Raw genomic sequence first — 72,089 nt, 5'->3', positions numbered from 1 at the left:
CGGCTGATGGGTACGGCTGATAGGCTGCTGGGCACAGCTGATAGACAGGCAGACTGGCAGCACTGGGATCTGGGGGCTTACAGAAGTGTTATACACTAACAGACAGCATTGCTCAGGTATCTCCATGTTGGGGTAGGTGCAATATATAGTAGATGCCATCCGGCCATTGGCCGGGGACATCTTAGGACGGCTCGCGCGCAGACCCTTTAAGAGACATGGAGCGCACACGCGCTCCCTAAGCACATTACCCGGGGATCTGCGCAGGACGCGTGCACCCTGGGCCGGCCACCGGCTACCAAGGTTTGGCATTCTGTGGGCATGTTGCGAAAACAATGGACACCTGTACTCAATGCGGGTTGTTCATGTGTGGTGGATATCAGGAAGGCATTGAGCAGGACTTGTTAACTCTTCTGCCATGGCTATTTTACAAGATTCATGTGTTTTGTAATAAAATAACTATTCTGGAGCATTTTCTTAGAATTCTGTACTGACCTACTCCTCTGTTAGTCCTTCTGGAAATGTATCAATAAAGTGACAGTTGGGCGTCAAGTACAGTTGCTGCTATAAGTACTAATAAAATAGTATCAGAGTATGTAAGGACAAGCCCTATTAAGCCCTATTAATAAGGAAAATGATAAAACAAATTGTATTTTTTTTCATACAGTATATAGCATTGTTATATAGTTAGCATGGTTGAAAAAAGAATTATGTCCATCTAGTTCAACCAAGGGATGGTAGAGGATATGAATAAAGGGAAGGGGTTCATGTAAACATTTTTTCTGCCTTTCCCTTGTACTACTGATCTAGAGAAAGGAAAGACTGTGGGGGCCCCCAACCAAACCCCGACGCATGCTTAGCCCCCCCTACCCCATCCCTTTCCCTTGCCAATAATGTACCAAGTACAACTGGATGGGTGAGGATCGGTCACAGCTTTATTAAATTCTCCATTCACATTGATAGAAAGGAATTTAACTTTTCAAACCAGCTCCTTGCCAAATGCCCTGTGTCTCCACACAGGCAAGTCAGCCAACAAGCGGAACTTTCCAACATGTCCTTTCTTTATTTCCAGGCTGAGACTTGTAAAGTTTCAAATTGTCCATTTTGCCGTGTTCTCACAGGGGAGGGAGGGTGGGACAATCGATTCCAGGACCACCAGGGGAAAAGGAAGGAGGGTGGGACATCATCGTGTTTAAATACCTAAGGGACGGCTTGTGACAGACTTTCACTTTATTGGTCCCTTCGGGGACTTCTTATTTCTCTGGCCATTAAGGGGCAGCGGAGGGGACCACCAATTGCCACTACAGTCAGAGGCACTTTCCTTATTTAGTGCTGCACCTGCCAAAAGAAAGAAAAATGAACAAAACAACTTCATTCTTGAACCAATCTGCCTCCTGTTCCAAAGTGTCAGACTGTTATCTGTAGAGATGAGCGGTGTTCGACTAGAACTGTTCGCCAATCTCAAATTCGAGCTGTTTTGGGCGGTGTTCGAGTTGTTCCACGAACCTGAACGATTTGCAAAAAATTCGGCTGTTCGAGCTTATGTTCGATAACTGTTCTGCACCAAAAGCTTGTCCTGCATGTCTGGCGCTATTTAGAGCACCAATCATGCAGGGATTGTCTGCCACTCACTGTAATGACACAGCCATGGTTGTTGTGGCATTACAGTGATTGCCCAAATCGATGGGAACAGTGCTCACAGTGAAACATGAAAAGCGGCAATTCAGCAGCGGCATACACCGGTACCCGACAATTTAGAACCGAAAGAATAGAGCTTCAGACATAGATTAGATAGATAGAAACATGTCAGTCACATATATAAGAAGTACAGTGACAGTGTTGCTTACTGTACTTGTCATTTAGTGTAAAGGATTTATCAAAAAAAATAATAGTGTTTTCATGCACCGTCTCTTTAAAAAAGCCGGCCGGCAATTCAGCAGCGGTACCCGACAATTTGGAATAGAAAGAATAGAGAATCACACATAGATTAGATAGATAGAAACATGTCAGTCACATATATATGAAGTACAGTGACAGTGTTGCTTACTGTACTTGTCATTTAGTGTAAAGGATTTATTAAAAAAAATAATAGTGTTTTCATGCACTGTCTCTTTAAAAAAGCCGGCCGGCAATTCAGCATCTGTACCCGACAATTTAGAATAGAAGGAATAGAGCATCACACATAGATTAGATAGATAGAAACATGTCAGTCACATATATAAGAAGTACAGTGATAGTGTTGATTACTGTACTTGTCATTTAGTGTTAAAATAAAGGATTTATTTAAAAAAAAATTGGCGTGGGGTTCCCCGTAATTTTAGGCTCTAGCGGAGGTTAAGCAGACGGCTGGGGCAGATGTTTGAAGCCTGGGAAGGGGGGTAATACCCACGGAGCTTCACAGGCTACTAATATCAGCCCCCAGCGGAATACCTAGCCTTTACTAGCTATTAAAATGGGGGACCCCCCCCAAAAAAATGACGTGGGGTCCCCCCTATTTTAATAGCTAGCAAAGGCTAGACAGACAGCTGGGGGCTGATATTAATAGCCCAGGAAGGGTGCCATGAATATTGGCCCCCTCCCAGGCTAGAAACACCAGCCGTCAGCCGCCCCAGAAATGGCGCATCCATAGGATGCGCCAATTCTGGCACTTAGCCTCGCTCTTCCCACTGCCCTGTAGCGGTGGCAGTCGGGTAATAGGGCTGGGGTTGATGTCAGCTTATAATGCCAGCTGACATCAAGCCCAGGTTAGTAATGGAGAGGCGTCTATAACACACCCCCATTACTAACCCCATAGTCAAAGTTAAAAGAAAACACAAACACCCAGAATAAAGTCCTTTAATGGAAATAAAGACACAATCCTTTATTGTTCTAAATTAAACCATACTTACCACCACGCCCATTCCAGCTGAAGCCAACGATCTCCTGCAATAAAAGTAAAATAATAAAGCAACCTCATCCTTACCTTTCCATGGTTCCCAGGACAGCTTCAGCTCTGCTACATCGAGATGACAGGCTGGACCGCAGCAGAACGCTGCCATCCAGCCTGTCATCCCGCGGACACTGAGAAGCGCAGGCATGCTTGCGCTCCTCAGTGTCTCGCTGTGACGGCATCCAGATGAGCCGACAATGAACTCGGCTCACCTCATGCACGTCACTGACAGCGTGGGAGAATTCTCCTGCACTCAGCGCTTCAGCGTGAGAATTTTCCCACGCTGTCAGTGACGTGCATGAGGTGAGCCGAGTTCATTGAACATGAATGAGCTCACCTCATGCACGTCACTGACAGCGTGGGAAAATTCTCACGCTGAAGCGCTGAGTGCAGGAGAATTTTCCCACGCTGTCAGTGACGTGCATGAGGTGAGCTCATTCATGTCCATTGAACTCAGCTGACCTCATGTACGTCACTGACAGCGTGGGAGAATTCTCACGCTGAAGCGCTGAGTGCAGGAGAATTCTTCCACGCTGTCAGTGACGTACATGAGGTGAGCCGAGTTCATTGGACATGACCTCGGCTCATCTGGATGCCGTCACAGCCAGACACTGAGGAGCGCAAGCAAGCCTGCGCTTCTCAGTGTCTGCGGGATGACAGGCTGGATGGCAGCGTTCTGCTGCGGTCCAGCCTGTCATCTCGATGTAGCAGAGCTGAAGCTGTCGTGGGAACCATGGAAAGGTAAGGATGAGGTTGCTTTATTATTTTACTTTTATTGCAGGAGATCGTTGGCTTCAGCTGGAATGGGCGTGACGGTAAGTATGGTTTAATTTAGAACAATAAAGAATTGTGTGTTTATTTCAATTAAAGGACTTTTTTCTGGGTGTTGTGTTTTTTTTAAATACTTTACTAGAAATTCATAGTGGTCATGTCTAGTGTTGAGCCACCCCCGTAGTGTTCGAGTTCGGTTCGGTTCGTCGAACACCCGTGTGTTCGCCGAACTGTTCGTCGAACTGTTCGTCGAACACCTTCGAACACCGTTAAAACCAATGGCAGGCAAACAAAAACACATAGAAACACATAGAAAACACCTTCAAAGGTGTCCAAAAGCTGACAAACTGCTCAGAAGACATAACTAACACATGGAAAAGTGACAAGTACATATAGTCATGCGAAAATAAAAGAGGTGGAGGAGTAAAAGGAGGGGGAGACACAGATATAGGCATGTCATGCCCTTCTAAAATCCAAAAAGTGAGAAGCCGACACGGCCAGTCCGCTCCTGCCCGTGCCACCTCCGTGTCGCCGGGTTTGTGCCAGAGCCGCGGTGAACCCTGACGGCCAGCCCCCCTCTCCCAATACTGGTGCCTGTCCGCTGGTGGGTCGAGCGAGCCCCCCTGTGGTGGAGGCATCTCTAAGCTTTTTAATTTAAATTGTCTCTCTAATTTGAATGAATACACTTTAAATCCATTTACAAGGATCTATTGGAGGGCAAGTCTCATGCCAGCAGCCGCGGTAATTCCAGCTCCAGTAGCGTCCACTAAAGCTGCTGCAGTTAAAAAGCTTTTATAAGGATCGAGCTCGGCTGTCCACCGCAAGGCATCCTACTGCCAGTCCCAGCCCCTATGCCTTGGGGTGCCTCCTGATGCTCTTCACTAAGTATCCCATGGTCCCGAAGCATTTCCTTTGAAAAAATTAAGTGTCTAAACTACAGGTGGTGCAGCTTGCTTAACAGCCGGGATAATCCGCTCACTAGCAGACACTGCTACTAGGCACAAAGTATTTCCTGGGCTAGATGCAGTTAAAAATTTGTAATTAGATACTCTCGTTGGATGCTGAGAAAGCATTCCATAGAGTCTCCTGGCACGCCATATATGATTCTCTTAAAAAGCTTGGGGTAGGGGTCTAGGGGACCCTTTTATAGCCAAAATCACGGCCCTGTATCGCAATACGTCACCTAGGCTGAAGATAAATGGAACTGTAGCACCCTGAGGGCTCGGTTGCTACAGACGTATTGCACCTCACCCAGAGGTGTGATATCTCACTCTCAGGTAAGGATGGAGTGTGGATCAGGACCCGACACCTGCATGCATTACACCACATTGCCGTGGGGCAGGGCGACCAATATGCCCCTGAGATGGGCACGACAGTCCCTGTCCCTGGCTGGAGTGGGGGGAGGGAACACTGAGGAAGGGGAACCCTGTAGTGCAGGAGCAGGGAGGAAGCAGTTCCTGGGTGCATTGAGAAGGGAGTATAAAAGGTGGGCACCATCTTAGTTCAGTGCAGAGAAGTCTGAGCAGAAGTGGCAGGGAGCAGGGGCTCTGCATGAGCTCTGCTCCGGAGGCGGGCCTAGTAACAGAGGCCCAGGCCTGGAAGAGGGAGAAGGAAGGAAGAGGAGCGGAGAAGGCTCCAGGAACGAGGAATGAAGGGATCCCAGGGGTGCGGACGGGCGAGTCGCCACCGCACGCCCGAATCCACCTGCGTGGAGGGGTCAGGCCAAAGGGGGAGACCGGTCCCCGAACTAGTGGAGGCAGGAATCGACCCTAAGCTAGAAACCGGAGGCTCTGACATTTTATGTGGCACAGCCCCTCGCTACACCCGCTAGGAAGGCACCACATAGGGTCAGGGAAACTGGCGCCAAGTTTACCAAGAGGAGGCCCGAGGCAGCCGGACAGAAGTGTTGGTAAGAAAGGCCAGACAAAGGACACACAAAGGGGGTCCTGTGAAGTGCTCCAAAGTTATCTGGGAGTTGTCTGAGCCCCTCACCTGGTGAGCACAGTACGACGTGGGCAGCCGTTACCTGCAGACGTGGTCTGGATAATAAGAACTGTGAGTAAAGGCCCTGAACTGCATCACTGACTCCGTGTCGTTACTGCTGCTGCCCTGCACCATCACCCCCATCCTCCGCATACACTGCCCTGAGGCTATACTCCTCCCGTGGGGAGTTATGCTACGCTCTGCTGCACCCACAACACCAGCCTCAGTGGTCTGCCCTGTAGCGGCGGTTCACTCTGACCGCAATCCACGGGTGGCGTAGTCGGACATTTAAACATGAAAACCACATAAATAGTTCCGCCACTGGTTTGACCGCCCTGAGCCACGGAACCGGGTCGCCGCCACGAAGACTACAACCACCAGCATCCACCAAAAAGGGTCCGGCTCCGGGTGTCCCAAGGCCCAGGGGGTGCGTCAGAACATTTTCATCACCTTTCACAATCACCAATGGGACAAGGCAGTGATGTCCTCTGTCCCCTCTCTTATACATCCTAGTGACGGAGCACCTGCTCTCATCAATTCGCCATAACCCCAATATTAGGTGGATTGAGGTGGGAGGCACCGAGTACAAGTGCTCTCTATTTGCTGATGATGTCCTAGTATATATCACTCAATCACATATATCCATCCATGCTGTTATGGCTGAAATAGATCACTTTGTTACATGGTAAAATTTTAAAATCAATGCAGCGAAGTCTGAGGCCCTCGATGTCTCCCTCCCCAAATCCATATAGGATTCCATCCAGTCCAACTTTCCCTTTGCCTGGCCCTCACAGGGTATCAAATACTTAGGAATTCCTATTCATAGAGACCTTTCCCATCTATGTTATCTTAATTTTGGGCCCTTTATTGAACAACTCCATACAGACCACGGTTGGCAAGTTAGAACTGTAAGATTCACTACGTGAACCACTGGTGTTTTGTGGAAAAGCACATGTACACTGCGTTCCAAATTATTATACAAAAAGTGTTTAGGAGTGATAAGGGAAGAATTTGTTTGTTTGTCAGTTAAACTCATTGATGGTGATGTGTGTCAGGGCTCTTTATATCACTGTAAGCAATTGCAGACACCTGTGCTAATTAGTTTGGCAGGTGTGTCCAATGAAAGGCAAGACTACTTAAGAAGGCTCTCTCACATTATTATCAGCCTACATTTTCTGCCAAAATGGGAAAGAAAAAGGATGTGTCGGCTGCTGAGAAGCAACAAATTGTGGAGTGTTTAGGTCAAGGCATGACTACAATCAACATTGTGCGATGATCAGGATGAAGTGTCTTGGCAATCAAGAAGTATGTAGCTGATTCACAGTACACACGTGTGCGTGCTGATAAGGGCAAATTGAGGACTCTTTCCTACAGGCAATTACGTCAGGTTGAAAGAGCAGCGGCAAAAAAGCCTTGTCATAGCAGCAGACAAGTTTTTGAAGCTGCTTGTGCCTCCAACGTCCCCCGAACAACAAGATGCAGGGTCCTTCAGAGGTTTGCAGCTGTGCATGCGCCATCCTGTCGACCTCCTCTATCCACTTCACACAAGCAGAAACGGCTCCAGTGGGCCAAACATTACATGAAGACTGATTTCAAAACTGTTTTGTTCACGGATGAGTGCCGTGCAGCGCTCGATGGTCCAGATGGATGGAGTGGAGGATGGCTGGTTGATGGACACCCCACGCAAACACGGCTACAGCGCCAACAAGGAGGAGGTGGAGTAATGTTTTGGGCTGGAATCATGGGGAGAGAGATTGTCGGCCCCTTTAGGATCCCTGAAGGCGCTAAAGATGAATTCCATAATGTATGTGGATTTTCTCAAACAGCACTTCCTGCCATGGTTCAAGAAGAAGAACTGTGTATTTCACAGCAAGATCATTTTTCTGCATGATAATGCACCATCTCATGCTGCACATAAAACATCTGCATCTCTGGCTGATATGGGCATAAAAGGGGACAAACTTATGGTGTGACCCCCATGCTCCCCTGACCTCTACCCCATTCAGAACCTTTGGAGCATCATTAAAAGGAGTGTCTATGATGGCGGGAGGCAGTTCACATCTAAGCAACAGCTCTGGGAGGGTATTCTGTCCTCATGCAAAACAATTGAAGCAGAAACCATCCAAAACCTGACAAATTCAATGGACGAGAGAGTTCAGAAGCTCCTTTCGAACAAGGGGTCCTATGTGAAAATGTAACATCACCTAGAATAAAGTTTTGAGTTGAAAACTGTTTGATTTCAGTTTCTAACAACCTGCTAATGCTTATAATTTCAAAAATGACCATTTTTTTGGTCTTTATTAAAATGAAAAGGTTGATCGAAAAGTTTGGGGGATCTAAGAGTGTGGCAACCCAGTAGTCATGATTACTTCGAATTCTGACAATATGAGGGTCATGCTGCAGGTAGTGCAGCAAGAAGGCACTTATGTGCCTTGCGCATCTCGGAGCCCCAAAATTATTTTCCGGGCTAGATGCAGCTAAAAATTATTTTTAATTTTAAATCTGGTGAAGCTTTAGTATAGATGGCCTAATAGGATCAGTGCTGCACACTGCTACAAAGCCCAAATTATTTTCCAGTCAAGATACAGATAAACATGATTAGTAATTTGAAAGCTTAAAACGGTTGGTAGGGTGATTTTAACCAATCATCAAGCTTTTACTCTCCCCAGGATGACACAGGGGTAGAAAAGTCATTTCGGATCCATGATTTGTTCATCTTTATGAACGTGAGTCTGTCTACATTATCAGTGGAGAGCCGCGTGCGCTTATCTGTCAGCACACCACCAGCAGCGCTGAACACACGTTCAGACAGAACGCTGGCTGCGGGGCATGACAAGATCTCCAAGGCGTAAGTGGCTAGCTCTGGCCATTTATCCAGATTGGAAGCCCAAAAAGAGCAAGGGTCCAGTGACACAGTCGTGGCTTCAATGTTTACTTGGAGATACTCCTGTACCATCGTCTCTAGGCGTTGACTATGTGTCAGACTTCTTGTCTCCTGTGGCCTTGCAAAGGATGGGCTAAAAAAGTGGTGAAATGATTCCGCAAAATTGATGTTACCAGCAGATACTGTGGTTCTGTTACGGTTTGAGTGCGGAACACTTGACGGTCCCACGGTTGGCAAGTTGGAACTGTGAGATTCACTACGTGCACCACTGGTATTTTGTGGAAAAGCACATGTAAGATTCTGCAACAGTCTCTGCTGATACTCCTGCATGCGTGCATCCCTTTCTATGGCAGGAATAATTTCTGCAAATTTACTTTTGTACCGGGGATCTAACAGTGTGGCAACCCAGTAGTCAGGATTATTTCTAATTCTCACAATTCGAGGGTCATGTTGCAGGTAGTGCAGCAAGAAGGCACTCATGTGTGTTGCGCATCCAGGAGCACCAAGTCCCTGTTGTGTTGGTGGCGAAGTAACAATCATGCTTCCTTCCTCTGTCCTCTCCCCCCAACCTCGCACAACAGAAATGTGATCAAGGTCTCCCTCATCTGATGAGTCTTCCATCAGTTCGTCCTCCACTTCTTCCTGGGCTCCTGCACCTTCCTCACTAGTTTGGCTGCTACCATGCGCCCTGGTAAAACCATCTCCCCCACCCTCACATGCCTGCCGCCTTGGTGCTGCCGACCGTCTGGACCTTGCAGATGTTAGCCCTTCCGCATACAACTCCTCCTCCTCTACTTCCTCCACCTCCTCTTGTGCCACCACCTGACTCCGAATTCTGTTTAACATGTGCTCCAGCATGTAAATCACCGGAATAGTCATGCTGATAATGGCATCGTCAGCACTAAACATCTTCGTCGCCATTTCAAAACTGTGCAGAAGGGTGCATAGGTCCCTGATCAGAGACCACTCCTCCAGCGTGATTTGCCCCACCTCTGAATCTCGTTGGCCCAGGCTATACGTCAGAACGTATTGCACCAGGGCTTGTCGGTGCTGCCACAGTCGCTGCAACATGTGCAGAGTTGAATTCCACCGGGTAGGCACATCGCATTTTAGCCGGTGAAGTGGCAGGCCCAACGACTTCTGTAGAGATGTAAGTCGCTGAGCTGCGGGATGCGAACGGCGGAAGTGAGCACACAGCGACCGTGCCCTCTGCAGAAGGCCATCTAGTCTGGGATAGTGGGCTAAAAATTGCTGGACAACCAGGTTCAACACGTGAGCCATACAAGGCACGTGTGTGACATTGCCCCGGCGAAGGGCCGCACCCAGGTTTGCAGCATTGTCGCACACGGCCTTCCCTGGTTTCAGGTCCAGTGGAGACAACCATTCATGAAATTGGTTCTCCAGAGCTGACCACAACTCCTCAGCTGTGTGACTCACATTTCCCAGACATTTCAATGTAAAAACCGCCTGATGACGTTGAGCCCTACTGCCAGCATAGTAAGGAGGTGTGCAGGATCCCTTCTGCGCAGTTAGAAAGCTTGTGGCATGACCAGACAGGCTTTGGGTGCAGGTGGAAGACCGAGAGGAGGTTGAGGAGGCAGAAGCAGTGGAGGAACTTTGACATAAAGAGGATTGACGCACAACTCGTGGGGACGGCAAGACTTGGACAGCAGCCCCTTGTCCTGCTGTCACCATAGTTACCCAGTGCCCAGTCAGCGACATGTAGCGCACCTGTCCATGCCTACTCGTCCAAGTGTCTGTGGTGAAATGCACCCTGTCACACACAGAGTTTCTCAAAGAAGCGGTGATGTTGTGTGCGACATGCTGGTGGAGCGCAGGCACACCTTTCTTTGAGAAGTAGTGCCGACTGGGCATCTGGTACTGGGGCACTGCGACGGACATAAGGTCTCGAAAATCCTCTGTGTCCACCAGGCGGAAAGGCAGCATTTCTGTAGCCAAGAGCTTGCAGATGGTGAAATTCAACCTCTTAGCTTTCTCATGGCTAGGAGGAAATGGTCTTTTACTTGTCCACATCTGAGGGACCGAGGGCTGGCTATTGTGCTTAGACGGGGTTGATAAGGGTGTCCCCGGCAAACTGCCGGTCTGTGAGGAAGATGCAGGCGGACATGTTAGGTTGCCTTGATCCAAAGGTGGTGCTATCGATGTCGGACAGCGCTCAACACCAGCTGGTGTTACCACCTCCAAAGAAAATGATGACCTGCCAATCACGCTGGCTGTTGCGGGTAAAGAGGTGGCAGGTCTGCGCCCCAAAACAGGTGTGACTGCTGTCCCCCCAGTCACAGAGGATGAAGAGGCCGCGGATGCACAAGATATGGCAGACGGTGATTGGCCCGGCCGGCTAGGCCGCATTGTAGCACACTGAGCTTCCCACTGCAACTTATGCTTCATGTCCATGTGCCGGTTCATGCATGAAGTACTCAAACTATGTATTTTTTGGCCTCTACTTAGCTTTTGCTGACAAATGTTACAGATAACACGAGTTGGGTCATCTTTATCGATCTGAAAAAATGCCCAGGCTATGCAAGGCTTAGCACCCATGCGACCTGAAGAGCCACCACGACTTGTGGTGAGAGGCAGAGTTGTGTTTGAGGATGCAGTTGTTGACGTGCTTCCAGTACTACGTCTCTGTCCAGGAAGGCGCAACCTGACCTCGTCGTCACTAGCATCTTCCTCCACCTCCTCTGCTGAACTCATCTCTTGGCTGACTGTGGGTTGACAGTAAGTGGGATCTCCGACCTCATCATCATCACCCTGTGCGTTATCACACCCGTCGTCCTCAGAGCCAACCTGTTCCTGCCCTGACAAAAAACTAAAGTTGTCGCTCCAATCAGGTATTTGAGTCTTATCATCGTCTTCCTCATTGTCTCCACCAACAGGAGTTACAGTTTGGGAATGAGGGTCTACATTATGGTCAGAACCTTCTGCGTCTGGTCCTGGATCCGACTCATAAAGATTCTGGGCATCAGTGCAGATCATTTCCTCGTCTGGATTCACAGAAGCGCTGGAGTCGACCTCTGATTCCCAGGCTATAGTATGAGTAAACAGCTCTGCAGACTCAACCATCTGTTCTACCTCATACTCAGACGGGCAGCTGGAGATTTGGGAGCTGTGAGGAAGCAAGTGCGATTTGGGTGACACCTTTGAGGACTGGAGTATTTGTGATGTTGAAGTTGATGTGGAGGAGAGCCCACTTAAAGGAGCACTTGATATCCGTTGAAGCACCTGCTGTTTTTGTGCCTCATCTGGAATTTGTAGCGATTGGCGTGGCCGTAAGAAAGGGATCTTATCACATTGTCCGCTAAAAGAAGTAGACATTTTAGTTTGGCTGGAAGATGGTCTTTCTTCTGCAGATGTTACTGTTGCTTTAACACCTACCCCACGGACACAACCTTTTTTCCCCTTCCCAACACGCCTATTCCCCTTTCCACCAGCAGCAGGCCTTTTTCCACTCATTTTGGTGGTTAACTAATTCACAACTCTGGAGTTGTTTGCACAAAAAAACAATGGATGGTAACCGAGCAGTGCTGAGTGACCAAACTGTGGTATTAGGCCAAAACTATTGGCTGGGTTAGATGCAGAAAAAAAAATTATTTTGAATTTGCAACCTGATGGAGGTCAGTATAGATGGACTAATACAAATAGTCCCACACACAGCTAGAAGCCCAAATATTTTTTCAGAGGTACTGTAGATGCAGATAAAAATTATTTTTAATTTGCAACCTGATGGAGGTCAGTATAGATGGACTAATAGACCAAGTCCCACACACTGCTAGAAGCCCAAATATTTTTTCACAGCTAGATGCAGAAAAAAATTATTTTTAATTTGCAACCTGATGGAGGTCAGTATAGATGGACTAATAGACCAAGTCCCACACACCGCTAGAAGCCCAAATATTTTTTCACAGCTAGATGCAGAAAAAAATTATATTCAGTTTGCAACCTGATGGAGGTCAGTATAGATGGACTAATAGAATGATGCTATGCCCAAAAGATTTTACTTCACTAGGTGCAGTAAAAAAATTGGTATTCTATACACAGGTGTTATATCTTGCAACACAGATAGGCTACTCCACTGACTAACACACTCTGCAATAGGCCAAAAAGGATTAGCTTTGCTAGATTCAGCCAAATGCTGTGAAAAAAACTTGCACAGCACTGGCACAGACCTGCCTGGCAAAAACTGATAGGAACTCAAGTAACCTAGTCCTGAAAAGGACTCCAATTACAATTAGTCTTTACTCCCACAACCTATCTATTTAAGAGCACAGACCTCCCTGATAAAAGTCGTAGGAAATGCTGTAACCTAGTCCTTAAAAGTACTGCAATCACAACTATTCCCTACTCCCAAGCTATCTGTATATTTTTGCGAAAATTGGCTTGAAATTAACAAGGTATAGCGCACACAGCAACAGCGGTGCCGTCTAACACGCAGCTGCAGCAGTGAGAAAATGGTGGCGACGGGGAAAATGGCTTGGTCTTATAGGGCAAGGACATGTGACATACACTGCCAATGACACATGCCCTTGCTTGTGTGAAAAAAAGCACTTCGCTCCGTGTGTGCGCTGCTGATAGGCTGACAGATTGCACCTCCCCACTGCAAATGCGGGAAAGAGAAAAAAAAATGGAGATCTTCATTGTTCCTGCAGAGATCCATCCCCTGCCCCTCCCCCCACCCCGCTGTACACTCAAACTGCGTATTAACATTAATTTTCATCATTACTGAGAAAAAATCCAGTTATGATTTTGGTGCACGAACAGTTATCGAGCATAACCTCGAACAGCCGAATTTTTCTCAAATTGTTCGTGTTCGCCGAACGGCTCGAACACCGCCCAAAACAGCTCGAATTTGAGATTGGCGAACAGTTCGAGTAGAACAACGCTCATCTCTAGTCATGTCTAATATTGGCGTGACCCCATGAATTTCGGGCTTAGGGCCAGCTGATAATGCCAAGCTGGCCCTAACCCCTTTATTACCCAGTGAGCCACCGCACCAGGGCCCTGGATGAGTTGGGTACAGCGCCAGAAGATGGCGCTTCTATGAATGCGCCATTTTCCGGGGTGGCTGCGGACTGCAATTTGCAGCTGGGGGGACCCAGAAAGCTTGGGCCTCCCTGCGCTGCAGATTCCAGCCCCCAGCTGCCTAGTTGTAGCTGGCTGGACACAAAAATAGGGCGAAGCCCCACGTATTTTTTTTTTTAATTATTTCATGAAATTCATGAAATAATTAAGAAAAAAAGGGCTTCCCTATATTGTTGTGTCCGGCCAGGTACAAATAGGCAGCTGGTGGTTGGGGGCAGCCCGTTCCTGCCTGCTGTACCTGGCTGGACACAAATATAGTGCGAAGCCCACGTTAATTTTTTTTTAAATTATTTCATGAACCTAGATGGTGGCCCGATTCTAACGCATCGGGTATTCTAGAATATGTATGCGGCAGACCCGGCGCAATCAGCAGAGCGGTGTTTAAATTTGGCGCCAAAATCGCTGACTGGTCGCGGCCAGCAACCGCGACCAATCAGCAAATCGGTGTTGAAATTTGGCAACTATATCACTGATTGGTCACGGCCGGCGGTCGCGACTAATCAGCAGAGCAGGGTTTAAATTTTGCGCCAATAATGCTGATAGGTTGTGGTCGCGACCAATCAGCAAAGCGATGTTTAAATTTGGCGCCAATAATGGTGATTGGTCACGACCTCGACCATTCAGCAGAGCGGTGTTTAAATTTGGCGGCAACAATGTTGATTAGTCGCGGCCGGCATCGCGACCAATCAGCAGAGCGGGGTTTAAATTTGGCGCCAATAATGCTGATTGGTCGCAATCGCCGGCCGCGACCAATCAGCAGAGCGGTGTTTAAATTTGGCGTCAAAATCGCTGATTGGTCGCGGAAGGCAACTGTGACCAATCAGCAGAGCGGGGTTTAAATTTGGCGCCAATACTGCTGATTGGTCGCGGCCGGCAACCGTGACCAATCAGCCGAGCAGGGTTTAAATTTGGCGCCAATACTACTGATTGGTCGCGGACGGCGACCGCGATCAATCAGCAGAGGGGGGTTTAAATTTGGCGCCAATCTCGCTGATTGGTCGCGGCTGGCGTCCGCGTCCAATCAGCAGAGCGTTGTTTAAATTTGGCGCCAAGCTCGCTGATTGGTCGCGGCCGCTATTTAAATGTGGCGCCCAAATCGGTGATTGGTCGCGGGCAGCGTCCGCGACCAATCAGCAGAGCGGTGTTTAACTTTAGCGCCAAGATCACTGATTGGTCGCGTGCGGAGAGCGCGACCAATCAGCTAATCGTATTGGTGAGGACCGGGGAGCGCCGCTGCCTGGTCGGATACTTCCGTTGCGAGAAGCCGGGAGATGAGCGACTGCTCGCAGCAGAAGTATCTCGACCCGCAGTGCCGCTCCCCGGTCCTCCCTTTACACCCTAGCCGCTGATGTCCCCACAGTATCCGCATGGTGTTACAAAGATCCGGACATTTGTGTTAAAAATCGCTGATTGGTCGCTGGCGCTCCCGCGACCAATCACCGATTTGGGCGCCAAATTTAAATATCGGTCGCAACCAATCACCAATCTTGGCTCCACATTTAAACACCGCTGTGCTGTGCCACATTTAAATAGCGTCCGCGACCAATCAGTACAGCGGTGTTTAAATGTGGAGCCAAGATGGGTGATTGGTCGCGGAGGATATTTAAATTTGGCGCCCAAATCGGTGATTGGTCGCGGGCAGCGCCAGCGACCAATCAGCGATTTTTAACACAAATGTCCGGACCTTTGTAACACCATGTGGATACTGTGGGGAGATCAGCGGCTAGGGTGTGAAGGGAGGACCGGGGAGCGGCGCTGACATCCAATTGGTCGCGGCCGCTATTTAAATGTGCCGCACAAATCGGTGATTGGTCGCCGTCTTGACCGCGACCAATCACTGATCTTGCCGCCAAAGTTAAACACTACTGTGCTGATTGGTCGCGGACGCTGCCCGCGACCAACCACAGATTTGTGCGCCAAATTTAAATATAGGCTGCGACCAATCACCGATCTTGGATCCACATTTAAACAACGCTGTGCTGATTGGTCGCGGCCGATATTTAAATGTGGCGCCCAAATCGGTGATTGGTCGCGGTCTTGGCGCGCGACCAATCACTGATCTTGCCGCCAAAGTTAAACACTACCGTGCTGATTGGTCGCGGACGCTGCCCGCGGCCAATCACCGATTTGTGCGCCAAATTTAAATATCAGCCTCATGCACGTCACTGACAGCGTGGGAAAATTCTCCTGCACTCAGCGCTTCAGCGTGAGAATTCTCCCATGCTGTCAGTGACGTACATGAGGTGAGCTGAGTTCATTGGACATGAGCTCACCTCATGCACGTCACTGACAGCGTGGGAGAATTCTCACGCTGAAGCGCTGAGTGCAGGAGAATTTTCCCACGCTGTCAGTGACGTGCATGAGGTGAGCCGAGTTCATTGGACATGAACTCGGCTCATCTTTATGCCGTCACAGAGAGACACTGAGGAGCGCAAGCATGCCTGCGCTTCTCAGTGTCTGCGGGATGACAGGCTGGATGGCAGCGTTCTGCTGCGGTCCAGCCTGTCATCTCGATGTAGCAGAGCTGGAGCCATCGTGGGAACCATGGAAAGGTAAGGATGAGGTTGCTTTATTATTTTTCTTTTATTGCAGGAGATCGTTGGCTTCAGCTGGAATGGGCGTGAGGGTAAGTAGAGTTTAATTTAGAACAATAAAGAATTGTGTGTTTATTTCAATTAAAGGACTTTATTCTGGGTGTTTGTGTTTTTTTTTTTAACTTTGACTATGGGGTTAGTAATGGGGGTGTCTTATAGACGCCTCTCCATTACTAACCTGGGCTTGATGTCAGCTGGCATTATAAGCTGACATCAACCCCAGCCCTATTACCCCCTGCCACCGCATCAGGGCAGCGTGGAAGAGCGAGGCTAAGTGCCAGAATTGGCGCATCCTATGGATGCGCCATTTCTAGGGCGGCTGACGGCTGGTGTTTCTAGCCTGGGAGGGGGCCAATATTCATGGTACCCTTCCTGGGCTATTAATATCAGCCTCCAGCTGTCTGCCTAGCCTTTGCTAGCTATTAGAAAAGGGGGGACCCCACGTCATTTTTTTGGGGGGGTCCCCCATTTATATAGCTAGTAATGGCTAGGTATTCAGCTGGGGGCTGATATTAGTAGCCTGGGAAGCTCCATGAGTATTACCCCCTTCCCAGTCTTCAAACATCTGCCCCAGCCGTCTACTTAACCTCCGCTAGAGCCTAAAATTAAGGGGAACCCCACGCCAATTTTTTTTTTAATAAATCCTTTATTTTAACACTAAATGACAAGTACAGTAAGCAACACTGTCACTGTACTTCTTATATATGTGACTGACATGTTTCTATCTATCTAATCTATGTGTGATGCTCTATCTTTCTGTTCTAAATTGTCGGGTACCGCTGCTGAATTGCCGGCCGGCTTTTTTAAAGAGACAGTGCATGAAAACACTATTATTTTTTTTAATAAATCCTTTACACTAAATGACAAGTACAGTAACCAACACTATCACTGTACTTATTATATATGTGATTGGCATGTTTATATCTATCTATGTGTGAAGCTCTATTCTTTCTGTTATAAATTGTCGGGTACCGCTGCTGAATTGCCGGCCGGCTTTCTTAAAGAGACGGTGCATGAAAACACTATTATTTTTTTAAATAAATGCTTTACACTAAATGACAAGTACAGTAAGCAACACTGTCACTGTGCTTCTTATATGTGTGACTGACATATTTCTATCTATCTAATCTATGTGTGATGCTCTATTCCTTCTTGTCTAAATTGTCGGGTACCGGTGTATGCCGCTGATGAATTGATGGCCGGCTTTTTTAAAGAGAGCGTCTTCTGAGCAGTTTGTCAGCTTTTGGACACCTTTGAAGGTGTTTTCTATGTGTTTCTATGTGTTTTTGTTTGCCTGCCATTGGTTTTAACGGTGTTCGACGGTGTTCTAAGGTGTTCGACGAACAGTTCGACGAACAGTTCCTCGAACATCCCGGTGTTCGACGAACCGAACCGAACCCGAACACTACGGGGTTGGCTCAACACTAGTTATCTGTGTTATTTTGGTTTGTTCTAAGAAATAATCTATGCCCTTTTTGAAAAAAACTGACTATTCCTGCTGTGACCCATTTCCTGGCAGAACATCATAGAGCAGCACATTGTAGAGTTATAAGAAAAGATGCTACAGAATAATTATTTCTGAAAACATTTTCAATGAGCATGCAATAATGGTTTGCCCGAATACACAACAATCACGGTAAGGCCACGGCTCTACTATCAGTATTTGGTCAGTATTTTTTCTCAGGAGTGGGAGCCAAAACCAGGTGAGGAACAATCAGAGAAAATATATAATAGAAACAAGTCACCAATTCTGCATTTATCACCCACTCCTGGTTTTGGCTCCCACTCCTGAGAATAAATACTGACTAAATACTGATAGTGGAGCCGTGGCCTTAAGTCTGGGCTACAATACAACTTTTTGTAGTGCTACTGATTGATTTTAACTGTTTAGCTATAGCTGCAATCCAAAGCTATACTTGAGTTGTGTGCAATGGCTTGAACTGCAGCTGCCACTTAATAGTTAAAATCAATTAGTAAAATGCCACAAAAAGTTGCAGAGTAGCCAAGGATTAAAGGCCCTTATACCTTAAACGACACATCGGCCCCGATTCATCAAAGTAATTTTACTAGAATTCAGATGTAAACTGCTTTGAAAGTAAAAAAAAAATTTGGCACAACTCAGAGTGGAGTTAAAATTTTGCTACTTTTGGCTTTTCACGGCAGTTTCTTGCAGCTATGACAAATTGGGCAGAGCTAGGTAAAGCTTCGGCATGACAGGAGAATGGAGGGGGAATGACACTATGGCTCATCTAATTCATGACAAGCTTTGGCATTCCTTAAGCCAAAAAGATTACTCTAGTCAAGGACTGGGGTGCGATTTCTGGCACAGAAGCGCCCTCCACTCATCAGACACTCATTGATTCATTGATTCATGCATCTGGAGCATCTGACTCTTGATGAATTGTGGTCATAGACTTTTTTGTGGTGTGTGCCAATGCTGGTGTGAATATAAAAAACGGAAAAAAAGTTTTTAAAAAAAGATTAATACTTTTCTTTTGAGTGTATCCCTCTGCAAGGTTGAAAATAACTATATGATTCAAGCCAAAAAGGGTTGTATCATCATGTCACCCCATGTTTACATTGAAGATGTCCAGACAATCAGCTTCTGTCAGTGGTCAGTCCTTAAAGATCCACCAGTATCAGCTGGACACATACAGAGCGAAAGGGGAGAACTCCCATTATTTATTCCCTCTCTAACAAGCCATAAAACTTAGCTTATTTGATTGATAATTAAAATAAAGATGGAGTCAAAGCAAAAATCGTGTCCTTGATCCGCCTATAGTAAGGTAAGAATACAAGCAACTGCTTATACTAACAGATGATGGCCCCCCAGAGTGTCATCCCTTTTGGCAAAATAGGACATTTATTTTAGAGCACACTTCCTCCCAACATGTTTCACCCCAGATGCGGCATCATCAGGGGATTTGACAGCAGCGTGACTTGTGTGGACACACACATCATATACTGTATATATTCAACAATGAAAATAAATGTGTGCACTTCTAATGCACTGTGAGCACAATTATGACGCAGTTTATATTTCTGATTATTAATTTTATTATTGAACAACTAATCCAAAAGGTTAATAAACCTGAAACTAGCATATGCAATTAAAAAAATGAGTTTTTTTCTTTCTTAGAAAAATATTTATGTTTGCAGATTTATTGTGCAACTATTAGGGTGCAGAATAATTATGCACAGTGGCTTGCGAAAGTATTCACCTCCCTTGGCATTTTTCAATATAAAGAACATGCCTAACATTTGGTTTTCTTTTTATTGTGAAGCAAACAACAAATAGGACAAAATAACTGAAAACTTCAGTGTGCATAACTTTTCACCACCCAAAAGTCGGTACTTTGTAGAGCCTCCTTTTGTGGCAATTATAGCTGCAAGTCACTTTGGATAAGTCTCTATGAGCTTTACACATCTTGTCACTGGGATTTTGCCCATTCCTCAAGGCAAAACTGCTCCAGCTCCTTCAACTTAGATAGTTTCCTCTGCTGAACAACAATTTTCAAGTCTAAGCACAGATTCCCATTTCGATTAAGGTCTTGGCTTTGACTAAGCCACTCTAAAGCATTTAAACATTTCCACTTAATCCACTCAAGTGTTGCTTTAACAGTATGCTTTGGGTCATTGTCCTGTTGGAAGGTGACCCTCTGTCCCAGTCTCAAATTACTGACAGACTGAAACAGGCTGTGCTCAAGAATATTCCTGTATTTCGCACCATCCATCTTCACCTCGACTCGGACCATTTTCCCTGCCCCTGTTGCTGAAAAACATCCCCACAACATGATGCTGCCACTACCATGTTTCACTGTGGGGATGATGTTCTTGGGGTGATGAGCTGTGTTGGTTGGGCACCAGACATAGCATTTAACTTTAGTGGCCAAAAAGTTCAATTTTGGTCTGACCACAGTACCTTCCTCCATACATTTGAGGAGTCTCCTACCCACTCTTCCATAAAGGCCACCTCTATGGAGTGTACGGCTTATTGTGATCATATGGAAAAATACCCCAGTCTCTGCTTGGGACCTTCAGGGTTATTTTTGGTCTCTGTGCTGCCTCTCTGATTAATGCTCTCCTTGCCTTGGCTGAGAGCTTTGGTGGGCGGCCCTCTCTTGGCAGGTTTACTATGATACCATATTCTTTCCATTTGATGATAATGGATTTGATGGTGCTCCGGGGATCATCAGAGATTGGGATATTTTTTCAGAACTCAATTCTGACTTGTACTTCTCCCTTTGTCCCTGACTTGATTGGAGATCTCCTTCGTCTTCATGGTCTTATTTGATTAGTGATCCCTCTTGATTAATGGTGATGCAGCCTCTGTTGCTTTTCAGAAAAGTTGGGTACAGTATATACAGTACTGACAGAACATGTGACACTTAGATTACACACAGGTGGACTTCCTTTCACTAAGCATTTGACTTATGAAGGTAATTGCTTACACCACAATATTTTAGGGGCTTCATAGCAAAAGGGGTGAATACATATACACATGCTAATATTTAGTTATTTGATTTAATTTATGCTTATATTTTTCTTACTTCACTTCATCAATTTATACTATTTACTGCTGATGCATCACACACAAATCAGATTACAAAAATATTTAAGCACAGGTTGAAATGTAACAAAATAGGTCAAAAAGCCAATGGAGTTGAATACTTTTGCAAGCCACTGTAAATAAAAAACATACATTTTCCCATATCAATTGTTTATTTTCATCTGTTAAAGTGAAAATAATAACCAAACTACTCAAAATGTACGAAACTACATTTCTGACATCTCAAAAAAAATATCACTGACCAATATAGCTTCCCTTCTTTTCAATAACAGTCATAAGCCTTCCAACAAAAAAAAGGAGCCAAATGTGGTTTATCCGCGCTGCTGGTAGGCAATGAAGATCCAGATGAAAGTATATTAAAAAGAGTTTTTTATTCCAAGTTCTTCAGTCAACGTGTTTCAAAGTCATTCCAGACTTCTTCCTCAGGACAAAAAACGTTTTTATTATGAAGAAGTCTGAAATGACTTTGAAATGCGTTGATTTAAGAACCTGAAATAATAAACCCTTTTTAATCTACTTTCATCTGGATCTTCATTGCCTAGCAGCAGTGCAGATAAACCACATTTAGCTCCCCTTTTTTCCTCTCTTCTGGTTGGAAAACCCGTGCATCTGCAGCAACTGTTTTCATGCGTATTCATGGTTGTGTGTCACATAACCATCCGAGGTTAACACATCCTTTATTGCTCAATTGTTATTCTCAGATAAGACCCTATTTTTGCTTTTTTTGCTTCAAGCTCCCAATATTAGCCTTCCAACCACAGAGTCTATCAGTTTCTTAATCTGTTGACAATCAACTTTTTGTGCAGCACCAACTACAGCCTCCCAGACACTGTTCAGAGAGGTGACTGTTTTCCTTCACTGTAAATATCCCATAAAGGATGGGCTCACAAGTTCTGAATAAGGTTTAGATCATGTGAGGAAGGAGACTTGTCATTATTCTTTCATCTTTAAAACCTTTACTGGCAGCCGAGCAGTGAAGACTTTGATGCTGCGATAGAGCATTGTCCTGCATAAAAATCATGGTTTGAAATATGCAGACTTTTTCCTGTATTACTGCTTAAAGAAAGTGTCTTCTAAAAACTGGCAGAAGCTTTGGGAGTTGATTTTGAGTCCATATTCATCCTGAAAAAAATCAGGCGCCACCTCCATCTTATTGGCATCTGGGTCAAAGTGGAGGTCTGTACCTGATATTGATCAAGCAACGGATCCATATTTCTGGTCCATCAAGAGTCACTATAGTCTCATTAGTCCATATCAGTCCTACGGTAAAGGAAAACAGTCACCTGTCTGATCAGTGTCTGGGAGGCTATCATGGGTGACTTCAACATTAGGTAGGTTGTGAGTGATTGTTTCATCAGTATTTTGCACCTGTGTATCCGCCATCTTTATGTGGGTCTGCTGCATCTTGGTAGTGCATTTGGCTTTGAAGATCTGGGCAGGTAGGCACTGCTGCCCTTTTTTGCTGGTTTTTCTTGACTTCAACATTCTCATTGACACTTCCCACTCCTCTGTCTCTAAGCTTCTATCCCTCACTTCCTACTTTGGCCTTGCTAAATCTACTTCTTCCCTCACTCACAAAGATGGCCACACACTGGACCTCATCTTCATCCGCCTCTTTTCTCTATCTAACCTCTCTAACTCACCTCTCCCTCTTTCTGACCACAACCTACTTACATTCTTTACCCTCTCCTCTCCAGGGCCACAATCCCCACTCCACAAACTTGCACACCCTTGCAGAAATCTCAAACACCTTGACCTACACACTCTCTGAATCGCTCCTCCCTCTTACAGACAGAAGTTCCTTACACGATGCACATGCCACTTTAGATAACACCAAAACAGCTGCAGCTCTCAATTCAGTTGCCCCCCCTCACACATACCACAGCTCGCACACTCAACAGGCAACCCTGGCACACCAACCTGACTAAAGAACTGCTAAGGGCCTCCAGGGTTGCTGAGCGGAGATGGAAAAAGTCCCACTCCAATGAACATTTCATCGCATTCAAACAGTCCCTCACTACCTTCAAGCCCACACTCAGCAAAACAAACATACTTCTCATCTCTCATATCCGCCTCCCTGGCCTACAACCCTAAACAGCTATTCAACACCTTCAATTCTCTCCTCTGTCCCACAGCGCCTCTCATCTCAGGCGAAGACGTTGTCTCATTCTTCAAGCAGAAGATTGACACCATCAGACTAAGCTTTCGCCTCAAGTCCCCACAGCCCCTCCTTATATCTACTTAACCCTCCTCCTCCAAAGTCAGCTTCTCCACCATTACGGAAGATCAAGTTTCCTCCTTACTCTCCAAATCACACCGCACCACCTGTGAACTTGACCCAATCCCGTCCCACCTCATCCCTAACCTCACCACAATATTCATCCCAACCCTAACCCACCTCTTCAACCTGTCACTAACAACTGGTGTCTTCCCCTCATGCATGGTTGTCCTGAGGAAGAAGTCAGTGGACTCTGAAATGCGTAGACAATAAACCTATATTTTTATCCATACTAATGGTTTGTCGTGACTCCAGAGAGTGCAGAAACAACTTCCTTTTCCAGCATCTATCTCTGACATATCCATAGGAAGCTGCAGCATCTGGAGTCCAGGCTTTATAGGTGTTGTGTCCCACACAACCCTACTAGGTGAGCAGTTTTTAATACTTTTGTAACATTGCATTTTTTCATATCATCTGCCTTTGACACAGTGGACCATTCCCTCTTATTAAAGACTCTCTCATCTCTCAGCATCACAGACTTAGCCCTATATTGGATCTCTTCATACCTAACAGACCGGACATTCAGTGTTTTCCACTCACATACCACCTCCTCATCTCGCCATCTATCTGCCGGTGTCCCCCAAGGTTCAGTCCTAGGACCCCTGCTATTCTCCATCTACACCTTTGGCCTCGGACAGCTCATAGAGTCCCATGACTTTTAGTATCACCTCTATTCTGATGACACACAGATCTACCTCTCTGGACCTGATATCTCCTCCTTACTAACCAGAATCCCGCAATGTCTGTCCGCTATTTCATTTTTCTTCTCTGCTAGATTCCTTAAACTTAATGTGGATAAAACAGAATTCATCATCTTTCCACCACCTCACTCACCCCCTCCATCTGACCTATCCATCATAGTCAATGGCTGCTCACTCTCCCCAGTCCCGCAAGCTCGCTGCCTCGGGGTAACCCTGGACTCTAATATCTCCTTCAAACCTCATATCCAAGCCCTTTCCACTTCCGGCCAACTCCAAATCAAAAATATCTCCCAGATCTGCACATTCCTCAGCAAAGATTCTGCAAAAATACTAGTGCATGCCCTCATCATCTCCAACCTCAACTATTTCAACCTCCTGCTCTGTGGCCTACCCTCTAACAGTCTCGCATCCCTCCAATCTATCCTTAACTCTGCTGCCCGACTAATCCACCTGTCCCCCCGCTATTCCCCAGCCTCTCATCTCGGCCAATCCCTTCAATGACTCCCCATTACCCAGAGACTCCAGTTCAAAACCCTAACCATGGCATACAAAGCCATCCACAACCTGTGTCCTCCATACATCTGTGACCTAGTCTCCCGGTACTTACTTGCACGCAGCCTCCGATCCTCACAAGATCTCCTTCTCTACTCCCCTCTTATCTCCTCTTCCCAAAATCGCATACAAGATTTCTCTCGTGCATCTCCCTACTCTGGAACTCTCTACTCCAACACATCAGACTCTCGCCTACCATGGAAGCCTTCAAAAGGAACCTAAAGACCTACCTCTTCTGACAAGCCTACAACCAGCAGTAACCACCACTCTATCATACCGCTGCACGACCAACTCTACCCTCACCTACTGTATACTCACCCATCCCTTGTAGATTGTGAGCCCTCGCGGGCAGGGTCCTCGCTCCTCCTGTACCAGTCATTGACTAGTATTGTTCAAAATTATTGTAACTGCTTGTGCTATAATGTCGCTATAATAATAAATAATAATAATACTATTGAGACAGATTATGGATATGCTCTGGGCCCTTTTAGAAAGAGGGTCGGGCCTATATTAGTCCTGTCCCCTGTGCTAGTACTCTGCAGGACATCCTTTTTATAGCAACTGGGTATCAGCTAGCAAAAGGGAGAGATATTGGCCCAATAGCTAAAGAAAAGCATGAAAGTTGAAACACTTGATCTTTACAGTGAGATCTCCTTCTATCACTGTGCCAAATAAATTAACATTGTCATATTCATCCTTGTTGACCTTACTCATGCTAGAATTGCAGGATATCACTTACTTTGTACAAATAATTCTCTGCTTTTAATTTGTAATTAAAAAAATAAATCTAAAACCTCAATGTCAATGACTTTCTTTGGTGAAATTTCAATATCTCTTTGCCCTTTCATTCAGCTCTTCAATGTTCCTTTACATCATTGGGGATTAAGTTTTATCCATATGCTAATCACATTCAAATCTACCTTTGCCGGCTGACCTGACTCCTGACCTGACTCTTCATGAATAAAGACTTTACATATTCTGTTATTTCCTGTCATATTTCACTGCCTATATTCTTCATTTCATGTATATTCAATCATTTCAGTAATTCTCAGAAAATTACATCCCTTCTCATAAGGCTGTGAATGTATTAATTAATTCCCTAATTTCCTACCTAGACTTTTGCAGCCTTCTGGCCATTTTCATGGATGATTTTCTCCTCTGCATTCATTCTAAAGTATTTATGACAGAATCCTGAAGCTATATGTCTGCATTAGTAATCACATCATACTGGGGAAGTATTAAAGTTATCTAATATAAATGTTTTATTTAGTTGGGCAGGGTAGTTTAGTCCTAAAAGAAATAGGTTCAAGTAGTTGACTCAAAAAAATCTGTGATTGAATTAAATGATTGTGATAATGCTAAATTACAACCAATATTACCACTAATACAGCTGTCAAAATGTTAAATCACTGCTGAGGGCTGGTAAGCAGAGCCAAGAGTTTGGACATATACAGGAATAGTAGATGTATAGTCAGTCCAAGACTTGCAGCAGTCAGTGGTTAATGGCAGAGTTGTATACTGATGTATGCTATCAGCAGGCTGATGATCAATGGCTGAGATGTATGCAACCAGCAAACAAATGGTAAGCCACAGGCAGCAGAGATGACTAAGCAAACTGTATAATGGCTTGCAGAAAAGATTACACACTGTTGGAGCAAAATAATTATATGAAGACCACCAGTATTAACAGAGAAGAGTTTGTTATGCTTACAGCATATGAATGGTTAACGCAGACCTGAGCAAGGAGTTTGATGCAGATAGATGATAAATAAGCAGGAGTTTACTGAAGACTTTATTATCCAACTGAGAGAAATGGATAATGAATCAAAACTCCAGAAGTACCGTACATGTGCTAACTGAATGTAAGGGTACTGAATACTCAGACAGCACATAGCTGTCTGAGTCAGCCTTAAGAGCCTGAGTGATGATGTCAAAAGAGCTTAACAGATTACTTGAAAAGTCCAATGTGGACTACAGCTAAGAGGAAGCCATGGAAGATGGGAACAGGGGCCAGTGCTGGAACCGAGACATGTGAGTGACAGCTGAATTCACATGATCCTGTGAAGAACTAAGTCTGATGACATATAGTTAAAAAGTCCAATAGATGGGGTTTTACCATTGGCACCCCCATGTCTGTTAAGAATTGGGGCCATAGCAGGATCAGGAATAAAGCAATGGTTGCCCTGGCGTAACTTTGTCCATTTTACGGGAGTTCTAATATTTAATTAGCATGCTGAGACATATATCTTTTATAGCATATCCTGTCAATATTTCATAAATGTCCCAGATGGGATAACTCAATTAACTCTGGACAATTTTTGACTTTGACATAAGAGGATAACATGAGATGCTTTAATCACTGATTATATGTTAAAATAATGGGCTAATTAGTAATTATAATTGTGATGATAAAAATTTTCCTCCTCAGAAAGACTATTTCTATTTTGCTGATCTTTTCATAAACTGTAACTGTCTGATAATTGTGAGTTTTGCAGTAGATAAAACATTATCATTGCCTTCAAATTAACTTTTCATATGGCGCCTGAGTTTCAGTGTCTGCATTTGCTGAAAACAACATTTACTTGTATAATATTTCAAAAGGAAATTGAGAAAAACACCAGACTGTCTGACTCAGTGTATGGTATGTAGAGGGCATGTGTTTTATCAGAGTTAACAGTAAGACGGGGAATAAGAGTAGACCCCAAAGACTAATATTGTTTACCCTACAGAACTGTGGAAATAAACAGAACAATCAAATGAGTTTTGCTTCAATGTACATAACAATTTGTTCTGTGTATTTCTGTTTTCCCATTTTGCATCTATGTTCACTTTGTTGCAGCTTCCGGCTAAACTACTGTCACATTGGATTACGACGTTTCCAGCTCTAGCGATTCTAGCAGCGCCGTTCTCACTGACTGTCAGTCATTTGTCTTGGCTGATAAAAGAATTGTGGCTGTTAGAAGTGATGAATTGTATTTTCTGCCATATTTTTCCCATGAAATACAGAACGTAAAGCAAACCTGTCATTCTGAAGTTGTATATACTTCCAAATAATAACCAACAACATAAAGAGCGAGCACCTACTATGGTGTACTTATACCCCCAGGGGGGATTCACTCTTTCATATGATGTTAGTTGTTTTCTGAATTTTGCTGTAAAGTAAAAATAATGCAGGAGAGGACTGTGCAAAATTGGTTTGTTTCTGACCGCATCATTACTTTTGGGTGCCAACTACGTAACTTAGCCGGCACACATGCCGTATGGAGTGGGCTTAGCTTCTGAGCCCACTGCATATAGTGATAAAGCATGTTGCTAAGCCCCTTTCCCACTGAGTTCTTGCCCACATTCAGTGGTCCCTTCGGGGCTTGCATCCGAACCCCTCACAAAACGGAAACCCGGGCGTATGCACCACCATTGACTATAGTGGTGCAGACAGAGTCAACACCTACTGGAGGCAGACACTCAGACGTAGTAGACTGCATCTGACTGTCCGACTCCAGTAAGTGTTTAAGCCAGAAAATGATGCATGACAGTGCACACGTTGACTCTGTCAGGCTACTTCACTTCCCTTGAGAAAGGTGCCTGTTGGCACCAAAACGTGCGTTGGGACAGGACAAGATCTTTGGCGTGGAAGTTAGGTATACACTATATTACATTTACTATGGGCTAATTCAATTTGACTTTCTTACATTTAGACTTAGTTATTGAACTGGAGGAGAGGAATTTTATGGGCAGCATGGTGCCTACATGTGGCCATGTATAACTCTGTGAACCACAGGGCTGGTCAAATTACCCTGTTCAACTTAGCTTTGTATTTATACTGATATGCCTTTAACAGGGAAGACCATGATCTCTGAGGTTACTATGGGTATTATACATTTGTCCTCTGTTTTTCCTCTTTTTTTCTTTTCTATTATTATGTCACATTAATGTATTACCTGTGAGCCTTCCAATGAGCCTTTCTGTGAGCCTTACTGATACCTCTGTATTACTGTGTGGGAACTTTTCCCCTTTCTTGAGCCCATGCCACGAGGCAGGGCTTTATAATATGTCTTTTTCAACGTTTTGTCTGTTAATTAATAAAATTATGTTTGGTTTAAACATGTTTTTTGACCGCCTATGACTCTTAGTAGTTCTGTGTAGGTGTTATTATAGTCAATAGCCTAGTTGGCGCATAGACCCAAATCCTGTTTTGCGAGGGGTTAGGGCATAAGCCCCAATTGGACCATTGAATGTGGGCCAAAATGCAATGTGAAAGCACCCTAAGGTGTTAATATATTCAACTTGCATTGTGAAATCTGGGGACATATGACATACATTTATAAACTCTCCGAAGAAGGTATTTGCATATTTAAATTCCCAGAGGAGCATTGCAGAGCCCATAAGTTTCTTTTCACAAACTTGGCACTAAGGAGAAATATTACCTCTTTAGACCCCTGTCAGAGTCCTCTCACCCATCGGGCAAACAACCCAAAACATGTATCTGCAAACAGAGTGTCTGATTTGTCTGATGCATACGAAGTCATGTGGCAATGCTTGATAAAGGGTTGACATTGACTTTTAGGATCGCTACATCCAATAGGTGGCGCTAGAATTTAAATATATAAATAGTCTCTTCAGAGAGATAGAGGACTTAAATTGTAAAAAGGGATTCAATGAAACATAGATGAAATATAGCAAATAAAATATCTTGACATTCTTCATTGATTGCCCTCCTCCTCTAAAAACTGACAGTTCTTGTTTGAATCAAGGTTCCAATTTATCAAAGTGTTAAAACATTGTAAAACACTTTGAAGGTTTGCAAAATATTAGCGCAACATGTAGTTGTGTAAAAAAATTTGCAACTTTTGGTGTTTTCACTCAACTTTTTCCCAGCTCCGCCAAAGTGTGTGCAGCTGGAGACAATCTGGAATGTGAAGGGGCACGGCTATATCTGCTCGTTCAAATTCTGTAAAAGTGGTGGTGTTACTCATGTTAGAAATGTTACTCCAGTCTCTGACTGGAGAAACATGTCTGGTGAAGAGCACAGAGTTGTACACCATTGATAAGATGCGGCAAATTCATTAAGTGGGGTGCACATCTTAATGAATTTGGCACGTTTTATTCCTGGACGTTCCTCATTAAGACTGGTGTACGAAACGCCAGTCTTAATGAATCAGGACCATAGATCGTTAGATGATCTTATTTCTATACACAGATTATATGTTTGTAGACAGTGGCAGGTATGTTAATCATTATTCACAATGAATTATTTCACCCTGTCTTTTCATATCTCATCTATTCTCACTAATTCAGATTAAAAATACATGTTATAGAAAGGTCTGAGCCAGAATGATATTTTGAAGTAAGAAAGCAAAATGAATTATTAATTAATAGTGTTGAGCGAGCACTAAAATGCTCGGGTGCTCGAAGCTCGGGCCGAGCTCACTGTGATACTCGAGTGCTCGACCCGAGCAACGAGCCCAATGTTAGTCTATGGGAGACCCGAACGTTTTTGCGGCGGCTCCCCAGGCAGTCTGTAGAAAGCCTAAAAAGTGCCCAAAGCGATAATGACAGTGCTCAAATGACATGGGGACAGCATGGGGATCGCCCCTGGAAGCATTTCTGGCCCCCAGGTCACTGCTGTCAACAACGTGGTCAGAGGTATTAAGCCACTTTTACAGGCTCAAAATAAAACGTTCAAAAACGAAAGTGAAAGTGCTTTCCTGTGAAATATGTTAACCCCTTAACGACCATGGGTCTTTCTGTTTTTGTGTTTTCCTTTTTTGCTCCCCTTCTTCCCAGAGCCAGAACTTTTTTAATTTTCGTTCAATATAGCCATGTGAGGGCTTATTTTTTGCGGGACGAGTTGTACTTTTAAACACCATCACTGGTTTTACCATATCGTGTGCTAGAAAATGGGAAAAAAATTCCAAGTGCAGTGAAACTGCAAAAAAAATGCAATTCTACAGTTGTTTTTTGGGTCCTTTTTTTACCACGTTCACAGATTGCTAAAACTGACCTGCCATCATTATTTTCCAGGTCGTTACGAGTTCATAGACACCAAACATGTATAGGTTCTTTTTTATTTAAGTGGTGAAAAAAAAATTCAAAGCTTGCTAAAAAAACAAAAAAAAAATGACGCCATTTTCCAAGACCCTTAGCTTCTCCATTTTTCGGGATCTGGGGCCAGGTGAGGGCTTATTTTTTGCGTGCCGGGCTGACGTTTTTATTGATACCATTTTGGGGTAGATCCGATGTTTTGATCGCCCGTTATTGCATTTTATTGCAAAGTTGTAGCGACCAAAAAAACTTAATTCTGGCGTTTAAAATTTTTTTCTCGTTACGCCGTTTACTGATTGTATTAATTCTTCTGTTATATTGATAGATCGGGCGATTCTGAACGCGGCGATACCAAATATGTGTATGTGTTTTTTTTTTTATATATATATATTTTATTTTGAAGGGGGCGAAAGGGGGGTGACTTAAACCTTTATATATTATTTATTTTTTTTATTTTTTTAAAAACTTTTTTTTTACACTTTCTGCTTGCTTCTATAGTCTCCAGAGGAGACTAGAAGCAGCAGTTGTCTGATTGTTTCTACTGCATGCAAGCGATGAGCAGATCGCTTGTATGCAGGAGAAATGCTCACTTGCTATGAGCGCTGACCACTAGGTGGCGCTCATAGCAATTGAGACATGTCAACCACAGGCGTCTGCTGCAGACCCTGAGTTGTCATGCCCACCCATTGGTGACCCGCGATCACGTGACGGGGTCACTGATGGGCGGGGCTTAGGACTCCCGGAAGCGCGAGTTAAATGCCACTGTCAGAGATTTAACATGTTAACAGCCGCGGGTGGATTGCGATTCCAATAATCAGCTGACATGTGCTCGCTTCAGTGCGGCCTCACCGCCGGAGCCCCCGCTGAACCGGCCTTCCCGACCTGGTGCGTACTATTACTGACCAGGTCGGAAAGGGGTTAAGGAACATCCTTTCCAGGGTAAAGACTTGTGTATAAGGTAAAATAAATAACCAAAAACAAAAATACTCCTCCACACCTTGGGCTATGTTCACAAGTAGCATTTTTTATGCGTTTTTGCACTTTTGTATTGCTTTCAACCGTGACAAATGCATTCACCGGGAAATGTCATTTTAACATTTTACAACCTTATCTGGCCATGTGCTGTGTGACACATGCATACAGTGCTAAAAAGACATGGGAACAGCATGGGGAAGACCCCTGGAAGCATCTCTGACACCCAGGTCACTGCCTAAAAGTGTGCCCATCAGAAGTGATCCTTGCCGCATCAGAAGATGCAGACTTGCAACTATCCCCATGCAAGTCCTTGTCCCAGGGCAGTGTTCAATTGTACCTCCCCCATAACTTGCAATACAAGCGCAAGTATGCAGCCTGCCACCCACCCACCCCCAGGCTGCAATACCATACTGCTAGCTTGCTTGCACTTGAAATTGGGCCTTTTAGGCATGTGGAGGTGGAATCTGGCCACCACGTCATGGCTGCGTCGGTAGCCTGGTATTCATACTCAGTCCCCAGCCGCCCGGTGGCTGGGTATCCACGCTTGGTCCCCAGCCGCCAGGGGGCGGCCGGGTGTCCATACTCAGCCCCCAGCCGCCCCGCGGCCGGGTGCCCACACACAGTCCCCAGCCGCGTGGGGGTGGCCGGGTGTCCATAAACGGTCCCCAGCCGGCCCTATTTGTCCCGGTGCGCCTTATACACAAGCGCGCATACCAAAACATTACCTGTGCCATCCCCAGTGCATTTAGTGGGAAGGACAGCCTAACCACAAACACGTGGACAAGTGAATGTGGCCAGGAATGGTCCATCTCACTGACGCCTTCACACTGGGTTAATATTGTGCAAGCCGGGACACAGTTGGACACTGGGATGCAACACGTCCTCCAGACATAGAGGATTGCGGGTCCTGGGTCAATCAGGCTTCAACACAAAGTTCAGAAGGTAGACAGCAGCAGTGGTCGGCCTCCTACACAACGAGTAAATTATTCATGATCATGAGGCCATCCACCTCCTTAGCTTTATGTTCCTTGGCATGCAAGCGCATGTATGTAGTAGCAGCTAGGCCTGAGGTGGTCAGCGTTTTGGCGCATATTCTACCTCCTGCTACTATCCCAGTTCTATGACTCCCGTTAAAACAAAGCTTCAGGTGATGAATGATGGATGAGGTGGTGGTGGTGGCAAAGGAGAAAGAGCAGGAGGAACAGGGACCATTCACATCAATATCAGGCCAGCCAACCACACATGTCTTGTAGGATATGTTTCTGTACCAAAAGGAGCGGTTCAGCTACACAGTTATAAAGCATACAGTGAATGCAATGCCTAACAAAAATTTCGAGGCACTCCAATGCCCCTTGGAAGTGACATGGAGGTCAGAGGGCCTTAACTAAACCGTTTTTTCCATTTATAGCAACTGGGTCTCCTGTACACTGTTGGCCTAAGCAGGGAATGGAAGGCTTTCCAAAAATTATTAGGCACTGCAATGCCCCTTGAAACAGACGTGGATTACAGCGTATTAAAAACCTTCTACCCATTATTGGGGAGTGGGTCTCCCTTAGTGTTCGCCTATGCATTGAAAAGCAAAAGCTGACAAAAATTAGGAGGAAATGCAATGCCCGTTGCAAGAGTCATGGAGGTTAGAGGTAATTAAAAACAACATGTCAATGCCCCTTGGAAGAGCTGTGGAGTTCAGAGTGGTTTACCAAGATGGTTTTAATGCCCCTTAGAAGAGACGTGGAGTTCAGAGTGGTTTAACAAGACAGTTTTAATGCCCCTTGGAAGAGTGGTGGAGGTTACAGTGGAATAAAAAGACATTATCAATGCCCCGTGGAAGAGACGTGGAGGTCACAGTAGCTTAACAAGACAGTTTTAATACCCCTTGAAAGAGTGGTGGAGGTCGCAGTGGAATAAAAAGACAATATCAACGCCCTGTGGAGGAGACGTGGAGGTCACAGTAGCTTAGCAAGACGCTTTTCATGCCCCTTGGAAGAGTGGTGGAGGTCACAGTGGAATAAAAAGACAATATTAACGACCCTTGGAAGAGACGTGGAGGTCACAGTAGCTTAACAAGACGATTTTAATGCCCCTTTCAAGAGCCATGCAGTACAGCATATTAAAAACATTATTCCCATTATTGAGGAGTGGGTCTCCCATAGTCTTTGCCTATGCCTTCCAAGCAAAAGCTGCCAAAAATTAGGAAGGGGGAACTTGCAATGTCCCTTACAAGAGCCATGCAGAACACTGGATTTTGGCTGTTGGAGCTGAAAAGAGGACATCGGTAAACCAGGGGAGGAGTCCTGAGGAGATAATTTGCATATTCCCACTGCATTTTGGGGTAAGTGAAGAGTCTCCGCGAGCTCAAAGAACACTGGATTTTGGCTGTTGGAGCTGAAAAGAGGACATCGGTAAACCGCGCTTTTTTTTTAAGCTTTTTTCACTGTTTTCAGAACATTAACAGTAAGAACATGGAAGAGTCCAGGAGCCATTTGGTGAGCTCCATATCCTGCTACATGTTCACAGACTTGCCAGTGGAAAAGCCAAACTTCACATGCCAGAAATGCAAGCTTGTGTCCCTGTTGGAGGAAAAGTTGCGAAAGCTAGAAGAGAGGTTAACTACCTTGAAAATCATTAAGGAAGGTGAAGAGTTCTTAGACAGAGCAGAATTATCTCTTCATGATTCAGAAAGAGAAGAAATTCGAACTGCACCTGAGGAAACAGAGGAATGGAAGCATGTGACCCACAGAAGCAGGAGGATCGAGAGGCAGTCAGCACTAGTGTTGAGCCACCCCCGTAGTGTTCGAGTTCGGTTCGGTTCGTCGAACACCCGTGTGTTCGCCGAACTGTTCGTCGAACTGTTCGTCGAACACCTTCGAACACCGTTAAAACCAATGGCAGGCAAACAAAAACACATAGAAACACATAGAAAACACCTTCAAAGGTGTCCAAAAGCTGACAAACTGCTCAGAAGACACAACTAACACATGGAAAAGTGACAAGTACATATAGTCATGCGAAAACAAAAGAGGTGGAGGAGTAAAAGGAGGGGGAGACAAAGATATAGGCATGTCATGCCCTTCTAAAATCCAAAAAGTGAGAAGCCGAGACGGCCAGTCCGCTCCTGCCCGTGCCACCTCCGTGTCGCCGGGTTTGTTCCAGAGCCGCGGTGAACCCTGACGGCCAGCCCCCCTCTCCCAATACTGGTGCCTGTCCGCTGGTGGGTCGAGAGAGCCCCCCTGTGGTGGAGGCAGCTCTAAGCTTTTTAATTTAAATTGTCCCTCTAATTTGAATGAATACACTTTAAATCCATTTACAAGGATCTATTGGAGGGCAAGTCTCATGCCAGCAGCCGCGTAATTCCAGCTCCAGTAGCGTCCACTAAAGCTGCTGCAGTTAAAAAGCTTTTATAAGGATCGAGCTCGGCTGTCCACCGCAAGGCATCCTAGTGCCAGTCCCAGCCCCTATGCCTTGGGGTGCCTCCTGATGCTCTTCACTAAGTATCCCGTGGTCCCGAAGCATTTCCTTTGAAAAAATTAAGTGTCCAAACTACAGGTGGTGTAGCTTGCTTAACAGCCGGGATAATCCGCTGACTAGCAGACACTGCTACTAGGCACAAAGTATTTCCTGGGCTAGATGCAGTTAAAAATTTGTAAGTAGATACTCTCGTTGGATGCTGAGAAAGCATTCCATAGAGTCTCCTGGCACGCCATATATGATTCTCTTAAAAAGCTTGGGGTAGGGGTCTAGGGGACCCTTTTATAGCCAAAATCACGGCCCTGTATCACAATACGTCACCTAGGCTGAAGATAAATGGAACTGTAGCACCGAGGGCTCGGTTGCTACAGACGTATTGCACCTCACCCAGAGGTGTGATATCTCACTCTCAGATAAGGATGGAGTGTGGATCAGGACCCGACACCTGCATGCATTACACCACATTGCCGTGGGGCAGGGCGACCAATATGCCCCTGAGATGGGCACGACAGTCCCTGTCCCTGGCTGGAGTGGGGGGAGGGAACACTGAGGAAGGGGAACCCTGCAGTGCAGGAGCAGGGAGGAAGCAGTTCCTGGGTGCATTGAGAAGGGAGTATAAAAGGTGGGCACCATCTAGTTCAGTGCAGAGAAGTCTGAGCAGAAGTGGCAGGGAGCAGGGGCTCTGCATGAGCTCTGCTCCGGAGGCGGGCCTAGTAACAGAGGCCCAGGCCTGCAAGAGGGAGAAGGAAGGAAGAGGAGCGGAGAAGGCTCCAGGAACGAGGAATGAAGGGATCCCAGGGGTGCGGACGGGCGAGTCGCCACCGCACGCCCGAATCCACCTGCGTGGAGGGGTCAGGCCAAAGGGGGAGACCGGTCCCCGAACTAGTGGAGGCAGGAAACGACCCTCAGCTAGAAACCGGAGGCTCTGACATTTTATGTGGCGCAGCCCCTTGCTCCACCCGCTAGGAAGGCACCACATAGGGTCAGGGAAACTGGCGCCAAGTTTACCAAGAGGAGGCCCGAGGCAGCCGGACAGAAGTGTTGGTAAGAAAGGCCAGACAAAGGACACACAAAGGGGGTCCTGTGAAGCGCTCCAAAGTTATCTGGGAGTTGTCTGAGCCCCTCACCTGGTGAGCACAGTACGACGTGGGCAGCCGTTACCTGCAGACGTGGTCTGGATAATAAGAACTGTGAGTAAAGGCCCTGAACTGCATCACTGACTCCGTGTCGTTACTGCTGCTGCCCTGCACCATCACCCCCATCCTCCGCATACACTGCCCTGAGGCTATACTCCTCCCGTGGGGAGTTATGCTACGCTCTGCTGCACCCACAACACCAGCCTTAGCGGTCTGCCCTGTAGCGGCGGTTCACTCTGACCGCAATCCACGGGTGGCGTAGTCGGACATTTAAACATCAAAACCACATAAATAGTTCCGCCACTGGTTTGACCGCCCTGAGCCACGGAACCGGATCGCTGCCACGAAGACTACAACCACCAGCATCCACCAAAAAGGGTCCGGCTCCGGGTGTCCCAAGGCCCAGGGGGTGCGTCAGAACATTTTCATCACCTTTCACAATCACCAATGGGACAAGGCAGGGATGTCCTCTGTCCCCTCTCTTATACATCCTAGTGACGGAGCACCTGCTCTCATCAATTCGCCATAACCCCAATATTAGGTGGATTGAGGTGGGAGGCACCGAGTACAAGTGCTCTCTATTTGCTGATGATGTCCTAGTATATATCACTCAATCACATATATCCATCCCTGCTGTTATGGCTGAAATAGATCACTTTGTTACATGGTAAAATTTTAAAATCAATGCAGCGAAGTCTGAGGCCCTCGATGTCTCCCTCCCTAAATCCATATAGGATTCCATCCAGTCCAACTTTCCCTTTGCCTGGCCCTCACAGGGTATCAAATACTTAGGAATTCCTATTCATAGAGACCTCTCCCATCTATGTTATCTTAATTTTGGGCCCTTTATTGAACAATTCCATACAGACCACGGTTGGCAAGTTGGAACTGTGAGATTCACTATGTGCACCACTGGTATTTTGTGGAAAAGCACATGTAAGATTCTGCAACAGTCTCTGCTGATACTCCTGCATGCGTGCATCCCTTTCTATGGCAGGAATAATTTCTGCAAATTTACTTTTGTACCGGGGATCTAACAGTGTGGCAACCCAGTAGTCAGGATTATTTCTAATTCTCACAATTCGAGGGTCATGTTGCAGGTAGTGCAGCAAGAAGGCACTCATGTGTGTTGCGCATCCAGGAGCACCAAGTCCCTGTTGTGTTGGTGGCGAGGTAACAATCATGCTTCCTTCCTCTGTCCTCTCCCCCCAACCTCGCACAACAGAAATGTGATCAAGGTCTCCCTCATCTGATGAGTCTTCCATCAGTTCGTCCTCCACTTCTTCCTGGGCTCCTGCACCTTCCTCACTAGTTTGGCTGCTACCATGCGCCCTGGTAAAATCATCTCCCCCACCCTCACATGCCTGCCGCCCTGGTGCTGCCGACCGTCTGGACCTTGCAGATGTTAGCCCTTCCGCATACAACTCCTCCTCCTCTACTTCCTCCACCTCCTCTTGTGCCACCACCTGACTCCGAATTCTGTTTAACATGTGCTCCAGCATGTAAATCACCGGAATAGTCATGCTGATAATGGCATCGTCAGCACTAAACATCTTCGTCGCCATTTCAAAACTGTGCAGAAGGGTGCATAGGTCCCTGATCTGAGACCACTCCTCCAGCGTGATTTGCCCCACCTCTGAATCTCGTTGGCCCAGGCTATACGTCAGAACGTATTGCACCAGGGCTTGTCGGTGCTGCCACAGTCGCTGCAACATGTGCAGAGTTGAATTCCACCTGGTAGGCACATCGCATTTTAGCCGGTGAAGTGGCAGGCCCAACGACTTCTGTAGAGATGTAAGTCGCTGAGCTGCGGGATGCGAACGGCGGAAGTGAGCACACAGCGACCGTGCCCTCTGCAGAAGGCCATCTAGTCTGGGATAGTGGGCTAAAAATTGCTGGACAACCAGGTTCAACACGTGAGCCATACAAGGCACGTGTGTGACATTGCCCCGGCGAAGGGCCGCACCCAGGTTTGCAGCATTGTCGCACACGGCCTTCCCTGGTTTCAGGTCCAGTGGAGACAACCATTCATGAAATTGGTTCTCCAGAGCTGACCACAACTCCTCAGCTGTGTGACTCACATTTCCCAGACATTTCAATGTAAAAACCGCCTGATGACGTTGAGCCCTACTGCCAGCATAGTAAGGAGGTGTGCAGGATCCCTTCTGCGCAGTTAGAAAGCTTGTGGCATGACCAGACAGGCTTTGGGTGCAGGTGGAAGACCGAGAGGAGGTTGAGGAGGCAGAAGCAGTGGAGGAAAAATGACATAAAGAGGATTGACGCACAACTCGTGGGGACGGCAAGACTTGGACAGCAGCCCCTTGTCCTGCTGTCACCATAGTTACCCAGTGTCCAGTCAGCGACATGTAACGCCCCTGTCCATGCCTACTCGTCCAAGTGTCTGTGGTGAAATGCACCCTGTCACACACAGAGTTTCTCAAAGAAGCGGTGATGTTGTGTGCGACATGCTGGTGGAGCGCAGGCACACCTTTCTTTGAGAAGTAGTGCCGACTGGGCATCTGGTACTGGGGCACTGCGACGGACATAAGGTCTCGAAAATCCTCTGTGTCCACCAGGCGGAAAGGCAGCATTTCTGTAGCCAAGAGCTTGCAGATGGTGAAATTCAACCTCTTAGCTTTCTCATGGCTAGGAGGAAATGGTCTTTTACTTGTCCACATCTGAGGGACCGAGGGCTGGCTATTGTGCTTAGACGGGGTTGATAAGGGTGTCCCCGGCAAACTGCCGGTCTGTGAGGAAGATGCAGGCGGACATGTTAGGTTGCCTTGATCCAAAGGTGGTGCTATCGATGTCGGACAGCGCTCAAGACCAGCTGGTGTTACCACCTCCAAAGAAAATGATGACCTGCCAATCACGCTGGCTGTTGCGGGTAAAGAGGTGGCAGGTCTGCGCCCCAAAACAGGTGTGACTGCTGTCCCCCCAGTCACAGAGGATGAAGAGGCCGCGGATGCACAAGATATGGCAGACGGTGGTTGGCCCGGCCGGCTAGACCGCATTGTAGCACACTGAGCTTCCCACTGCAACTTATGCTTCATGTCCATGTGCCGGTTCATGCATGAAGTACTCAAACTATGTATTTTTTGGCCTCTACTTAGCTTTTGCTGACAAATGTTACAGATAACACGAGTTGGGTCATCTTTATCGATCTGAAAAAAAGCCCAGGCTATGCAAGGCTTAGCACCCATGCGACCTGAAGAGCCACCACGACTTGTGGTGAGAGGCAGAGTTGTGTTTGAGGATGCAGTTGTTGACGTGCTTCCAGTACTACGTCTCTGTCCAGGAAGGCGCAACCTGACCTCGTCGTCACTAGCATCTTCCTCCACCTCCTCTGCTGACCTCATCTCTTGGCTGACTGTGGGTTGACAGTAAGTGGGATCTCCGACCTCATCATCATCACCCTGTGCGTTATCACACCCGTCGTCCTCAGAGCCAACCTGTTCCTGCCCTGACAAAAAACTAAAGTTGTCGCTCCAATCAGGTATTTGAGTCTTATCATCGTCTTCCTCATTGTCTCCACCAACAGGAGTTACAGTTTGGGAATGAGGGTCTACATTATGGTCAGAACCTTCTGCGTCTGGTCCTGGATCCGACTCATAAAGATTCTGGGCATCAGTGCAGATCATTTCCTTGTCTGGATTCACAGAAGCGCTAGAGTCGACCTCTGATTCCCAGGCTATAGTATGAGTAAACAGCTCTGCAGACTCAACCATCTGTTCTACCTCATACTCAGACGGGCAGCTGGAGATTTGGGAGCTGTGAGGAAGCAAGTGCGATTTGGGTGACACCTTTGAGGACTGGAGTATTTGTGATGTTGAAGTTGATGTGGAGGAGAGCCCACTTAAAGGAGCACTTGATATCCGTTGAAGCACCTGCTGTTTTTGTGCCTCATCTGGAATTTGTAGCGATTGGCGTGGCCGTAAGAAAGGGATCTTATCACATTGTCCGCTAAAAGAAGTAGACATTTTAGTTTGGCTGGAAGATGGTCTTTCTTCTGCACCTACCCCACGGACACAACCTTTTTTCCCCTTCCCAACACGCCTATTCCCCTTTCCACCAGCAGCAGGCCTTTTTCCACTCATTTTGGTGGTTAACTAATTCACAACTCTGGAGTTGTTTGCACAAAAAACAATGGATGGTAACCGAGCAGAGCTGAGTGGCCAAACAGTGGTATTAGGCCAAAACTATTGGCTGGGTTAGATGCAGAAAAAAATTATTTTTAATTTGCAACCTGATGGAGGTCAGTATAGATGGACTAATAGACCAAGTCCCACACACCGCTAGAAGCCCAAATATTTTTTCAGAGCTAGATGCAGAAAAAAATTATATTCAATTTGCAACCTGCTGGTTGTCAGTATAGAAGGACTAATAGAACAAGTCCCACACACTGCTAGAAGCCCAAATATTTTTTCAGAGCTAAATGAAGAAAAAAATTATTTTTAATTTGCAACCTGATGGAGGTCAGTATAGATGGACTAATAGACCAAGTCCCACACACTGCTAGAAGCCCAAATATTTTTTCAGAGCTAGATGCAGAAAAAAATTATATTCAGTTTGCAACCTGATGGAGGTCAGTATAGATGGACTAATAGAATGATGCTATGCCCAAAAGATTTTACTTCACTAGGTGCAGTAAAAAAATTGGTATTCTATACACAGGTGGTATATCTTGCAACACAGATAGGCTACTAGACTGACTAACACACTCTGCAATAGGCCAAAAAGGATTAGCTTTGCTAGATTCAGCCAAATGCTGTGAAAAAAACTTGCACAGCACTGGCACAGACCTGCCTGGCAAAAACTGATAGGAACTGATGTAACCTAGTCCTGAAAAGGACTCCAATTACAATTAGTCTTTACTCCCACAATCTATCTATTTAAGAGCACAGACCTGCCTGATAAAAGTCGTAGGAAATGCTGTAACCTAGTCCTTAAAAGGACTGCAATCACAACTATTCCCTACTCCCAAGCTATCTGTATATTTGTGCGAAAATTGGCTTGAAATTAACAAGGTATAGCGCACACAGCAACAGCGGTGCCGTCTAACACGCAGCTGCAGCAGTGAGAAAATGGTGGCGACGGGGAAAATGGCTTGGTCTTATAGGGCAAGGACATGTGACATACACTGCCAATCACACATGCCCTTGCTTGTGTGAAAAAAAGCACTTCGCTCCGTGTGTGCGCTGCTGATAGGCTGACAGATTGCACCTCCCCACTGCAAATGCGGGAAAGAGAAAAAAAAATGGAGATCTTCATTGTTCCTGCAGAGATCCATCCCCTGCCCCTCCCCCCGCCCCGCTGTACACTCAAACTGCGTATTAACATTAATTTTCATCATTACTGAGAAAAAATCCAGTTATGATTTTGGTGCACGAACAGTTATCGAACATAACCTCGAACAGCCGAATTTTTCTCAAATTGTTCGTGTTCGCCGACCGGCTCGAACACCGCCCAAAACAGCTCGAATTTGAGATTGGCGAACAGTTCGAGTAGAACAACGCTCATCTCTAGTCAGCACCCATACTGCTCAGGAACCAGTACCAGGCTCTCTCGCAGGAGCACCATGAAGAAATACAGCAAGATAAGACTTTGCCAGCAATGAATAACCTTGTAAGCCCTCAGAATCCTCCTGGATGGAGAAAGAAGAATGTTGTGAAGAAAAAACGGAGAATGGTGGTCATGGGTGATTCCCTGTTAAGAGGAACAGAGGCCGCTATCTGCAGACCAGACATAACCTCAAGAGAAATGTGCTGTCTTCCAGGAGCAAAAATTAAAGATGTGTCTGACAGGATATCAAGACTCTTCAGACCTACAGATCACTACCCATTCCTACTAATACATGTGGGGACAAATGACACTGCAAGAAAGGACCTGGAAACCATCTGCAGTGACTTTGAAGACTTAGGCAAGAAAGTGAAAGAATTGGGAGCGCAGGTGGTCTTCTCATCCATCCTCCCAGTGGATGGCCATGGAACAACGAGGTGGAATAAGATTCTACAGGTGAACAACTGGCTACGTCGATGGTGCCGTCAACAAGGATTTGGATTTCTGGATCACGGAATGAATTACCTATACGATGGACTACTTGCTAGAGATGGGGTGCACCTTACGAAGACTGGAAAACATGTATTTGGAAGTCGCCTTGCTACACTCATCAGGAGAGCTTTAAACTAGAACAATGTGGGAAGGGAAGCAAAAGGCCAGAAAAAGCCATACAGCTGACAAATACTATTGAGATCTCTGCTACTGGAAGTGGAAAGGAAGAACAAAGACAAAACAATTTAAATAATAAAAATATGGGAGGAAGAGAAACCAATCACAAACTAAAATGTTTTTATACAAATGCACAAAGCATGGGCAACAGACAAGGAGAATTGGAACTACTAATGCAGGAAAAGAAATATGATGTCATTGGAATCACTGAAACTTGGTGGGACGATACACATGATTGGAATAAAAGGCTAAAAGGATACAACTTATTTGCAAGAAACAGACTTGATAAACGAGGAGGAGGTGTCGCATTGTATGTTAGAAAAGCGTATATCTGCACAGAGATTGAAGCTTCAGAGACTGGGAGTTCTGTGGAAACTGTTTGGGTAAGAATACAAGGAGAGAACAACGGAAAGGACACCATTGTAGGCATTTACTACAGGCCACCTGGGCAAGCTGAAGATATGGATGAACTCTTTATGTATCAAATGACCAAGTTCTCCAAAAAATATGACGTAGTGGTCATGGGAGATTTCAACTATCCAGACATTTGTTGGGAATCTCTCTCAAGTAAAACTAACAGGTCAAGCAAATTCTTATCCTCTCTTGCTGACAACTTTATCTTCCAAAAGGTAGGGGAGAAAACAAGGGGATCTGCTACTTTGGATCTAATCCTTATAAACAGGGAGGAAATGGTTGAGGAGATAAAGGTGGCTGGGACCCTAGGAGGCAGCGATCATGCTATTATAGAATTTTGGATAACTAGAGGAGGAAGACATGTGAAGACTCAATCTTCAAGGTTAGATTTTAGAAAGGCAGATTTTAAGAGACTCAGAAAGAGAATAGGAGGGATCCAATGGCTGGATGTCCTTAAGGACAAAAATGTCCAGGAAGGATGGGAAATTTTTAAAAATGAGATTCTCAAAGCACAATCGTTAACAATCCCGAAAAGTAGGAAGAATGGGAAGCATTTAAGGAAACCAGGATGGATGAACACAGAACTTAAACACATGCTAAAAAGAAAGAAAGAAATGTTTATTAAATGGAAAGAGGGAGGCATATCTAAAGAAGATTATAATGCAGTCTGCAGATCCTGTAGGGCACGTATCAGGTTAGCTAAAGCTGACAATGAATTAAGGCTTGCAAGAGATGTCAAAAGCAATAAAAAAGAATTTTGGTGGTATGTCAAAAGTAAAAGAAAAGTCAAAGATGCTATAGGATTTTTACAGGATGAAAATGGAGAAATGGTAAGAGAGGATGTTGAGAAGGCCGAACTTTTTAATTCCTATTTTGCATCTGTTTTCTCTCAGAAAGAAAATGTAACATCAACTGATCTTCACTGTCCTTTCAAAGGAATAGAAGAATCCAAGTTATCTGTAAACAGAAAGATTGTGAGGGAATATTTAGCTAACATAAATGAGTTCAAGTCTCCAGGTCCAGATGAATTACACCCCTGAGTACTGAAGGAGATCGTAGAAGAAATTTTAGAACCACTCTCCATAATCTTTGAAAATTCTTGGAGAACAGGAGAAGTCCCAGAAGACTGGAGAAGAGCAAATGTTGTTCCTTTCTTCAAAAAGGGGAAGAAGGTGGACCCAGGGAACTATAGGCCGGTGAGTCTGACTTCTATACCAGGAAAGATCTTTGAACAAATTATTAAACAACATGTATGTAAGTACACGGATAAGAATGAAGTGATTAACCAGAGTCAGCATGGGTTTGTAACTAACAAGTCATGTCAGACTAACTTAATTTCCTTCTATGACAGAATCACTGACTGGGTGGATCAGGGAAATGCTGTAGATATAGTATATCTTGACTTCAGCAAAGCATTTGACAAAGTATCTCACACCATCCTTATTGAAAAAATGACCAAGTATGCAATGGACCAGGCAACTGTTAGGTGGATTCATAACTGGCTTAGTGATCGGACTCAAAGGGTGGTTGTAAATGGCTTCACATCCAGCTGGATGAATGTCTCAAGTGGGGTACCACAGGGCTCCGTCCTGGGACCTGTATTATTCAACATCTTTATCAATGATTTAGATGAAGGAATTGAGGGTAAACTGATTAAATTTGCTGATGACACAAAGCTAGGAGGGATAGCTAATACTAGAGAAGAGAGAGAGAGGATTCAAAAAGACCTAAATAAACTGGAGCAGTGGGCAGCAAACAACAGAATGGTTTTTAACAGGGAAAAATGCAAAGTACTACATCTGGGCAATAAAAATGAAAAAAGCATATACAGAATGGCAGGAATAGAGCTAAGCAACAGTACATGTGAAAAAGACTTAGGTATACTAATAGATCATAGACTGAACATGAGTCAACAGTGTGATGCAGCAGCAAAAAAGGCAAATACAATTATTCTGGGATGTATTAACAGAAGCATACAGTCTAGATCACGTGAAGTCATTATCGGTCTTTACTCCTCTTTGGTCAGACCTCATCTGGAATACTGTGTACAGTTTTGGGCACCACATTTTAAAAAAGACATAGAAAAACTGGAGCAAGTTCAGAGAAGAGCGACCAGAATGGTGACTGGTCTGCAAACTATGTCCTATGAGGAACGGTTGCAGAATTTGGGAATGTTTATCTTGCAAAAAAGAAGACTGAGAGGAGACTTAATAGCTGTCTACAAATACGTCAAGGGCTGTCACATTGTAGAAGGATCATCTTTATTCTCATTTGCATAAGGAAAGACTAGAAGCAATGGGATGAAACTAAATGGGAGAAGACACAGATTAGATATTAGAAAAAACTTTTTGACAGTTAGGGTGATTAATGAGTGGAACAGGCTGCCACGAGAGGTGGTGAGTTCCCCTTCAATGGACGTCTTCAAACAGAGGCTGGACAGACATCTGTCTGAGATGATTTAGTGAATCCTGCTTTGAGCAGGGGGTTGGACCAGATGACCCAGGAGGTCCCTTCCAACTCTACCATTCTATGATTCTATGATTCTATGCATATTAAAAACATTATTCCCATTATTGGGGAGTGGGTCTCCCATAGTCTTTGCCTATGCCTTCCAAGCAAAAGCAGACAAAAATTAGGACAGATCAACTTGCAATGCTGGCAACATGGACCACGGTCACCCTGGTGGTCATGGAGGCTGAGGATAAGGAGAAGAGCAAAAAACAGCCGAAATGAGGAAGCGTATATCCATGTGTGGGTGTGAAGCGATGCATGGGAATACACCTCCCGAAATAACACAGTGGATTTGACTTTATGTTACTCTGCTGTCATTTGGTGGTGATGAGAAGTCTGGCCCAATCCAGCCCTTGTTCATTTTGATAAGGGTCAGCTTGTCAGCATTGTCAGTTGACAGGCAGGTGCGCTTATCAGTTATAATTCCCCCAGCGGCACTAAAAACACGCTCCGATAACACGCTAGCGGCAGGGCAGGCCAGGACCTCCAAGGCATACAGAGTGAGTTCATTCCAAGTGTCCAGCTTGGATACCCAATAATTAGAAGGCACAGAGGAATCACGGAGGACGCTGGTACTCATTAACCATCTTTTGAAACTTTCCACTCCTTGTGAGAGTACCCTGCGCCTCAGGGCCTGTAAGCTGGGCAGGTCTCAGAAAACTGTCCTAGAACATTGACAGTGTTCCCCTGCCTCTGCTGTATTGGAGTTGCGTCTCTCTCGCCTGTATGCCTTAGTTGGGCAGCGAACTGTGACCTCTGCCGCTATCGTGTTCAGATGGGAATTTTTTTAATAGTTCTGCAGCAAGGGCCTTCTGGTACTGCCCCATTTTTGTAGACCTCTCCACCTCAGGAATAAGAGAGTGAAAGTTCTCCTTGTAGAGGGGGTCTAAAAGTGTAATCAACCAGTAATGACTGTCACCCAACATTTTGACAATGCGAGGGTCACGGGTAAGGCAGCATAACATATGACGACTGATAGTGTTGAGCGATCACTAAAATGCTCGGGTGCTCGAAGCTCGGGCTGAGCTTACCGTGATACTCAGGTGCTCGACCCGAGCAGCAAGCCCAAAGTTAGTCTATGAGAGACCCGAGCATTTTTGCGGCAGCACCCCCGGCAGTCTGTAGAAAGCCTAAAAAGTGCCCAAAACGATAGTGACAGTGCTCAAAAGACATGGGGGCAGCATGGGGATCGCCCCTGGAAGCATTTCTGACCCCCATGTCACTGCTGTCAACAACGTGGTCAGAGGTATTAAGCCACTTTTGCGGGCTCACAATAAAACGTTCAAAAACGAAACTGAAATGGTTTTCCTGTGAAATATGTTAAGGAATTTCCTTCCCAGGGTAAAAACTTGTGTATAAGGTAAAATAAATAACCAAAAACAAAAATACTCCTCCACACCTTGGGCTATGTTCACAAGTAGCATTTTTCATGCGTTTTTGCACTTTTGTATTGCTTTCAACCGTGACAAATGCGTTCACCGGGAAATGTCATTTTAACATTTTACAACCTTATCTGGCCATGTGCTGTGTGACACATGCATACAGTGCTGAAAAGACAAGGGATCAGCATGGGGAAGACCTCTGGAAGCATCTCTGACCCCCAGGTCACTGTCTAAAAGTGTGCCCATCAGAAGTGATCCTTGCCGCATCAGAAGATGCAGACTTGCAACTATCCCCGTGCAAGTCCTTGTCCCAGGGCAGTGTTCAATTGTACCTCCCCCATTCCTTGCAATGCAAGCGAAAATATGCAGCCAACCACCCACCCACCCTCAGGCTGCAATACCATACTGCTAGCTTTCACTTGAAATGGGGCCTTTTAGTTTGGAGGAGGTCGAAGCTGGCCACTACCTCATGGCCTCTTCGGCAGCGAGGTATCCATACTCTGTCCCCAGCCGCCCGGTGGCCGGGTGTCCACACTCGGTCCCCAGCCGCCAGGTGGCGGCCAGGTGTCCATACTCGGTTCCCAGCCGCCCTGATTTCTCCTGTCAACTTCCCCCACACTTTTCTTAGCCTGGCCTGCTTTAGGGCAGCATTGGACAAGCCCACCAGAGAACCAGACTCCTCCGGTGGGCCCTGGCTTCTCCATCAGGGGAGTTGAGAGTGCCTAGGTGAGGAGCATGATGATGATGATAGAAGTTAGCATCTGCTTTGTTTTCTTGGAATGCAAGCGCATGTATATAGTAGCGGCTAGGCCTGAGGTGGTCCGCGTTTTGGCGCATATCCTATCTCCTCCGAGGATTGCTGGATGTTTTCCTGCTACTATCCCAGTTCTTTGACTCCCGTTAAAACAAAGCTTCAGGTGATAAATGATGGATGAGGTGATGGCAAAGGAGAAAGAGCAGGAGGAACAGGGACCATTCACATCAATATCAGGCCAGTCAACCAGATATGTCTTGTAGGATATGTTTCTGTAACAAAAGGAGCGGTTCGGCTACACAGTTATAGGGCATACAGTGAGTGCAATATCTACCAAAAATTTCGAGCCACTCCAATGCCCCTTGGAAATGACATGGAGGTCAGAGGGCGTTAACTAAACCTTTTTTTCGATTTATAGCAACTGGGTCTCCCGTGCACTGTTGGCCTAAGCAGTGAATGGAAGGCTTTCCAAAAATTATGAGGAACTGCAATGCCCTTACAAGAGCCATGTGTGGCACCCCAGGGGTCTGGTCACCACAGTAATAGAGATATTACGTCGGAGAGCAAGTGGGAGGTTTCCTGGTCAGGATCCCTTAAACATGCAACATCCTCCTGCCCCAGTCCTGGGAGGGGAGAATTCTGCCCTTATAAACTGGATCTGGGGCGGGGTTGAGTGAGTCAGAGAACAGTCAGAGTCAGAGTGAGAGCAAGGGAAAGTAACAGCAAGGAGCTCTGTAGGAGCTAGGAGCTAAAGACCAGGGGCTGGAAGCTGAGCAGACCTCGCCCTGGCAAAAGACAATAGGAACCGGACACAGGAGTCCGAAGCTGTGAGGACTTATATATTCAGCAGCAGAAACCAGCCGGCAGGGGATTTCAGGTCCTCTGGCCATAGAAGCCCGGAGGCTCAGTCACAAGCAAGGGACCAGCACCGCCGTCGTGGAGCGGAGGCTAACAGAAGGTCCCAAGTCACCAGCCATACGGGTGAGCACTACACGGTACACTCAGGGACGTGGGCTACTTCTACCCGCTTACAGCAAGGTAGCCAGGAAGAGTGCAGACAGACGGGGAGGACTACAACTCCACCTGGCCAGGGGAACTCCTGCTTGCTCACAGACTGACCAGGCCTCTTATGCTAGCCAGTACTCCCGGGAGGGTCTACCTTATAATCATCAGTAAAGACCCTGAACTGCACTGCAAAGACTCTGAGTCATTCTTGCTGCGCTCGTGCACCATCACCCCCATCATCCACACTCACTGCCCTGAGGCAATACTCCTCCCGAGGGGAGTTATCCCATTCTATGCTGCGCACACAACATCAGCCTCAGCGGTCTGCCTCGCAGCTGTGGTACTCTCTGACCGCAATCCACGGGTGGCGCAGTCGGACAATTAACCTCAAAACCTAAGAAAGACTGCCACTGGTTTGACCAGCCTGAGCCACGGGACTGCGTCACAGCCACGGAGACTACAGACCCCAGAGACCCGGCACTGGGTATCCCACAGACGTGTACACATGGCCCAGGGGGCGCGTCACATGCAGTACAGCATATTACAAACATAATTCCCATTATTGGGGAGTGGGTGTCCCATAGTATTTGCTTATGCCTTGCAAGCAAAAGCTGCCAAAAATTAGGACGGAGCAACTTGCAATGCCCCTTACAAGAGCCATGCAGTACAGCATATTACAAACATAAGTCCCATTATTGGGGAGTGGGTGTCCCATGGTATTTGCTTATGTTTCCCAGCAAAAGCTGCCAAAAATTTGGACGGAGGAACTTGCAATGCTGGCACCCTGGTGGTATAGTGGTGGTGGAGGCTGAGGATAAGGAGAAGAAGATTAAACAACCGAAACGAGGAAGCGTATACCCATGTGTGGGTGTGAAGCGGTGCATGTGAATACACCTCCCGAAATAACACAGTGGATTTGACTTTATGTTACTCTGCTGTCATTTGGTGGTGATGAGAAGTCTGGCCCAATCCAGCCCTTGTTCATTTTGATAAGGTTCAGCTTGTCAGCATTGTCAGTTGACAGGTGAGTGCGCTTATCAGTTATAATTCCCCCAGCGGCACTAAAAACACGCTCCGATAACACGCTAGCGGCAGGGCAGGCCAGGACCTCCAAGGCGTACAGAGCGAGTTCATTCCAAGTGTCCAGCTTGGATACCCAATAATTAAAAGGCACAGAGGAATCACGGAGGACGCTGGTACGATCGGCAAGGTACTCCCTCACCATCTTTTGAAACTTTCCACTCCTTGTGAGAGTACCCCGCGCCTCAGGGCCTGTAAGCTGGGCGGGTGTCAGAAAACTGTCCCAGAACGTTGACAGTGTTCCCCTGCCTCTGCTGGATTGGAGTTGCATCTCTCTCGTCTGTACGCCTTGGTTGGGCAACGAACTGTGACCTCTGCCGCTAGCGTGTTCAGATGTGAATTTTTTTAAGAGTTCTGCAGCAAGGGCCTTCTGGTATTGCCCCATTTTTGTAGACCTCTCCACCTCAGGAATAAGAGAGTGAAAGTTCTCCTTGTAGCGGGGGTCTACAAGTGTCACCAACCAGTAATGACTGTCACCCTACATTTTGACAACGCGAGGGTCACGGTTAAGGCAACGTAACATAAAGTCAGCCATGCGTGCCAGACTGGTAACGGGCAAGATTTCCGTGTCCTCACCAAGATGACGACTGACCATGCTCTCCTCCTCCTCCTCTTCCTCCTCCCCCCTGTCCTCAGGCCACCCACGCTGAACCGACGGTATGACACTTGTACAGGTACTACCGTCTACAACGCATGATAGCAGCTACTGTTCTTCCTCCTCCTCCTCTCCCTCATTGTCCCCCAATGCACGTTGGGATGAGATGAGGCTGGGCTGTGTGTAATCGCCCGCTACGGCTTCTTGATCCATCTCATCATACTCTGGCTGCAATGCCTCCTCTTTAATTCTCTGCAGAGAGAGTTGCAAAAGACAGACAAGTGGGATGCTGACACTAATGATGGCGTCATCGCCACTCACCATCTTGGTGGCCTCCTCAAAGTTTGTCAGGATGGTACATATGTCAGACATCCAGGTCCACTCCTGAGGTCTTATGTGTGGAGTCTGACCTGAATATCGACGGCCTTGTTGCAGCTTGTACTCCACAACTGCTCTCTTCTGCTCACAAATCCTTTGCAACATGTGGAGGGTAGAGTTCCAACATGTGGGGACATCACACACCAGTCGGTGTGCCGGAAGCTGCAAACGCTGCTGCAACACAGCAAGGGCGGCGGAAACTGTAGCCGACTTGCGAAAATGAGCTGACAGGCGGCGTACTTTCACGAGCAGATCTGGCAACTCGGGGTACGATTTAAGAAACCGCTGAACCACGAGGTTAAGCACATGAGCCAGGCATGGTACGTGTGTGATCTCACCTCGCCTCAGAGCCGCCACCAGGTTACGGCCATTGTCACACACGACCATGCCGGGATGTAGGTTCAGCGGTCTCAGCCACAGATCTGCCTGCTCTTTCACAGCTGTCCACAACTCACAAGCAGTGTGAGGTTTATCACCTAAGCTTATGAGTTTCAGCACAGCCTGTTGCCGCTTGGCGGAGGCAGTACTGCAATGCTTCCAGCTTGTAACTGATGTGGTGATATCTGAGATGGAGGCTGAACATGAGGAGGAGGAGGAGGAGGATGCGCAGGAGCTGTACACTGTGGGGGCAACTCTGACTGACATAGGGCCCGCAATCCTCGGTGTGGGGAGGATGTGTGCCGTCCCAAGGTCTGACTGGGTCCCGGCTTCCACTATGTTTACCCAGTGTGCGGTCAGAGAGATGTACCGTCCCTGGCCACAAGCACTTGTCCACGTGTCCGTTGTCAGGTGGACTCTCCCAGTAACTGCGTTGTTGAGGGCACGGCAGATGCTTTGGGACACGTGCTTGTGTAGTGCAGGGATGGCACACCGGGCAAAATAGTGTTGGCTGGGGACCGAGTACCGAGGGATGGCCACCGCCATAAGATTGCGGAAGGATTCCGTCTCCACCAGCCTAAAAGGCAGCATTTCCAATGCAAGCAGTCGTGAAATGTGCGAATTTAGGACTGTGGCCCGTGGGGCGTTAGCTGCGAATTTCCGCTTTCGTTCAAAGGTCTGGGATATGGACAATTGACGTGGGACGTGGACGTGGACGTTGATGCTGTTTCTTGAGAAACTGCCATAACAAGTGAAGACTGAGAGGAGGGGGCATCTTTACATGCAGTATATGGACAGGGGATTGCCTTGCACACACAACAGGGGGTTCTATTGCACGCACAACAGTGGAAGAAGCAGTGGTGACACCCGCTGACACTGGTCGTGGACCCTGGGTTTCGCCCCAAAAAGTCGGGTGCTTTGCTACCATGTGCCTGATCATGCTGGTGGTGGTCAGGCTGGTAGTTTTGTCACCCCTGCTGATGCTGGCATGGCAGGTGGAACATATGGCCTTTTTGGGGTTATCAGCAGAGTCTTTAAAAAAATTCCAGACTCTGGAAGACCTACCGCTTGTACTGGCAACGTCCCTCGTGTTGGTGTTTCGGGGAACGGTTGCCTGCCTTCTGTCTGCGGCCACCACACTTCTTCTTCCTGCCTGTTGGGGTACTCTGCCTCCCTCCCCCTGTGTGCTGCTGGCCTCACTCTGCATGTCCTCCTTCCACGTTGGGTCAGTTACTAGATCATCCACCACCTCCTCCTCTTTCACTTGCGCACCACGATCCTCCTCCTCACTTCCTGGCAATTGTGTCTCGTCATCGTCCACCTCTTGTGACAGATTGCCAACGTCGACTTCCTGTGGCCGTGGCTGTTCAAAAATTTGGGCATCGCAACATGGGATCTCCTCTTCCACCACTTCAAGCGTATCAGGTGAGGGGCCCAAATATGGAAATGGACCAGTGAACAGCTCTTCAGAGTGTCCAAGTGTGGGATCACTTGCTGTCTGACGACACTCGGCATGGTGGGAGGAAGGAGCATCAGGGTGAGGAGGAGTATGCGGTCGAGACTCACGGCTACTAAGAGTTGACCGCGTGGAAGACAGACCGGATGTGGTGGTGCCCAGGTAACTGGAAGTATTGTCTGCTATCCAATTAATAACCTGTTCACACTGATCAGTTCTCAATACTGGTGTTGTTCTGTGCTTCCCTAGTAATTCGGTCAAGAAGTGGGAGCGAGAAGATGTGGCTGTTGGTTGTGGCACATTTTCACCTTGGCCACGGCCCCATCCTCTGCACGAACCATCACCAGAACGTCCACTTCCACGTCCCTTGCCATGCGCCTTGCCCATTGTAAATGAAGTAAAATAGCTTACACTTGCACTATCAATGGAAAAAGGGTAATAAAGAGTAGATTAGAACCGTGGAAGAGAAAAACCACAGCTATTGTTTACTGGGGTATACCACACTTTTTTAAATAGAGATATTTGCGGCTGAACAGTGAGCGACACACTCAAACTGCTTTTTTTTTAGATACCAAAGGCCCAAAACTGGATAGTACAGCGATTTGACCCGTGGAACTGCGAAACCACACTGGGATGTCGGGCCTACACAAGACTATTTTCAACAGATATATTTTTGTGTCACAACAGTCAGGAGACACTACTGTTTTTCTTGACAAAATCTGAATAATAGAGATTTTTTACCGTGGAACAGCAAAACCACAGTTATAATTTACTGGTGTATACCAGGCTTTTTAAAATATATATATATTTACGGCTGAACAGTGAGCGACACACTCAAACTGTTTTTTTTAGATACAAATGGCCCAAAAGTGGATAATACAGAGGTTTGTACCGTGGAACTGCAAAACCACACTTGTATTTCTTGGGCCTCCACCAGACTATTTTCAACAGATATATTTGTGTTTTGAAAAATCAGGGAGACACTATTTTTTTTTTTTTACAGCATAAAATACAAAAAGCAGGATAATAGAGATTTTTTACCGTGGAACAGCAAAAGCACACTTCTGTCTCTCTGGCCTACACCAGACTATTTTCAACAGATATATTTGTGTCTGAAAAATCAGGGAGACACTATTATTATTTTTATACAGCAAAAAATGCCAAAAACAGGATAATAGAGATGTTTTACCATGGAACATCAAAACCACAGTAATAATTTACTGGTGCATACCAGGCTTTTTAAAATATATATATATTTGCGGCTGAACAGTGAGCGACACACTCAAACTGTTTTTTTTAGATACAAATGGCCCAAAAGTGGATAATACAGAGGTTTGTACTGTGGAACTGCAAAACCACACTTGTATTTCTCGGGCCTACACCAGACTATTTTCAACAGATATATTTGTGTCTGAAAAATCAGGGAGACACTATTATTATTTTTATACAGCAAAAAATGCCAGAAACAGGATAATAGAGATGTTTTACCGTGGAACATCAAAACCACAGTAATAATTTACTGGTGTATACCAGGCTTTTTAAAATATATATATATTTGCAGCTGAACAGTGAGCGACACACTCAACCTGTTTTTTTTAGATACAAATGGCCCAAAAGTGGATAATACAGAGATTTGTACCGTGGAACTGCAAAACCACACTTGTATTTCTCGGGCCTACACCAGACTATTTTCAACAGTTATATTTGTGTCTGAAAAATCAGGGAGACACTATTTTTTTTTTTTTACAGCAAAAAATGCAAAAAGCAGGATAATAGAGATTTTTTACCGTGGAACAGCAAACGCACACTTCTGTCTCTCTGGCCTACACCAGACTATTTTCAACAGATATATTTGTGTCTGAAAAATCAGGGAGACACTATTATTATTTTTATACAGCAAAAAATGCCAAAAACAGGATAATAGAGATGTTTTACCGTGGAACAGCAAAACCACAGTAATAATTTACTGGTGCATACCAGGCTTTTTAAAATATATATATATTTGCGGCTGAACAGTGAGCGACACACTCAAACTGTTTTTTTTAGATACAAATGGCCCAAAAGTGGATAATACAGAGGTTTGTACCGTGGAACTGCAAAACCACACTTGTATTTCTCGGGCCTCCACCAGACTATTTTCAACAGATATAATTGTGTTTTGAAAAATCAGGGAGACACTATTTTTTTTTTTTTACAGCATAAAATACAAAAAGCAGGATAATAGAGATTTTTTACCGTGGAACAGCAAAAGCACACTTCTGTCTCTCTGGCCTACACCAGACTATTTTCAACAGATATATTTGTGTCTGAAAAATCAGGGAGACACTATTATTATTTTTATACAACAAAAAATGCCAAAAACAGGATAATAGAGATGTTTTACCATGGAACATCAAAACCACAGTAATAATTTACTGGTGCATACCAGGCTTTTTAAAATATATATATATTTGCAGCTGAACAGTGAGCGACACACTCAAACTGTTTTTTTTAGATACAAATGGCCCAAAAGTGGATAATATAGAGGTTTGTACTGTGGAACTGCAAAACCACACTTGTATTTCTCGGGCCTACACCAGACTATTTTCAACAGATATATTTGTGTCTGAAAAATCAGGGAGACACTATTATTATTTTTATACAGCAAAAAATGCCAGAAACAGGATAATAGAGATGTTTTACCGTGGAACATCAAAACCACAGTAATAATTTACTGGTGTATACCAGGCTTTTTAAAATATATATATATTTGCAGCTGAACAGTGAGCGACACACTCAACCTGTTTTTTTTAGATACAAATGGCCCAAAAGTGGATAATACAGAGATTTGTACCGTGGAACTGCAAAACCACACTTGTATTTCTCGGGCCTACACCAGACTATTTTCAACAGTTATATTTGTGTCTGAAAAATCAGGGAGACACTATTTTTTTTTTTTTACAGCAAAAAATGCAAAAAGCAGGATAATAGAGATTTTTTACCGTGGAACAGCAAACGCACACTTCTGTCTCTCTGGCCTACACCAGACTATTTTCAACAGATATATTTGTGTCTGAAAAATCAGGGAGACACTATTATTATTTTTATACAGCAAAAAATGCCAAAAACAGGATAATAGAGATGTTTTACCGTGGAACATCAAAACCACAGTAATAATTTACTGGTGCATACCAGGCTTTTTAAAATATATATATATTTGCAGCTGAACAGTGAGCGACACACTCAAACTGTTTTTTTTAGATACAAATGGCCCAAAAGTGGATAATATAGAGGTTTGTACTGTGAAACTGCAAAACCACACTTGTATTTCTCGGGCCTACACCAGACTATTTTCAACAGATACATTTGTGTCTGAAAAATCAGGGAGACACTATTATTATTTTTATACAGCAAAAAATGCCAGAAACAGGATAATAGAGATGTTTTACCGTGGAACATCAAAACCACAGTAATAATTTACTGGTGTATACCAGGCTTTTTAAAATATATATATATTTGCAGCTGAACAGTGAGCGACACACTCAACCTGTTTTTTTTAGATACAAATGGCCCAAAAGTGGATAATACAGAGATTTGTACCGTGGAACTGCAAAACCACACTTGTATTTCTCGGGCCTACACCAGACTATTTTCAACAGTTATATTTGTGTCTGAAAAATCAGGGAGACACTATTTTTTTTTTTTTACAGCAAAAAATGCAAAAAGCAGGATAATAGAGATTTTTTACCGTGGAACAGCAAACGCACACTTCTGTCTCTCTGGCCTACACCAGACTATTTTCAACAGATATATTTGTGTCTGAAAAATCAGGGAGACACTATTATTATTTTTATACAGCAAAAAATGCCAAAAACAGGATAATAGAGATGTTTTACCGTGGAACATCAAAACCACAGTAATAATTTACTGGTGCATACCAGGCTTTTTAAAATATATATATATTTGCGGCTGAACAGTGAGCGACACACTCAAACTGTTTTTTTTAGATACAAATGGCCCAAAAGTGGATAATACAGAGGTTTGTACCGTGGAACTGCAAAACCACACTTGTATTTCTCGGGCCTACACCAGACTATTTTCAACAGATATATTTGTGTCTGAAAAATCAGGGAGACACTATTTTTTTTTTTTTTATAGCAAAAAATGCAAAAAGCAGGATAATAGAGATTTTTTACCGTGGAACAGCAAAAGCACACTTCTGTCTCTCTGGCCTACACCAGACTATTTCCAACAGATATATTTGTGTCTAAAAAATCAGGGAGACACTATTATTATTTTTATACAGCAAAAAATGCCAAAAACAGGATAATAGAGATGTTTTACCGTGGAACATCAAAACCACAGTAATAATTTACTGGTGTATACCAGGCTTTTTAAAATATATATATATTTGCGGCTGAACAGTGAGCGACACACTCAAACTGTTTTTTTTAGATACAAATGGCCCAAAAGTGGATAATACAGAGGTTTGTACCGTGGAACTGCAAAACCACACTTGTATTTCTCGGCCCTACACCAGACTATTTTCAACAGATATATTTGTGTCTGAAAACTCAGGGAGTCACTATTTTTTTTTTTTTTTACAGCAAAAAATGCAAAGAGCAGGATAATAGAGATTTTTTACCGTGGAACAGCAAAAGCACACTTCTGTCTCTCTGGCCTACACCAGACCATTTTCAACAGATATATTTGTGTCTGAAAAATCAGGGAGACACTATTATTATTTTTATACAGCAAAAAATGCCAAAAACAGGATAATAGAGATGTTTTACAGTGGAACATCAAAACCACAGTAATAATTTACTGGTGCATACCAAGCTTTTTAAAATATATATATATTTGCGGCTGAACAGTGAGCGACACACTCAAACTGTTTTTTTTAGATACAAATGGCCCAAAAGTGGATAATACAGAGGTTTGTACCATGGAACTGCAAAACCACACTTGTATTTCTCGGGCCTACACCAGACTATTTTCAACAGATATATTTGTGTCTGAAAAATCAGGGAGACACTATTTTTTTTTTTTTACAGCAAAAAATGCAAAAAGCAGGATAATAGAGATTTTTTAACGTGGAACAGCAAAAGCACACTTCTGTCTCTCTGGCCTACACCAGACTATTTTCAACAGATATATTTGTGTCTGAAAAATCAGGGAGACACTATTATTATTTTTATACAGTAAAAAATGCCAAAAACAGGATAATAGAGATGTTTTACCGTGGAACATCAAAACCACAGTAATAATTTACTGGTGTATACCAGGCTTTTTAAAATACATATATATTTGCGGCTGAACAGTGAGCGACACACTCAAACTGTTTTTTTTAGATACAAATGGCCCAAAAGTGGATAATACAGAGGTTTGTACCGTGGAACTGCAAAACCACACTTGTATTTCTCGGGCCTACACCAGACTATTTTCAACAGATATATTTGTGTCTGAAAAATCAGGGAGAAACTATTTTTTTTTTTTTACAGCAAAAAATGCAAAAAGCAGGATAATAGAGATTTTTTACCGTGGAACAGCAAAAGCACACTTCTGTCTCTCTGGCCTACACCAGACTATTTTCAACAGATATATTTGTGTCTGAAAAATCAGGGAGACACTTATTATTTTTATACAGCAAAAAATGCCAAAAACAGGATAATAGAGATGTTTTACCGTGGAACATCAAAACCACAGTAATAATTTACTGGTGTATACCAGGCTTTTTAAAATATATATATATATTTGCGGCTGAACAGTGAGCGACACACTCAAATTGTTTTTTTTAGATACAAATGGCCCATATAACTGCAAAACCACACTTCTATTTCTCTGGCCTACACCAGACTATTTTCAACAGATATATTTGTGTCTGAAAAATCAGAGGCACACTTTTTTTTTTGGGGGGGGGGGGGGCACCGAAAGGTTAATAAGATGGGTATTTGTGCATTGTGAAGGAGGAAAAAAAAAGAGGATTTAGATAAAAAAAAAGGATTTTTCCTGGCCCCCGGGACCTGGAGCTAAGTCCAGCAATTTCAGCAACAGGAGCAGCACACAGGACTGTAATGCAGCATTTGCTGGTATAACCACTGCATCTCCTATACAGCCTGCCTGCCTGCCTGCCTGATATACCTGGGATGGATATTAGTCCTGAGAAGGACTGTTTGTTTGATCTGGCAGCCTTTACAGACCCTACACTAACTATTTTGCAGGATATATCTCTCCCTAAATCAGCAGCGCTGTCCCTACACTGTCTGATCCGGAGCGACTGTGTCCAAGATGGCGGCGCCCGGTTTTAAATACTCGAGGTGACGCTGTGCGGCCAGCCAATCACTGTAATGCCCACAAACAACATGGCTGCGGCATTACAGTGACTGGCTGGCAATCCCTGCATGTTCATTGGCTCTGTAAAGAGCGCCAAACATGCAGGGCGGAGACCCGAGCTCCCGCCCGAGTAAACCGGAAATGCTCGGTGCTCGCCGAACATCCCGAGTAGCGTGATGCTCGGGCGAGTACCGAGCAGTGTCGAGCATGTTCGCTCAACACTATTAATTAATTAAAAAAGCACGTTATAATAGGTCATCATAATACCGGTAATTGTAGCTATTGGACCTTAGAGACAATCTGGAGTGCGTGAGACTGAAAGTTTTACAGTTCAGGCTCAAAATTTGTTAGAATATGCTGCTTGCCTAAAACTGTCTGTGCCAACATTTATTATCAAGATGAACTTCTGAGTAGCTTTAGGAGAAACGTGGATACAAAAATTGGCACTCATAAGATGTTTCAAGAAACTTAGATATTTTATGCATTGGCAATCCAATTTTGTTGTAATGTTTCTGTCATACTGCCGGCCATCAGATATACAGTAGTACAACTGCGCCTTCTGTAAAAAGTGAAGTGCGCAGGCGCGGGATTTGACCATCGCAACTGCACATCAGCGGGCACTGTAACATGCAGGGGAAGGGGGAAATATTATAATTCACACAGGAGGTGGGAATTCCTTGCAGGCCCCGGGATGGGAACACATCAGAAACTTGTAGGAATAAAAAGTCATTTCACGCCAAGACCTCTACTATGGGGCGTACAGGTATGTATAGATTTACATTTCTATCATCTGTATGGCCATAGTAGAGGTCAGATAAGTGCCAGGGGGTGACAGATTCCCTTTAATATTGAGCAGAATTAATTTCAGCCCCTCGGGAAAATTAGTCTCCCACCCCTGCTCTGTTATGTTTAGTTCTGTTCATAAGGGAAAAATTTGCGTGCCGCGCGTTACTTTCTCTGGTGTGGGGTGGGGGGGCCCACGACTTCTAAACTGCCCGGGGCCCTGGCTACCCTTAATCCACCCCTGCCACTGACAAGCACTGACAGCAGTATTTATATGGCGCGATCACAAAGAGCTGATGGGTCACCATGGCAGCTGAGAACCTGATGAAGGCTCTCTTGGGTGCCTCCTTAGTTCTCCAAAGAAGCTCTGCCTTCATAAGAGAGCTGCAATTACATTACATACTGCCATGCTGTACCATTGCAGTATATAATATAAGCGCTCAATGGATTGCAGGTTCAAGTCCCCACTTTTCTCCCTTCAGTAATAAAAAATGTGGAATTATTGTGTCCAAAAAAGTTTTATCTATCAAAATATGAAATGATTGAAACCAAAAAATATATAATAAAAAGCAATCAAAATGTTGTATGTACCACAACATGATATCAATTAAGACTACAGCCCTGCAGACAAAAAAACAAGCCTCCATGGATTGCAAAGAAAGTAAAGACACAAACAATTTTTTTTTACTTTTTTACTCTTGTGAATTTTTTTAACGCCTAAAAACTTATGCCGTTATCGTACTGATATTGAAAATCCTATTGCTATGTCATTTTTACTTCACAATGACCATTGTAAGAAACAAAAGCCCGAAAAAATGGTTACATTGCTTTTTTTCACTATTTCACTCCGTTTGTATTTGTATTTTTATACATTGATCAGTACATTAGAAGGTAAAATGAATGATGGCACTCAAAACTACGATTCAGCATAAACAAGAATATGGCTAGGATATGAGGATATTGCTATGTCAACAGAAAAATAAAAAGTTTAAGGCTTTTGGAGCAAGGTATGGGAAAAAAAAGTGCAAAAATGAAAAATGTCTGTATCCTTCAAGGATTAGAGCGAGAACACACTAGTGGTCAGTCCGCTCCACAAAGAAAAGCTCATGACTGCAATTTACTGTATGTAGTCATAGTGCTGCAGGGATCTTGTGCTCAGGCGCCAGCCAGTCACTTGGCTGAGGGGTATATATATACACTACCGTTCAAAAGTTTGGGGTCACCCAGACAATTTAGTGTTTTCCATGAAAACTCATACTTTTATTTATCAAATGAGTTGCAAAATGATTAGAAAATATAGTCCAGACATTGACAAGGTTAGAAATAATGATTTTTATTATAAAGAATAATTTTCTCCTTCAAACTTTGCTTTCGTCACAGAATGCTCCCTTTGCAGCAATTCCAGCATTGCAGACCTTTGGCTTCTAGCTGTTGATTTGCTGAGGTAATCTTGAGAAAGTTCACCCCATGCTCCCTGAAGCCCCTCCCACAAGTTGGATTGGCTTGATGGGCACTTTTTGTGCACCATACAGTCAAGCTCCTCCCACAACAGCTCAATGAGGTTGAGATCTGGTGACTGATCTGGCCACTGCATTACAGATAGAATACCAGCTGCCTGCTTCTTCCCTAAATAGTTCATGCATAATTTGGAGGTGTGCTTTGGGTCATTGTCCTGTTGTAGGATGAAATTGGCTCCAATCAAGCGCTGTCCACAGGGTATGGCATGGCATTGCAAAATGGAGTGATAGCCTTTCTTATTCAAAATCTCATTTTCCTTGTACAAATCTCCCACTTTACCAGCACCAAAGCAACCCCTGACCATCACATTACCTCCACCATGCTTGACAGATGGCGTCAGGCACTCTTCCATCATCTTTTCAGTTGTTCTGCGTCTCACAAATGTTCTTCTGTGTGATCCAAACACCTCAAACTTTGATTCGTCTGTCCATAAAACTTTTTTCCAATCTTCCTCTGTCCAATGTCTGAGTTCTTTAGCCCATATTAATCTTTTCCTTTTATTAGCCAGTCTCAGATATGGCTTGTTCTTTGCCACTTTCCCTGAAGGCCAGCATCCCGGAGTCGCCTCTTCACTGTAGACTTTGACACTGGCGTTTTGCGTGTACTATTTAATGAAGCTGCCAGTTGAGGAGCTGTGAGGCGTCGATTTCTCAAACTAGAGACTCTAATGTACTTGTCTTGTTGCTCAGTTGGGCAGCGGGGCCTCCCACTTCTCTTTCTACTCTGGTTAGAGCCAGTTTGTGCTCTCCTCTGAAGGGAGTAGTTCACACCGTTGTAGGAAATCTTCAGTTTCTTGGCAACTTCTCACATGGAATAGCCTTCATTTCTAAGAACAAGAATAGATTGTCGAGTTTCACATGAAAGTTCTCTTTTTCTGGCCGTTTTGAGAGTTTCATAGAACAAGCAAATGTAATGCTCCAGATTCTCAACTAGCTCAAAGGAAGGTCAATTTTATAGCTTCTCAAATCAGCCAAACCGTTTTCAGCTGGACTAACATACTTGTGCAAGGGTTTCCTAGGGTTTTCCAAACATCCATTAGCATTCTTACACAGTTTGCAAACACAATGTACCATTAAAACACTGGCGTGGTGGTTGTTGGAAATGGGCCTCTATACACCTATGTAGACATTGCAATAAAAACAAGACGTTTGCAGCTAGAATAGTCATTTACCACATTAACAATGTGTAGAGTGTATTTCTGATTCAATTAATGTTAGCTTCATTGAAAAAAAATTTGCTTTTCTTTCAAAAATAATGAAATTTCTAAATGACCCCAAACTTTTGAACGGTAGTGTATGTGTTTTATATATATGTATATATATATATATATATATATGTATATATATATATATATTGTAATGCAGCGGCTTGCTGGCATTACGGTAATGGTCTAGGATGTGTTTTACCTGACCATATACCTTCCCCCTCAGGTGACAGGTCACATGACTGTGACATCACACAGGTCCTGTATGCACAGTTAAGGTCTGTACACATGACTGGGACAGCACACAGGACCTATACACACAGCTGACTGATCACATGACTGTGACATCAGCAAGGTCCTGTCAGTATGTATGTGTGTGTGTGTGCACAGGATATATAAACCCTGGTAATTTGAGACAGGTGGGTTCGGTGTTTGGTGTGAGGCCTGTGCTCCGTGTGTGTGGGACACCGTTTGTGACAGGCCTAGTGAGGCCGAGAGTGAAGCCTGGCAGCCTGAAAGGCCGAGCCTGGATCCTGTGCATGGATGTCAGTGGCCTTTGAGGGAGAGCCGGCTTGGTGAAGAACCCTGAAAGGCGCAGGCTGGATGTCAAGTGAGGAAGACATATCAGTAGCCTACGAGGGGACGACGGCTAGAGACCCCCACCTGGGAAAGCTGCAAAGCCACAGTGGTGGCGGAATAAACGGACTGTAGCAGCCAAAACCCGCTAAAGGTAAAAACGCTGCGTTATATGGACATTTATGTTGTTGCCTAGCCGAGGGCTATAACGGGAGCCAAGTCGACGTATCTGTCGCTGGAAAGGCTCCCGAATTGTGATGTGTGTAATATGCTGGTCTGCCACTTGAGAAGCTCCCAGAGGTGATAGGTGTAAACATGCCGGGCGTATACTAAGATGGACTGTGTGATTAGCGGTTTATGACGAAATAATAAACTGCACTGTGAATTATCGGAAGGACATTGCTTATGTGCCTTAATTGACCCGGTGCAGCGAGTATCCCCCATTATGATGACTAGCGCTGCCTTACAATATATATATATATATATATATATATATATATATATATATATACAGTATATATATATATATATATATATGTATAAATAAATATCTCAATATTTTTCAACAATCTGACCAGAAAAAACCCTAACAAAGTCTAAGAAGAAACGTATGTGATGTCCTTGTCAGACAGAGAATAACTCTTTATATCATAAATAGCCAATCAAGTGGCAGTGCAATTAAACCACAAAACATCTTTATACCTCAGTCACGTTTCCATGGACATTGACTATCCTGCATATATAAATAGCCCCTTCATGGCCTGAGAAGTTGTGCACTTAGCTTAATGGCATCTTCTTCCCACGTATTTCCCCGTCTTTTGATCATTCAGGGTTTCATCAGGGAATTCCTTCAATCAGGTCAAGAAAAGGAGACTATACGTTATTCTGCAATGAGGAGAACTGCTCACAGGTAGTGTTGAGCATTCCGATACTGTAATATCGGGTATCGGCCGATATTCGCGGTATCGGAATTCCGATACTTAATTCCGATACTTTTACAATATCAGATACCGGAATCGGAAGTTCCCATAATGCCTGCGCTCTGCAGTGTCTGTGAAGGATGACAAGTTGGATGGCAGCGCGATCCAGCCTGTCATCAGAATGCCATCCCAGAATTCTCCTGATTGTTTAAAAGCCGGCGCGCGGTAAAAAGCCAGCGGCTTTTAAACAATCACACAGCCCCATACTGCTTCCCTGCAGCCTCCCACCCCGATCCTCCGCTCCCCTCGCCACCTCCAATCCCAATCGTAAATTAGGACCGGGCAGGGAGCGCAGCACCAAGGAGCGAAGGACCCGGGCGGGGAAGCCGGCAGTGAAAAGACTTCACCGCCGGCTTTCCCGTTCTGTGCTGCGCTTTCCCGCCGGTTATTTCAAATGAACAGCTGAGGTATCAGGTGATGCCGATCAGCTGTTCATTTGAAGTCGCCGCGGTGCCCTCAGAGGGTTCATGTGAGTTCATGCTTGACTGCATGAACTCACATGAACTTTCCCACGGCCGCACAGGTCAGCCTCACCTCCCAGACCCGTCATGATTAGTGTGTGTGCGGGGTGTGTGTGCGGGGTGTGTGTGCGGGGTGTGTGTGCGGGGTGTGTGTGCGGGGTGTGTGTGCGATGTTTGTGCGGGTGTGTGCGGTGTCTGTGCGATGTGTGCGGGGTGTGTGTGCGGGGTGTGTGTGCGGGGTGTCTGTGCGATGTTTGTGCGGGTGTGCGCGGTGTCTGTGCGTGCAGGCAGACATAGGCCGATGTGACACTACTACTCCCATCGGCCTATGTCTGTCCCCCGTCCACTCCTGCCAGCAGGATCAGCTCGATGGGAGCAGTAGTTCCCATCAGCCTGATCCTGCTATTTAAATTGCCCTACTGTGTCCCCAATAAATGTTAAATACATGTCATTGGTGGCCAGTGGTTACCTAAAAGAAATTAGTTCATACATTACCTGTCCCCGCCGATCGCCACCTAAAATAAAGTAAAAAATAAAAAACTACACCTATACTCACCTAGACACCTAATTCCCCGAAGCCATCGATCTCCTGTAATAAAATATAAAATAATAAACCACAACCTTATCCTTACCCCTCCGTAGTAGTCCACGAGTGTCCCACGAAGATCTCCAGTTCAGAGCAGCCACATAGAATGTGACCGCTCTGAACCGCTGCCGCCGCTAGAATGACGGGGCCGTAAGGGTTCACCGGAGTTCAGGCAGCGCTGCTCCGGTTAGCTCCTTTACGGCCCTGCTGTATCGTGAGAAATTCCCACGGTACAGCAGTGCCGTAAAGGAGGTCTCCGGAGCTGCGCTGCCTGAATGCACTCCAGTGACCTCAGTCAGTGGCTCCCGCTGCCGGGAGCGGACGTGTTCCCGGCAGCGTGAGCTTACAGCAGCCATGACAGCTGTCACCATCTCCAGATGTGACAGCTGTGCATGGGAGATCAGCGCAGGAACGTGGACAGGTAACTATTATTTTTAGTAAACTAAGAATTAAATAAAATTGTGTGTTTTATTTCAAATAAATTATTTTTTTCTGGGTGTAGTGTGTGTTTTTTCTTTTTAACACTTTGTAGGTTAGTAATGGGGGTGTCTTATAGACGCCCATCATTACTAACCTGGGCTTCATGGCAGCTGGCGCTGACATGAACCCCACCACTATTACCCCCTGCCACCGCACCAGGGCAGCGTGGAAGAGCGAGGCTAAGTGCCAGAATTGGCGCATCCTATGGATGCGCCATTTCTGGGGCGGCTGACGGCTGGTGTTTCTAGCCTGGGAGGGGGCCAATATTCATGGCACCCTTCCTGGGCTATTAATATCAGCCCCCAGCTGTCTGCCTAGCCTTTGCTAGCTATTAAAATAGGGGGGACCCCACGTCATTTTTTTTGGGGGGGTCCCCCATTTTAATAGCTAGTAAAGGCTAGGTATTCAGCTGGGGGCTGATATTAGTAGCCTGGGAATCTCCGTGGGTTTTACCCCCCTTCCCAGGCTTCAAACATCTGCCCCAGCCGTCTGCTTAACCTCCGCTAGAGACTAAAATTATGGGGGATCCCACGCCATTTTTTTTTTAAATAAATCCTTTATTTTAACACTAAATGAAATTTGAGGAGTTAATAAAGATGCAGTCCCTAAATTATTATTTATTTTTTAATTAATTTTTCCCAAAACTTTTGACGTGGGCTTCGCCATATTTTTGTATGCCAGCCAGGTACAGCATCCAGCTTCTATGAACGCGCCATTTTCCGGGGCGGCTGCAGACTGCAATTTTCAGCGGGGGGGCAGAAAGCTTGGGCCTCCCTGCGCTGCAGATTCCATCCCCCAGCTGTCTAGTTGTACCTGGCTGGACACAAAAATAGGGAGAAGCTCCACGTTTTGTTTTTTTTAATTATTTCATGAAATTCATGGAATAATTAAGAAAAAAAGGGCTTCCCTATATTGTTGTGTCCAACCAGGTACAAATAGGCAGCTGGTGGTTGGGGGCAGCCCGTTCCTGCCTGCTGTACCTGGCTGGACACAAATATAGTGCAAAGCCCCACGTCAATTTTTTTTTAATTATTTCAGGAAATTCATGAAATAATTAAAAAAAAATTATGTGGGGCTTCGCCCTATATTTGTGTCCAGTCAGGTACAGCAGGCAGGAACGGGCTGCCCCCAACCACCAGCTGCCTATTTGTACCTAGCCGGACACAACAATATATGGAAGCCCTTTTTTTCTTAATTATTCCATGAATTTCATGAAATAATTAAAAAAAAAATGCGTGGGGCTTCGCCCTATTTTTGTGCCCAGCCAGATACAACTAGGCAGCTGGGGGCTGGAATCCGCAGCGCAGGGAGACCCAAGCTTTCTGGGCCACCCCCGCTGCAAATTGCAGTCCGCAGCCGCCCCAGAAAATGGCGCGTTCATAGAAGCGCCATCTTCTGGCGCTGTACCCAACTCATCCAGGGCCCTGGTGCGGTGGCTCACTGGGTAATAGAGGGGTTAAGGCCAGCTTGGCATTATCAGCTGGCCCTAAGCCCGAAATTCATGGGGTCACGCCAATATTAGACATGACCACCATGAATTTCTAGTAAAGTATTTAAAAAAACACAGCACCCAGAATAAAGTCCTTTAATTGAAATAAACACACAATTCTTTATTGTTCTAAATTAAACCATACTTACCATCACGCCCATTCCAGCTGAAGCCAACGATCTCCTGCAATAAAAGTAAAATAATAAAGCAACCTCATCCTTACCTTTCCATGGCTCCCGCGACAGCTTCAGCTCTGCTACATCGAGATGACAGGCTGGACCGCAGCAGAACGCTGCCATCCATCCTGTCATCCCGCAGACACTGAGAAGCGCAGGCATACTTCCACTCCTCAGTGTCTGGCTGTGACGGCATCCAGATGAGCCGAGGTCATGTCCAATGAACTCAGCTCACCTCATGTACGTCACTGACAGCGTGGGAAAATTCTCCTGCACTCAGCACTTCAGCGTGAGAATTTTCCCACGCTGTCAGTGACGTGCATGAGGTGAGCTGAGTTCATTGGACATGACCTCACCTCATGTATGTCACTGACAGCGTGGGAGAATTCTCACGCTGAAGCGCTGAATGCAGGAGAATTTTCCCACGCTGTCAGTGACGTGCATGAGGTGAGCTGAGTTCATTGGACATGAACTCGGCTCATCTGGATGACGTCACAGAGAGACACTGAGGAGCGCAAGCATGCCTGCGCTTCTCAGTGTCTGCGGGATGACAGGCTGGATGGCAGCGTTCTGCTGCGGTCCAGCCTGTCATCTCGATGTAGCAGAGCTGGAGCTGTCCTGGGAACCATTGAAAGGTAAGGATGATGTTGCTTTATTATTTTTCTTTTATTGCAGGAGATCGTTGGCTTCAGCTGGAATGGGCGTGATGGTAAGTATGGTTTAATTTAGAACAATAAAGAATTGTGTGTTTATTTCAATTAAAGGACTTTATCCTGGGTGTTTGTGTTTTTCTTTAACTTTGACTATGGGGTTAGTAATGGGGGTGTCTTATAGACGCCTCTCCATTACTAACCTGGGCTTGATGTCATCTGGCATTATAAGCTGACATCAACCCCAGCCCTATTACCCCACTGCCACCGCTACAGGGCAGTGGGAAGAGCGAGGCTAAGTGCCAGAATTGGCGCATCCTATGGATGCGCCATTTCTGGGGCGGCTGACGGCTGGTGTTTCTAGCCTGGGAGGGGGCCAATATTCATGGCACCCTTCCTGGGCTATTAATATCAGCCCCCAGCTGTCTGCCTAGCCTGTGCTAGCTATTAAATTAGGGGGGACCCCACGTTATTTTTTTTGGGGGGTTCCCCCATTTTAATAGCTAGTAAAGGCTAGGTATTCAGCTGGGGGCTGATATTAGTAGCCTGGGAAGCTCCGTGGGTATTACCCCCTTCCCAGGCTTCAAACATCTGCCCCAGCCGTCTGCTTAACCTCCGCTAGAGCCTAAAATTAAGGGGAACCCCATGCCATTTTTTTTTTAAATAAATCCTTTATTTTAACACTAAATGACAAGTACAGTAATCAACACTATTACTGTACTTCATATATATGTGACTGACATGTTTCTATCTATCTAATCTATGTGTGAAGCTCTATTCTGTCTGTTATAAATTGTCGGGTACAGATGCTGAATTGCCGGCCGGCTTTTTTAAAGAGACGGTGCACGAAAACACTAATATTTTTTTAAATAAATCCTTTACACTAAATGACAAGTACAGTAAGCAACACTGTCACAGTACTTCATATATATGTGACTGACATGTTTCTATCTATCTAATCTATGTGTGAAGCTCTATTCTGTCTGTTATAAATTGTCGGGTACCGCTGCTGAATTGCCGGCCGGCTTTCTTAAAGAGACGGTGCATGAAAACACTAATATTTTTTTAAATAAATCCTTTACACTAAATGACAAGTACAGTAAGCAACACTGTCACAGTACTTCATATATATGTGACTGACATGTTTCTATCTATCTAATCTATGTGTGAAGCTCTATTCTGTCTATTATAAATTGTCGGGTACAGATGCTGAATTGCCGGCCGGCTTTCTTAAAGAGACGGTGCACGAAAACACTAATATTTTTTAAAATAAATCCTTTACACTAAATGACAAGTACAGTAAGCAACACTGTCACAGTACTTCATATATATGTGACTGACATGGTTCTATCTACCTAATCTATGTGTGAAGCTTTATTCTTTCTGTTGTAAATTGTCGGGTACCGGTGAATGCCGCTGATAAATTGCCGGCTTTTCATGTCATTCTACATTATTCTTAGTTGTTTTACTTCATGTAGAATTAACCTACAAGGAAAGAAAGGGTTTATTTTCATTCCGATATTTGTGTCCCATTGACTTGCATTGGTTTCCGGTATCGGAATCGGCGATATCCGATACTTTTTGGGTATCGGCCCGATCCAATCCGATACGATATTTCCTGATATCGGAAGGTATCGCTCAACACTACTCACAGGCCAATGCAGTATGCCCCAGCATACAATATCAGCCCCTATATACAGTATGAGCCCCCACATAACCTCCTACATACAGTATGAGCCCCCACAAGCCCCCTTATATGCATTATTGGCCCATGCACAGCCCCTACATACAGTATGACTCCACACAGCCCCCATTATACTGTATGAGCCCCCACATAGCTCCCATTATACAGTATGAGTCCACAAAGTAGGGGCTTTGTGAGTCCACAAAGCCCCTACATACAGTATTAGCCCACACACTGCCCCTACATACAGTATTAGCCCACACACAGCCTCCTACATACAGTATATGTCCACACAGCCCCCCATTATACAGTATGAGCCCCACACAGCCCCCTACATACAGTATGAGCCCACACATATCCTCCTATATACAGTATGAGCCCACATATAGCCTCCTACATAAAGTATGAGCCCACACATAGTCTCCTGTATACAGCATGAGCCCACACATGCATAACACATGAGGATTTACAAGTCTGCAGTCACATAGTGTGACTGCAGACTTGTAGTTTAAGATTGGACAACACCTTTAATATCTATATTTTTAATGGGAGAAAATGGTTGGTGAATAGATTTTATTTTTTTTTTAGTTTGTTAGTCCCCTTAGTGGACTTGAACCGGTGATCGTTTGATCACTTGTACTATATACAGCGGTACTTTTGCATTGCTGGATATGGGAAAAATCGCTATTGCCTGTGAAGTCTAGCCACAGAGATTGACAGTGGCATGTAAAGCGAACCTATCGTGTCCCCAAACGCCATTAACCTGCAGATATAGGGAAAATCTGCAGGTTAATAGTGTTATATAGGTGCCTGATGGCTGTACTGAAAGTAAAGCTCATGGGAAAAAAATGGACTTTATTCATCACAGGAACCGCACTGACACTTTCACTGACCTCTCCCGGTGCAGTGCATCTGTGGCACTCCAGAGGGTCTGGTTGCCACAGTGGTAGTAATGCCATGTCTGGGAGCAAAACAGGAGTTTCCTGGTCAGGAACACATTACATGCAACACTTCCTGCCCCAGACCAGAAAAGGGAGGATCCTGCCCTATATAACTGGATCTGGAGGCGGGGTTAGTTCAGTCTAGTGTGTAGTCAAGTAGGACAGGAAGGAGTAAAGAGCCAGGGACTGGAGCTGGAGTTAGCTCGGCCTGGATGGTATCCACAGAGGACCGGACGCTGGAGTCCGAGGCTGTGGGGATTACATACCCAGCAGCAGATACCACAGGGCAGGGGATTGCAGGTCTCCTGGCCCAACAGAAGCCCGGAGGCTCAGCCACACGAAAGGACCCGTACCACCACAGAGGAGCGAGGAATACACAAGGTCTGAGTCGCCAGCCATACGGGTGAGCGCAGCACGTTACACTCAGGGACGTGGGCTACAACACGACTATAAGCAGGATAGCCAAAGAGTATAGTCAGAACGACAGGCCTACAACTTCACCTGGCAAGGAGGACTCTAGGATTGTTCCCAGACTGATCAGGACCTCATCACTAGCCGGTACTCCCGTTGGGGCCCATATAATTGCCAACAGTAAAGACCCTGGGACAGCACTGCAAGGACTCCATGTTGTCATTACTGATACCTTGCACTACCACCACCATCATCCATACACGCTGCCCTGAAGCTCCACTCTTCCTGTGGGGAGTTACATCACCTTGCTGCACATACCATCAGCTTCAGCGGACTGCTCCGCAGTGGCGGTTCCCAATAACCGCATTCCACAGGTGGCGTAGTCAGACTATATATAACAGATACACATAGACTACCCTGGTTTGACCGCCCTGGGTCACAGACCGGGTCGCCGCCACGGTGACTACAACCCCCAGCATCTACAGGCCCGGCTCCGGGTACCCCACGGCCCAGGGGGCGTGTCAACTTTGGCGTAGTCGGCAGGATTGCGTGCCCGCTACCACCGGGTACTGCGCGCCTTCACAGACTGTGTCGCATACCGTGTTGAAGATTTCCCGCCATTTGTCGCCATTTTCCCGCCATTGTCCGCCATTTTCGAGTCACCGCGCGGGAAGAAGAGGTGCATGATCGCTGGAAATGCATGAAGTCCAAAGCCCCGCCCCACGCACTGACGCAGCCCCAGGTCCTGGAAGGAGCCACAGCGAACGCTGACGTCAGACGCGTGCGACGCCAGGTCCTCGACAGAGACCATCGCCTGCGGAACTGCGGCCTACGGAAGAAAAGAGAAGGAAGGTAGGCCACGGTTCACTAGGGGGGAGGAAGACGCCCGATATGGAGGGAACTCCAGCCACCAGCGCGGCCGCTGCCACGGTAATGCCATTCTCCATGCCATATATACCGGGGGCGGTGTGGTTGTCCCAGTACTCAGGAGAGTCGCACACCCTGAGTGACTTCAAGGAGAGACTGAGCAGCTTAATTAAAGTATACCCCCTGTCCGAGGAGCAGAAAGTGAGCATCCTCGTAGGCCAGTTGATTGGTGCAGCCCAGAGAGAAGTAAAATCCTGGTCAGCCAGAGAAAAAGGAACTGTAAAAGAGATACTTGCCCGCCTAAAAGACACTTTTTACACCCATACTACGGCAGAGATAAAGATGAAGTTTTATGGGTGCAAACAACGGGCACAGGACAGTGTACGGGACTATGCTTTAAACCTGCAGGAGGCGCTGAGGGCCATCAAACAGGTAGACCTTGACAGTGTGCATGATGAAAACAGACTGTTAACTGAGCAATTTATTGAGGGTTTACTGTCCAGCGCCCACCGAACCCAGCTGCGCATAATGGCTCTGCAAAACCCTGACATGGACTTTGCTCAATTTAAGGACAGGACCATCCGGGTGCTATGGAAACCAGCACCAGGTGGCGCTACAGCTCACCGGCACCCAAATATCACTTACCACCAGGAGGTGGCACCCTTTTCACCGGAGTCTGTAGGAGCTGATGCACAGACTCTGGACAATGCCCTGTCTACAGACCTGGACCATCAGGTCCAAGAGTTAACTAAAAGTGTAGCTGCGCTAACCAAAACTGTGCAGTCCTTGCAGGTGTATCCCAAAGGAAAG

This window comes from Phyllobates terribilis, unplaced genomic scaffold (genome assembly GCF_046119375.1).
Source record: "Phyllobates terribilis strain yellow unplaced genomic scaffold, ASM4611937v1 Scaffold_2__4_contigs__length_985480577, whole genome shotgun sequence".
Taxonomy (NCBI): domain Eukaryota; kingdom Metazoa; phylum Chordata; class Amphibia; order Anura; family Dendrobatidae; genus Phyllobates; species Phyllobates terribilis.
The sequence above is the reverse complement of the archived record's forward strand: the minus strand, read 5'-3'. Positions refer to the sequence as shown.